The following is a 65,402-nucleotide window of genomic DNA, read 5'->3' as shown; positions in this document are numbered from 1 at the left end:
GAAGGAAGCCTAACAACATCAGGCTGCATGGGGAAACGAGATTTTCTTGAGTAACATCTACAAGTGTTTCATTGTTTAGTATTGTCCCTTTTCAAAAACAGCTTAATTGACATATGATTTGACTTTCTTGCAAATACTCCGTTCAACCAATCTGCTGTTTTTCTGACAGACAGGTGAGTACGCATACCTGCCAGAACATCAAACTCATAGACGGGTCCTTCTCCTCCGATGAAGAGGAACACGGGACCATCGGGGCGCTGCCAGAACGCCTCGTTCACAAAGAACCTCTGCAGGGAAACACAGGCAGAAAGACGCAGAAAATAACACAAGAAAGTAAAGGAATGTGTTATTGAGGTTGATCCAAACCAGACGTACATTCCTAGCCTTGGTGTAAGTCACATGTGTCAAACTCAAGGCCCGGGGGCCAAATCAGGCCCGTGGTGGATTTAATTTTGGCCCGCAGGATAATTTCTAATTACTATTAGATCTGGCCTGCCGGTATATTGCACGCATACCTTCACTCAATCCTGAGGGTTTCCTCAGCTCAGAGCCTGAGCCCAAACATTGATGACCTTGCACCCAAGATGAGATGCCAAGTATCTGGCTTGAACTAGCATCACAGAGCAGCACACTGAGTTTAATGGATGTTTCCTTCTGCACTTTTTCTCTCACGACAACAGGGCATGTTTGGTTTGTTCTTTGAGGGAAATAGTTTTTTTGAAGCTGTTGTTGGCCTGTGGAGAAATGTAATCATAAGAAATGACTCTGGAGAAGCTGCAGATAGAGCCATAAGAAATGAATGCAACTGATTATTTAATGTTTAATGTTGTTTTTATAGGCAATAATTTAAGCTTTGTTAGTTCCAGGTTTAATATGTGCAATAAGTTCATTTCAATAAGTTTTGCAATGAACATTGAACCAGCACATCTCAATGGTTTAAGTTAACAATACATCTGTTTCAATAGCTTTGCTGCATTGGGAGAAAAACAAACACTAGACCAACCTCAGAAATAACATGAAGGCGTCATATTCGATCCATTCAATAAAATATTTCCTTTGTGCAGGTTATGAAAGTGTTCTTCTATGATCACAGTATGCTTTACAGATGTGTGTCTGAACTGTCTGGCCTTTGTCATGTTATCTTGTTACAGCACGCATATCTGCTTATAATCTACATATCCACACAATCATACACTATAACAACATGCAGTACTTGATTCTACTGTACAGTATTTTATGTTCAATTCAGTTTGATCTCACTCTATTTTACAGAATGTATATATTCCTCCATTATATCACCTGCATTATTTTGCATTTCCTTTGTTTTTATGTTTTAAATATACTGTATGTTGCATTGTTGGAGAAGCCTGGGACTTGTTTTCGCTGTAGCTGTTGAACCTTTGACAATACATCCTTTGAATCTCCATCCTCTGTTACCTGGATATCATTGATAGTTGATGTTTCTCTACCTGAGGGAAGGTTTTAGCGTCCTGCCGGTTGAAGTGGTCGAGCTGCTGGTGGATCCGGCCCTCCTTCACGTGTTGGAGAGCGACCGTCAGCAGATGCTGCTTCGCTCTCTGCAGCTGAACATCCCGCACACGCTGCTTCATCTTCATCAGAATCCGTCCTGACATCAAAAGAAACCAAGCAGCAGGGAAAACAGAGATTCATAATCGTGCACATGTCACACAAATACAGCCCTCGATGTGACATGTGAGCTAAACTGATGAGTAAGTTATCAGGATTTCAGATTGTAGTCATTACAGTTGTGTCTACTTGCTCTAAAAATGCTTGTTATTGGGGGCTCTGCTGTCCATTTGATTGATGAAAACAGCTTGTATGTTCTTGTCACTGATGTGGAGGCTTGCAAAAACACTTCAAACTCTACCTGCAAACTGAGTTTTAGTGCTCTGATGTATTTCAGGTACAGTCAAAATCTAACATGAGTTCCCGAGGGATTTACTGCACCAGTTTGATTTGTCTTTTGACAGCTGCAAACATAAATAAACTGAAATGACAAGCTTTGACACAATTGTGCTAAGAGTACGAGTTTAGCTTTCAAATACCCTTGAAAGTCAGTAAATAACCATCAACTCACCAGCATCAGTGAAGTTCCAGAGGAGAAGAAGGACGAGACATTGGGCCTTTGAGAAAACCATCTTTACCACCAAATCAGGATAATTTAAGTTCTAAAATACAATTCAGGAGTCAGGAGGATCTTCCCCTCTCGACAGCTCAATATATAGTCCCTGAAGGGCTGTGTGTGTGTGTGTGTGTGTGTGTGTGTGTGTGTGTGTGTGTGTGTGTGTGTGTGTGTGTGTGTGTGTGTGTGTCTGCTCAGCGAAACAGAGCTTGGTGATGTAATGAGATCTCTCTGCCTCGTAATGGCTTTTTTTCTGGAGTGGTTCAGTCACAGGAGCATTTTTCCTTTCAATATCATTTTGGGTTCATTTGATAGACTCACATTCATTTCCTGGAGACTAACACAAGCCCAAACAATAACCACATACTTCCTGAGGATGTAGACCACCCCCTCTTTAAACGTATAACTAGGTTAAGTTGTGAATTATTCATGACTTTTGGTTAAACAGGACACAAACGGAGGTCTCCTGGGTGAAAGTCCTGTGTTTGCATGAACCATCATAACCCACATTAGGCTGATTTGTATCATGGTATGTAAAAAAAGTGATAAAAAAGTATATTATACAAAACGTAAAAAATGTAAAAAGTATTTTATGGTATTAAAATGGTCATAAAATATTCAAAGGTTTCACTGGAAAAAGTCCTAAAAACTTCATAGTATAGAATGTAAAACAAATTAGACAAAATGTCATAATTTGTCATCAACAAATACATTAAAAAGCTATTGTATATATATATATATGAAATCTATAGTATGGTATGTCGAAAGAAAACATCATAGTATAGTAAGAAAACAAAATCCTATGCAAAAGAAAACCCACAATATAGTATGTCCCAAAAATCAGACACACATCCAACTCTAATGCGTTGAAAATATTCATAGTATGTTTGAAACATTAAACTGCATGTTCACACCACCTTGCTTTAATTCAGAGCATGCACCGGCACATCCTCTGATTCCTCGTTCATTTATCTGCTTGTTCTGATGTTGATTATGTATTCATGCTGCACTTGTACTGTGAGAGGGTTTTCTCCTCCATACAGTATTGCATCAAGTAGCTCATTGGTTTTGTATCATCATGGTTCTTTTAGCTCTTGCATCACACCATCTTTCCACTCTTCATATGTATGTTGTTGTTGCATGTTAAAGGTCCCCTATTATACTGTTGTTCATCAATATATTATAGGTCTCAGATATATACAAAACATGTCTCTGATTGGCTGAAACACCAAACAGATCATTGCAGCATTACCCATAATCCCCTCTGTTTCAGCCCTGTTTCAAAAGTGCTGATTCTCTGTCTGTTACTTTATGGCGCGTTTCCACTACAGCGCGGAGCACGGTTTAAGAGGGCTGTGACGTCAGCGGCCCGTCTTTGGTTGCGTTTCCACTTGGCCTAGTACCGGCCGGCGGGTCCTAATTCACAGTTTTTCTGGCCTCATAAAATCGCGGGTCTAGGGCCAGAGACAACGAGGCTGAGTCGGGCTGAGTATGCTAAACTAGAGAGAGGATCGCTGGCAAGGGGGCTACAACTACAACAAGATGGACATATTTGACCGTGATTTAATTGTAATACACGTTTCAAAATGATGCCGAAGTAACAACATACTGATACCGGTTAGTAAAAACCATGAATTAATGCTTTGACAAGTCTGCAGACAGACGGCAGGCGAAAAACCTTTTAAAATGCGTGTTTTCTAAATGGAGATTGGCTAAGCTAACGCAGTATATGCTCCGACCGTCCACACTCACAACAACGGCCTATACAGACATAAATAAAGCAGCGACTGTATTCGCCATGACACAGGCAGTCTGTGGTTTGTACTTGTTTAACTTTTGTCTAGTTTCTGAACATATATGAGGAGTTGTGAGCTCTGAGTGCTAACAGCTAACGGCTGTGTTGTTTTTCTGGGGTTCTCATTGAAGATGACGTCACGGCTCCGCCTACACTGCGTTACTATAGATACTACCCCAGTTCCTAAACTGTAATGGAAATGCGCCATAAAGTGAGCCAGTCCTAACGAGGCCCAGCCATACCGAGCGAGGCCGAGCGAGGCCGTGTAGTGGAAACGCGCCATTAGATGAAAATAAGGAGCCCCTCCCCACGCCCCTCTGAGAGATATTTGGTTAAAAAGAACACAATGGTGCTCTAGGAGGAGATTCAGGTGATAAGGTGGGGGGGGGGGGTTACCTTGGTTGGTGATTGGCTAATGGTTACTCAAGCTAAAAAATCGTTATGACATCATAAAGTGGCCAAAATCTGATCAGCTCATTTTCAGACAGGTTTTTATAGAAATGGATCAGGACAAAAAGAGAGAGAATCTTTGTTCCTGAAACTTTCAGAGTCTCTTTACACAGAGGGGACACATGTTGATGTAGAAGAGACATGAAGAAGAGGGGACACATGTTGATGTAGAAGAGACATGAAGAAGAGTGGATTTTGCATAATAGGTGACCTTTAAAGAGAAAACAGACATACATAATGTTCCACCAGTGGCGTGTTAATATGAAATGAGTCAGAGAAGATATCCACTTCAGGCTAATCTGCATCATCACAGGCTAATTACATTTGCAACGATTACTCGTGGATGATTTAAAATGTGTTCATGACGTAATGCTGATCCTCACCGTCTGCTGTCGGATTATTAACTAATCAGCATGTGTTTTGTGAGAAAACTCTAACAATATTAACATTTGTTGAATTTAAAACATTCTAGCTGCAGGATAATAATGTTGCTGGGTCATTTTGGGGGTCAAAGAAATGAACAAAGCATCAACAGATAACCATTTATTTTCACTACTTTATTCACACACATATTTCATGATTTAATCAGCAGACATAAAATACAGAGTTGTTTTCATTTGACTAACATACCATAATATAATATGCTCCCTTTAGTACTGACTTTAGTCCAGTCTCTGACTCTGGACTAAGGCGTTAAACGTGGTTTTACAAAACATTCTAACAGTGCTGTTTTTTATTTAATTATAGATAAACACATGCAAGGAACAACGTATATTTTGAAATCATTCACAAAAGCATTAATGAAAAAGAAATTAATATAAAAGCAAAGCTGATGACAAATGAGAAAAACATTGGTCTTTACAAGTTTCAATTTTGGATTAGGTTACGAAGACATAATGCAGACTTTGCAAAAGCATGAAGATGCAAGCGGCCGGTCAGCAGTTACACGTTTGGGTCATTCCAGAAATGGAGGACGTTCACTGACATTTCTAATAATCCATGCCAAAAAAAATGCTAAAACACGCACTTGTTGTGTTAAACAAACTTGTCCTTTGACTGAATGTAAACAAAGTTGTAGGGGTTTCAAAGTATTATTTGAAATAGCCTCGAGCACCCCCTAAAATGGCATTTTTCTCTTTTCCTTTGCATGTTGAATATAACATTAAAACAGGCTATTATTTGGTTGATTGTTGATATTACTTTAGTTTCACAGTATATGAATAGGTAGCCTAAGCATGTTAAGGCTGCTAACAATGTTTCTTAACAATTACCTCAAAATGAATTGATTTAAAATTACACATCAAGAGGTTAATAAACCTTTTTTAAGTGGATTTCTACATTTAAAACCATTAAGCACTGCTGAAAAGCCACAAATAAAGCATCTGATAAAATGTACCATTGATGCCTGAGCTTGACAAATACATTGTTTTGATGATTTACGACCTGTTTTTCTCAAATACACAACAGAAAATGTGAGAATAAAGGTTTCATTATTCAAAGTTTGGATGTTTAAAACGTCCTCTGATTGTGAAATGACCCGTTTACATTACAGCGAACATAAGAAATCAATGCGTTATGTTTGCTCAGAGAAGCAATGGCGTCATGTTCTGCAGTAATGAGTGTGTGAGTGGTACTGAGAAACACTAAGTACCCTCCAGGGGAGAAGAAAAAACTAAAAAGTACAGTCGCCCTGACAACACATGGCAACAGTCATCTCCCCCGACGACCATAACCATCATAAAACCCCCAGAGGAAATTACAATTCATTACTGGCTTTAGGACTTTGCTACAAGGAAAATCCTGTGATGGAAACAACAGCTTGCATCACACCATAAAAAAAAGATAGGAAGTGAAATAATTGAAATAAAGATAATTGTTACTAGGGAAAAATGTGCAATAATCAAACTGAAATCACAAGTAAAGTGCGACTGAGACGTGTTTAGATCCACAGTTGGTGCTACATTGGCTGGAGACGTGCCTTTGGATGGAGAGTGGGGGGGGGCGGGGGGGTTAATCGTGTTTACGCCTCATCGCAGATAACAGTCTCCACCACGAATGTGTTCTCGAAGTGACGGATGTGGTGGCAGTCCTTCGCATCGCGCTTGTTGATGCCTGAGAGGGGAAAAAAAAAGGGTGAGACACAGAGAGAGGAGAGTTTAAAAACAATAGAGTGCCTTCCATTTATACTGGGGACCTGTCTGAATTTGTCCCCAACACTTTGCATTAGGATGATTTGTTTAAAGGCCCAGACACACCAAGCTGACACCAAAGAACACGTCCCGACGGAACACAACCGTTGTGTCGCCTCACGTCTCCTGCGTCTTGGCCAACAGTCGCACTGGAGCACACCGCAAAGACTTCAGCCGACGGCCAAGTAGCACGTACGAACTGCTATGTACGATTTCTTTTGCCGATAGTCTCCCGATTCAACATGTTGAATTGGGGGCGGAAGGTGTCGGCACGGCCGAAAAGACACGACGGTGCGGGACACACCAATCTGAGTAGGGCGACAGGGCGCTCATTGACGGCCAGACATCTATCGACGGCCGAAATCGGCTTGGTGTGTCCGGGCCTTAAAGGTCCCCTATTATACTGTTTTTCATCAATATATTATAGGTCTCAGATATATACAGAACATGTCTCTGCAGTGTTTGGCTCCAAACACCAAACAGATCATTGCAGCATCCCATAATCCCCTCTGTTTCAGCCCCGTTTCAAAAGTGCTGATTCTCTGTCTATTACTTTAGATGAAAATAAGGAGCCCCTCCCCACGCCCCTCTGAGAGAGATTTGGTTAAAAAGAACTCAATGGTGCTCTAGGAGGAGATTCAGGTGATAAGGTGGGGGGGGGTTACCTTGGTTGGTGATTGGCTAATGGTTACACAAGCCAAAAAATCGTTATGACATCATAAAGTAGCCAAAATCTGATCAGCTCATTTTCAGACAGGTTTTTATATAAATGGATCAGGAGAAAAAGAGAGAGAATCTTTGTTCCTGAAACTTTCAGAGTCTCTTTACACAGAGGGGACACATGTTGATGTAGAAGAGACATGAAGAAGAGGGGACACATGTTGATGTAGAAGAGACATGAAGAAGAGGGGACACATGTTGATGTAGAAGAGACATGAAGAAGAGGGGACACATGTTGATGTAGAAGAGACATGAAGAAGAGGGGACACATGTTGATGTAGAAGAGACATGAAGAAGAGGGGACACATGTTGATGTAGAAGAGACATGAAGAAGAGGGGACACATGTTGATGAAGAAGAGACATGAAGAAGAGGGGACACATGTTGATGTAGAAGAGACATGAAGAAGAGGGGACACATGTTGATGTAGAAGAGACATGAAGAAGAGGGGACACATGTTGATGTAGAAGAGACATGAAGAAGAGGGGACACATGTTGATGTAGAAGAGACATGAAGAAGAGGGGACACATGGTGATGTAGAAGAGACATGAAGAAGAGGGGACACATGGTGATGTAGAAGAGACATGAAGAAGAGGGGACACATGTTGATGTAGAAAAGACATGGAGAAGAGGGGACACATGTTGATGTAGAAGAGACATGAAGAAGAGGGGACACATGGTGATGTAGAAGAGACATGAAGAAGAGGGGACACATGGTGATGTAGAAGAGACATGAAGAAGAGGGGACACATGGTGATATAGAAAAGACATGAGCAAGTGGATTTTGCATAATAGGTGACCTTTAAAATGTACTGAAAATAGCGTGCACAAAGAATTGTACAGAAAGGTTTATTTGCACAAGAGAACATGTACAATCTCCAGGACAGTTCACACGTTTTTGGTGTATTTCTGGTCATTTAAGTGGTGCAGTTTGGACCTGTGACACGTATTAGTAATAATTGATGCTACTGCATAGCATAGTTACTGCACTAGTTGTTAAAAAAAGTATTGTAAGCATATGCATGAAGTGCTAAAATGCTAACAAATATGTAGGTTTAAGACTCATTCCTGCACCTCTCTATAATCCTTTTAAATAACTATGTTTATCGCCAATTCTAATATTGAATTTCATTAGTCCAGTTAACCAATATTATATATTTATAGAATACAAAAACTTAAGTTTAAGCTCGTTGTTTAATCTTAAAAATGATTATAGCGTTATGGGAATTGTTTGTATGATCTGTAGACTTTAGATTTTCTGGTATTGGTATTTCAGCCCCTTTAAAGTCTTACCTGGAGACTTGTAATGATTTTTGGAAAGTCATTTATCATAAAGTGTGTAGTTATTCTGATTTAAGGTTCTTTCAAAGCTATGTTTTCTGCCCTCCTGCTTCAACTAACTTTGTTTTATTGTTCCTTGACTCTACAAAAACTCAAAATCTTGCCAAGTATATTCGTCTAATTTTTAGTCTGAATATGTTTTTACACTCGATATAAGAGCTAATAACTTAAAGGTCCCATGACATGCTTTTCTGGTTATTACCCGTCCCCTTGTGTGTTATGAAGGTTTTTCTGCATGTAAACGGTCTGCAGAGTCACAAACCCTCAAAGTACACCCTGTAGCGAGTAAAACTCTAACACAGAAAAGACCTGTCTATGCTGCCCCAGAACGCCTCGTTGGACATTTCTCTTTTTCCATTGTTTACTTCCTGAGTATGGTGACGTAACCATGCCCAGGTCCAAATGGACCAATCCGTGGAGCTCCTCACACACACACACACACACACACACTCACTCAGCCTTATCTTTTCTCAGCCGCGGCTCCGTGGATCTCCACTCACACGCCTCACGTGTGTGTGCTCAGGCTGAGTTCCGCGGTGTCTCGCTGTCTCGCAGACCCCACGCAGCAACCAGGAAACAACACCAGTAATCCAGCTCACACTGTCCGCTCTTCGAGCCACAAAGGGCGGGGCAGCGAGCCCCGCAACGTCCCGCCAACACGGCACCCAGACCCCACGCAGCATTCTCATCTGTTTGTCATTAGTGGTGTCATTTTCTGGTTGCTAACAAACGCCATTGTAACACATAATCACTGATGTTCCGCTGTAACGGTGGTGGACTCATCAGAACAGAGTGGGCGAGCTGACCAATCAGAGCAGTGGGCTCATAAGGAGGGGGGGGCAGGAGCTCCAACAAGGCGTGTAGGACAGAGTGTGAATACACATACTATACAGAGATGCTGTATGAGAAACCAATGTGATTTTGGAACATTGAACAATGTAAATCTATTCTAGTAGACCTCAACAATGGAATTATGATCAGTAGAAATGGCCATGACATGGGACCTTTAAGAAGTAACGATGCAGTGAGATATGGGGTCTTGTTTCTAGACAGAAGTATCTTGTTTAGTCAAAGACTCTTGAAAACACCTTATTTTGAGTTGTACAGTATCTAAGAAATTTTTAGTGGAAAATCAACAACTAACATCAGAAAGCAGAAAACTATTGAGCATTTCCTGATCCTGGTCGTTCAAAATAAGTTTTCCCATTTAATTACAAGATCTGATTTGTCTAAATATCCCGTCTTATTTCAAGAAATCTTACCAAAGCAAATGTTCACTTGTTCTATTGGCAGATTTTTCAATTTATTACAAGCGATAACACCTTGTTCTCCTTATTTTTTTTAGCAGCTTTTTTTTCAGTGTATATATTAAAATGTAATTAGTTGAATACAAAACCCAGCTCACGTCTGCGGGTGAGGCGGCGGCTCAGGCGGTACGTCTCCTTCCCGCTGCACAGCCGGTAGATGAAGGGTCCGAGCTGACGCATGTCGTGCACTTTCCCCGTCACCACCATCTCTTCATGGATGATGTACGTCTGAGGCAAGTACGTCCCCTTCTGCAGAGACAGAGGTACAATAAGCTAGCTCACAGGGATAATAAATATTTTGGACTGTTTATTTCTCGTGTCTTAATTTCTCTTATGTACATTGCCTTGTTTCTTTATGCTGCTGCAACGCAAACATTTCCCAAATTGGGATCAATAAAGTACCTATCTATCTATCTATCTATCTATCTACTCTGACAAAAGCTACTAAAACAGACTAGATTGGATGTTTTCACATTATACTTTGATAATGCTTACCTTTAAAGCTTAGGGTAGTTTATTTCGGGCAATTCAAAGTGCTTTAACCAAACGGAAACCAAGATGAAAATAAGGAAGAGCTCCAAATGGAGGGAGTTATCATAAAGTTTTAACCTCCACTTGATATCCCTCCGTCAGAAACTGCAGCACAATGTGGATTGTTAACAGAATTTATGTGAAACATTTGAATAACATCTATGAAACAATGTCCAAGCCTGAGATGTCAAAAAATATATATTATAGGGACTCAATATTAGCATCTTCTGCTCTGTCTAGCGTAGCCGTTAGCACGCAAACTACTGTTGTTTACCAACTAGTCACTACATCCCAAAGTCTACTTTTGATTATATTTTTCTGTCACTTTCTGCTTTGATCAGTCGTTCAAATTGGGGTGGGACAGATTTTAAATCAGTCCAACTCTTCACTTCAAGTTTTTCCGTAAAGCCACTTTCCCAAAACACACACCTCTTATCGTGTTAAACAACCAGATCAGAGTGCGTAGAGTTAGGAGCTTGAAACGGCTATGAAAAGATTGTATATGCACCAAATTAAATACATTTTGACAGGCCAAATACAGACTTGCGACAACCAGATAATACGTCAGATCGTAGATACTTTTTAAATGCTATTGGGATGTAAACAAACTTTTAACAGAAATACTTCTAAAATAAATCGCCCAGCTTAGCTTTTAACCCTCGGGAGAGCTACGTTGTTGTTTCTTTAACATTCAACTGTACAGTTAAAAAGTCACATTTATGTTTTCAAAAGTCTTCATCATTTGGGAAAGGTAAAAAATAAAGCCATTTCTCTCTACAATTTCCAGAGAAAATGGTGCTTATGAAGATATAGCTTTGTCTATCATTGCTGTAGTGTTACCTTCACGTTGTTAAGGAGCTCCCAAAAGTTGCGTGGAGGCATCACGATGGTGGTGTTCAGCTCAATGACGTAGCACTTGTCCAAAGCAATGTCGTGGTAGGCTGTCAGTCCCTGGATAATAAAGCAGATAATCAAAAAATGTAAATTGTGCTGTTAATGTTGTCATGTTTTGCCAGTTTCCAGTAGTAACGTTTGGACAATTTCACACTTGTTAGCAGTGAGGCTGTGGGGATGTTGCCGTGTTTAGCAAAACAAAAAAACCTCAACATGTAATGAATTGATTGCCATTAATATGTTGGACATTTGTAGTCCCAAGAAAATTAATCCAATTTACTTTGGTGATCTTTTCTCTAGCACCATAATCAGGTCAAAATGTATTTTTGGTAGCATGGCTTTAGAGTAAAAATGTGGTCATGTTAGGGTCCGAGTACAAAAGAGCTGTGTCAAGACCCTATTTTGACGATAAAGTCCACCTTTTCCAAACTGGTTGAATATATTTGCTCTGATATTCACAAAATGTGGTACACACATTGCTAATGTCACTTTCAAATGGGCTTTCATTAGCCCCGCCCATCCGGAAGTCAGCCATTTTGAATAATGGTCGCTTTTCCAATATTTTTACTGAACTTTAACAAACTCCTCCGACCTAGAGAGTAGGTTGGATCAAACCAATTTTCTGATATAATTACCACATGACAAATGTTACGCTAAATTGGGAATGAATAGCCGATAACTCAATCCGATCAGGAGCTGCAGCCCGCATTTTGCTTCTGCCGATTAGATTTATGATTCAAACATTATAAAAGTAGGATAGACATGTGGATATTATCCGGCTGAACAAAACGTGCATTTATCAAACATGTCCGTTTTCCACAGACCTTATTTCGAGCTATTTTCCAAAATCCTATGGAGAAATCCCATTGCTTTTTTGTCGAGGGAACCAGCAGCTTACTTCCGGGTAAATATGTCAACCCTGCACCGCTCTATTTACATTATTTAATTTCATATTCTGTTCTTGTACATATCATATTCTATTGACATGTTTATACACTTTTTGCACTACTTTTTATTTTGTATTTTATTATATATATATATATATGTTGCATTGTTGGAGGAGCTCAGGTCAGAAGAATTGCATTGCTATTTCTACACTGTAGCTTTGTGCATATGAAAATAAAACCTTTGAATCTTGAATCCCAGTTATTTATGTCAAATACGTGCGTGTTTGCCCTCACTCTGTGGAAGTCGTGGATTATATCAGCGGGGTCGCTGCCTCCAAAGTGAGGCACGGGCACACTGATCTTCTCGTAGTTTTCGTCCAGGTAGATATCGACATTTTCCTCGAGCTCCAGAAGCCGGCGCAGCTCGCCGTACTCGGGGTCGTCAACATCATAGATCACCCTGCAGAGTTCTGAGTAGCCTAGTTGTGGGTTCTGGACACACAAACACACACACACACACACAATACATGAGCACGTAGCATTTTCGGATATAATTACCACATGACAAATGTTACGCTAAATTGGGAATGAACAGCCGATAACTCAACCAATGACTTAGTAGGTCAGGGGTGTCCAAACTTTTTTCACCGAGGGCCACATACAGAAATATATATACGAAGGGCTGGGCCACTCACTAGAGGTTTATTGCCTCATAAGTTCAGTTATAAGTTAAAATCAATCAAATGTAGGTAAATGATGCTTGTGAGTGTTGGCAGCTCATCCCTCAGATTGATTATAATAAGGAGAAATAGGAAGGGTGTATTTCAAGCTTGTTATGTAAATAAGTCATTGGGCTTTTTTCTGATCAACTAAGATATGTTAGAAAATGTTTCCAATTTGAATTGACTGAATTTATTTGAAAAGTGGTCTCATTACCACATGAATAATACTGTGTAATATATGTGTACATGTATAGTTAAGAAGTACAATATAAGACAAGCACAAGTTTTATTTGTGGGCCATATTCCATTATACTTTTTTAATTTGCTGAGGGCCGATTTAAAATGGTCCGTGAGCCGCATTTGGCCCCCGGGCCGTAGTTTGGACACCCCTGTAGTAGGTCAAAGGAGAAGAACACACCATTTTTGACAACGTACACGTGTCAACTTTATATTGTCAGATTTGCTGAATTGGTGACATTTGATGTTCATATTCCTTTTTTTCCATTGATTTGTTCAACATGTAGTAAATATCTAACTGTGAACTTAAGAGTGTTCTCGTTCCAAGTTATTTATGTCAAATACGTGCGTGTTCAATACACTCGCAGGAACACTGGGGATTTGATGCAAGGCCCAATCTAAAAAACACAAACAACCAGAGGCAGGAAAAAGATCCTGTACTAAAGAAAAAGTAGATTAACTAACTGTTGGGAAAATACTGAATGTACAATATCAGAGTCCACATGATAACAAAGGTATCCCAACTGTAGCTGTGTACATGACAGGATGTATGATTACCTAGAAGAGCATCAGGACTGTTTGAGGCATATGATAGCTATGTGATTAACATGATGATTCAGCCTCTATGGAGATAGACATATGACAAGCATGATCATTTCTGACGTGGAGCTAATCTGAAGTAAACATTGAATACTGCTTTATATTCCTCCATCTTGTGACTGTGTAACTCCCTCTCTTGGATATCAGCATGTGAAGGACACTGTTCAGGAACTAGTTGATGCTCTGTATGTGATGACTACTTCCATTCTGGAGAGGATCAGAAATACATGGATCCTGAGATTGAAGCTCAAGCTGGTGAGCAGTGACATTTTCCTAACACTAACATTTCGAACTATTGTGCAACTCTAAAGTAGAGTGTTGTCACCTCAGGGCTTACATGAGGTATAAAGTAGTAGCGGTAGACATAAATGGAGGCGAGGACCAGACCAGCCATGAACATCACCAGGCCGAACGTCATGCAGCACACACTGTTCAGGGCAGACTTCCTGGGTCGCAGCGGCAGGACCAGATCATCGTCATCCTGGAAAAACACACAGGTATAAAATCAGAAATCCTTTGTTCGTCCTAAAAGCGTGGACATTTACATTTTCACAGCAAAGGGACAGCACAGGCAAGGCAAGAATAAGATTAGAAGAGTAGAAGGGTCAAATGTTATACAAGTCCTATTGTGCTTTTTGGGGTTTTCCCTTTCCTGTAGTGTGTTATAGAGGTTTGTGTGCATGTAAATGGTCTGCAAAGGCTAAAATATCTGTTTCTCTCTCACACACTCAAACAGAAACAGCCGGTAATGAAAGAAACAGCCAGTGATGACATGAGTAATAGTATATATTATATATATTTCCCCACAGGGTTGTTATGGTCAGTATTAGTGTGTGTGATGTCTACCAGGGACCGTGGATATTGTAAATATACTTCAAATCGACACAGAAAAGCATTTACAGGCAGCTTAAATCCAAATTTCTTTCATATACTCATCTTCACCATGACGAGCCTGTGAAAATGACCCAAATTAACGAACTGCTAAAATAGAAGCCCACACAAATAGCGGCGCTGCATTTCGAGCAGGAATTAGCAGAGTAGCGCTGAGCCCAGCCAGAGGCAGGGATGACGGCGCGCTCGAAATAAAAAAACTTGAGTGAGCTGGTGAGTAATCTTTGCAGACGCCTCCAGTCTCGCAGCCCATCTGCTGCTGCCACGCGCCAACATGAGCCGCAGCGTGCCATTCAGATAGTAGCCGCTCACAGAATAACGGCCCACAGAGGAGTGCTGTGTAGCTGGTGGCGGGGAAATGTATTTCTCTGTAGAGAAATAACAATGGTTTGCCATCAGTTTCAGGGAATTAAGGGGGCCAAAGGGCAACAGCGCTCAAAGAAATCTTAGAATGCCCCTTAAAGAGGCCCTAATATGCTTTTTTGGGGGGTTTACCCTTTCCTGTAGTGTGTTATATAAGATTTAGTGAATGTTAATGGTCTGCAAAGGCTAAAATCCCTGTGTTCCCTTCAGAGGGAGTTTGCCCCCCCCCTCCCTGAAACGCCTCGATTGGACTCTTGTTTACTTCCGTAACATCACTATAAAACACTCGCACTTCCATTGGCTAGCGCTCCGACACATTGTACGTGATAGGCTAAGGTGCGGGACATCTCTAAGCGGTTGACCAATCACAGCAGAGCCGGCCAGCTAACCAATCAGAGCAGACTGGGCTCTGGTTTCAGACAGAGGGTGAAAAGAGGTGGAAAAATAAAGAGCATTTGAACATTAACGCATGAAGACATGTCACAGTAGAGATACAGAATACTAATATGAAACCTATTTTTGCTTTTATATACAAAAGTATGCAATCATCTATACATGTGTTCAATACAAGCTGTATTTATGAGAAAGAAGCAGACTGTTCCAACTATTAAAAGTCTTTATTTAGCTGTTAATGACTCCATCGCAGCCGCCAGCAAACTGCAGCTGCATCATTTCCTATGCTAGATAAATATGGTAATTACTGTATGCTTTTAAATCTGGGCTCATTTCACATTATATTCGTCCCCTGAATATTGTTCTTCATGTCCTCATTTTTAGACAATGGGGACAAAAGCTGCACCCCAAATATTTGTTTCATTTCTTACGCTGGTTGCTATGTTATAGAATATATATATATCTACTCCAAAGGCAATTTGTCTACAGAAATACATACACTTAAAAGAGAAAACTTCAAAGACCTTCAGCTATTCTTAGCCGGATCTGTAAAATATTATTGAGATGATGGGAAACGGTTGTTGTTCTAACCTTCAAAGAGAAATGATGACAATCCTGTGTGAACACGTTCAATCATAATTACAAAAGCACACACACACACACACACACACACACACACACACACACACACACACACACACACACACACACACACACACACACACACACACACACACACACACAACACACACACACACCACACACACACACACACCACACACACACACACACACACACACACACACACACACACACACACACACACACACACACACACACACACACACACACACACACACACACACACACACACACACACACACACACACACACACACACACACACACACACACACACACACACACACACACACACACACACACACACACCTTTGTGTTCTGCATCCCGCTGAGAGTGACACACCATGAGGCCTGTCCGTCTGGGGATCAACACATTTCTGGGAACAGATTCCTAAAGTCTGACAGCTCCTCCAGCTCTGTTCTTCCACCATAATCACTTCATTAACGCATGCCTGCTGTCCTGTCTACAGTCCATCATGTGCAGGGCTTATCTTTGATAAAAGGAGATGCTGGGATGATGCTACAGCAAAGTTAAGGACTCTGCCTCTTTTAGAGCAGTGCAAAATAATCTTGCATGCGCTGCAAGCCCCAGATCTGCCATTTTGTCAGCCAAAAAAAGCTCATGCAATTTCTACATTTAATTTCAAGGGGTGTTTTTTTCCTTTCTTATTTGAACCTGCAATGAAGGAAGTAATCAGACACCATGCCAATTATTAAAAAAAATACAATAAAAAAACAAATCATTGACATTGTTAAACAGCTTCTAATCCTCTATTCAGTCCTGAACAAAGAGCATGCAATTGCACATTCACAACTTGCATAAAACATGCAATTATCGTAGTGGCGCAGAGCAGGGTTTTGTTTGCAACCCAAATGGCGATGGGTGCTGTCAGAGAGACCCTGCTGCTCGTGGAGGTGCAGAACAACTGCAGCAGGATCACATTACACAGGGGATCATATAATATAAAGACGACACATGCATTTTGATATAAGAATAATGGCATTAAGAGGTGCGTTTACCCACCATCGGATGCGGGATGAGTATTTCTGTCTTGTCGCCATCATGGTCCTCCTTGTCCAGTTTCTGTCCCGCCACAGGCTGGAAGCTGATCTTCCCCATGGCTCCGAGTCTCTGCAGGATGTGTGGAAGCCTCTTTGCACAAAAGTCTCTGTGATCGTCCTCTGCCGTGTCTCTGCTGGGCTGCTCCTCTCTCTGTTTTTGTCTGTAGAAACCGGAAGTGTGCGCTTTTTCCCCCTGCCCTTAAAGGACTAGTGCGCAGCTGTTTACTGTCAAGAGGACAAGCTCAGGTTGTGCCAGATCTCCTTTAACCCTTGTTGTGGGTCAAGTTGGATTTTATCTAGAAAAATAATAATGCAAGCAGTGGCAGTTCTAGTGTTACTAGAGGTGCACTGGAGAGGCGGTTCTTACGCACTTACTATAACTGTTTTATAGGCCATAAAGTTGACACTTCCTGGGTTGTAAAAACTGGAAAAATACTGGAAAAGCGGCATATAAATGCAGCACATTTACTACATGTTGCCCTCTGTAAGGAGTCAATCTGCACACGTGAGGATGAGATTTAGCGGCACGTGTGAATATTAACTGTTTTGGAGTTCTGAGAAAAAAAGTCACAATACTGACTTTTTTTTAAGAATTGTCTTTTTAGATTCTTTCATTTTTTAAAGAATGATATGTTATTTATCCTTACTTTTTTCCCTCAGAAATCTGACATTCTTCACACAATTCTGACTTTTTTTTCCCTCAAAATTTTGTATTTTTTTTGTGAATCCTGTCTTTTATTTTAGTCCTTACATTATTTTCAGAATTGTATTTTTTTTTTTAATAGATTCTATCATTGTTTTAATTCAGACTTTTTTTGTCAGAATTTTAACTTTTTATTCAGAATTCAGACTTTTTCCTCAAAAATCTGAACATTTTCTCAGAATTCTTACTTTTTTTCATGTGGTCTTCCGAATAAGTGCTTTTCTTATTTTTCAATAAAGAGTCTTGTTCATTGAGCTGCTATAGTACGCGTGAACTCTGATGTACACATTTCTACAATGGATCATTTGCGGTGAGCACTCTAATGTCGCCACACCATTTCTGCACACAGGACGACAATGACCACAGCATTATTTTATTCCAAATGTTTTTTTTGTTCTTCTTTATTATGTTTGTAGGGCCCAGGCCTTTGACACTGCTGAACGCACCCACACGCTCTAAGCTGAAACTGGCCTCAACATACAGCCAAAAGTTTAGTTTGACATTTCAACGTTAAATACTAGGAAAAAAGAAACAATTCCAGTACAACATCTTTTAGTAGAGCATCATGCACAGCCAGTGGAGGAGCATGCGTGTTCGATGCGGATGGAGGGACTGCCGGCTCTCTGAGTATCGCACGGATATTTCCTTACTTGCATGTATTCACTTTTAATGACATGCTGTTAATGACATGCTGTTAATGAACACATCTGCCTTTTCCACCATGAGGACAATCCAGCATGCCCAGATGAGTCCGCTAGTCACGATGCTTTACACTAAAACTTGTACTGGAATTATAAACCAAGAAAGGCTCAACATGAGGAGAAGGGGGGGGGGGGGGAAGTAAGAATGGTGCTGACGAGTTCACCCCTGAAACACTCTCTCTGTGGGGCTCACTGCTCTCCCAGGCCAGAAGCAAAGTGGTTGAGAGTAAGACAAATCAAGTTAATGAAATAGAGGAAGGGGGTGAATCCCCTCGACTCCGCTCAGCACCTCACAAAGTGCACAAACACACAGCTTTAATGTTTCAGTTAATGCTCCCCCAAACCCCTCTTCTGCACATTTTCAGCAATCTGAGAGATACTCGAAATGTAGACGGGAGAATAAAACACATCCAGAGCTAATACCATGACATTCCTCCACATTGTTAATATCCTATAGGTTAGCTAAATGTGAGCCTGTATGTACAAATAAACCCAACAGCAACCATTTCAGCAGTAAAATGTAAAACAATGTCACTTAACTTTTTGTATGGTTTAGAAAGTCATAAGGTTACAATTAACCAACAACGGGATGTTTAAGGTAATATATATATAATATATATTCATATGTCAAGGTTAAACAAAAATCTACAAAGCAAAAAAAAGGTATATGTACACGATCACCCTTTCCCAGAAAAAAACCAACTCTGGGGGCTTCACTGAATCCACACCTTTACACCCCTCCCTCCTCCTCATCATCATGTGCTTTCGGTGCTGTAAGAAAGCACACAGGAGGTCAATGGTTCTGTGATGGCATCTGAATCGCTGAAAATGAACCACCGTGTCTTTATTGGATGAAGGCATAGATGTGATGCACGTGCACGCCGAGTCTGTGGCGCTGAACATGAGCGTCAGAGCGCGCTGGGTACAGCCATGTCACATTTCAAGGCATGCAACCAACACACCAAATGTTCAACTCGTACCATTTCCATCACAAGGTCTTATATTCTTGCATTATGTGTGTATGCATGTTTTTTTAATGTAATACATGTGTGTGTGTGTAAAACTGTGTGTCAGGAAGTCTGCCTAACTGTGAGTGCACGGACATTTTCTGTCACACTATGTTCGATGGACTTCTTTCATCATAATATACCTAACATGTCTCAATGTGCAAGAAAGAAAAGCAGCAGCAGCATCTATTATTTTCTCTTATTTCTTTTGAAGGAAAAATACTTAAAAAAAAAGAAAAATAAGTAAATAAAAGTTCACGGCGGAGCAGAGGAGCTGTCGACTTCCTGATGAGTTGATGTGGGTGCGTTGGTTTAGTTTCCTCTTGTTCAGAAACCGGCTGCTGATGGGTCCGTTAAGCAGACTTTGTCCGGATGTTTTCTTCCCCCCCCCCCTCACCCCACCTCTACAGCCTTCCTCTCAGGCCTCCTGGGGGGCCGGCCTCTTCAGGTCCCGGATCTGTTTGACCAGGTAAGTCTTTTCATCGTTGAACTGTTCGTCCTCCGTTCTGTCGTTCTGGAACTTGCTGAGGAACTCGATGAGTTTGGTTTGGTTCTTCAGCAGGATGTCCAGGATGGGCTGCGTCTTGTTGGGGTTCGCAACAAACACCTGGTAGTTTAGGGAGGGGAGGGGAGCGGGGGGGTGGTAAGGATGTTAATATGTGAAGATAATGTATATCTGTGATATGGTTTAAAAACGGTGTCTTTAATGTTTACCTTAAAAACGTGGAAAGCCTCAAACTGGATGTTGCGGCTCTTGTCCCGGAGCAGGTTCATCATTAATTTGAGATTCTCTGGCCTGCTGATGTATTTCGTCATTATGGTGAAATTGTGTCGGTCGAGAAGCAACTCGCCCAGTAACTAGATGGTTTCAGAGTGAGAAACAGAATATAAATACAGGGTATATGCAGGCATCCTGAAGTCAAATGTAATACCTTTTAAGACCTTTTTTAAGACCCTTTCCATACATTTTAAGACCTCATCGCCACTTGGAGTTTTAACCGGTTACAGTGGCGACACACTTTACCTCACATTGACTATATACAGTATTGATTGTCCTTCCTCCTTATCTTCCAACCATTTGGACGCAAACTTGCATTTCCCCATAACGATGTTGTTTAACAACCGGCGTAAACGGACCTTCGCGCGCTATCAAGCAGTGAGCGTGCGATGTCCTGTTCAGATGACGTCAAATCCAACGGGATGCCATAAATAAACTTCACAGAATCACACTACACACCTACGCAATGATTACATTCAGGCAGACTGTAGAATACAACCTCTTTGGACAATTTATATACTTATTGAAAACAAGCTACAAAATGTAACACCTTGGAAAATGCCCTTTAATACTTTTTACGTCCCCGCGGACACCCTGAAATATCAATATTTAACCTCGCCAAATGGACAGGCTTATTGCTTTAAGGTCCAATCTAAAATATAGTTAAGAAACCAACATGATGAGTTAGTCCAAATAGTCCTTATAACATCTGAAAACATAGGTACTCACACAACTACTGTTATCAAACCTTAAACTGAACCAGAAATCTGAGCTTAATTACAAACTTGAAAGAGATGGTTGGTTTCAATTGACGGTAATAATGTGTCTGTCTGTTTTCATTTTAATACAAATAAGTGACTCTGAGCTACACAATGCATGTTATTCAGCCTAAGATAAAGAAAGCAATCGATGTATTTATAAAATACAAGTGAAGAAGGCACCCGATGTTTAAGGAGCTTCAGAGCAACATGTCAAACCTATAAAGCGCTTCCACCACTAGATGGCAGTCTCGTGAAGGAGTTGGAGGTGGAATGGTTTTAGAGAAACCAAACACTGTGACCGTCTTAAAATAGATTTCTGAAAAGACTACATGAGACATGTTTACAGGCACGACACGCACACCCCTTACCTTGAGGGACTGCCTTTTAGTCACGTAGTTTTCAGAGTGGAGTAACTTCTCATATTCACTGAAGAACTAGACAGAAAGGAAGAGGAGAGAAGACAGGGAAAATAGAGGTGGTCAAGAAGCTGCTTTTTTTATAATTGTATTCATGTCTTGTATCAAAACACAATGCCTGCAAATGATGCACCTCACAGCTGATTTAGCGATGTGAGGAAAGAGACTTCCAGGTTTATTTTACATGTAACCGGTGCAAAGAAAACACTTCACTCCATCGAGTAATCTACAACATGTTGATTTCCACTTCAAGGCAAGTGCATGTTGCAATAAAGCAGCACCTCTTGTATAGTTTAATGAAGAATAAACACGTCATTCTTGCTGTCATGCAAACTCTATGTTTTTAAAGATAATACCTTAAAGGTCACCTATCATGCTATTTGTAGGCAATAGCATAGGTCTCAGATATATACAAATATATAAAAAACATGTCTATGAAGTGTTTTGCTCAAAATACCAAACAGATCACCCATTCTAGACATGCCTCATATCCCTCTATTTCACTTCCTGTTTCTAAAGTGCTGATTTTGGGTATAAAGCTTTAAAAAAAATAAAAAAGTAGGGGTCTGAGCTCATGCTGGACCCGGCAGCTACTGTCTAAACTAAATACTGCCGTGATGAAACGCCATATCATGGATTATCAAGGATTGTTTCTGAAACAGTATGGAGCTCAAAGGCTTTCTCTCTTGCCGGTTATACCACAAGGTGAGTTCCTTTTGATTTCCTGCTTCTTCACACACATGCTCTCCAGTACAGGTTAGCTCTGAGTGTTAGCGATGCTAATGTAAACACCGACCATATTACGTCCAAAACAGTCGGCATTGTTTCTGATAGCAACGTTTCTGATAGTGTTGTGGGTCCACATTTACATATTGGACGCAAATCTGTATCAGCTCCGTTGTAGCCCCGTTTTTAGAGGTTTGGGTACGGAGGAAAAGAGAGAGGGTTTTATTTTCTGACGCTGCGTGAGTTCCCCGACACACCGGGGACACATATTTATGTATCAAAGACATCAAAAATTGCATTTTGCATGATAGGTCCCCTTTAAAGTCTGAATGTTGACTTCTTCTTAATTAGCTCTCATCATGAGTGGACATGGGATGCATCCTCTGCTTTTTAAATACTATATCTCAGTGGAGTGAGGACTTACTCTGTCATAATGTTGCTCCAGAAACTCTGCACTCAGTAGCTTGTGTCTTGTGAGGAGGTCCTGCAAATAGAAAATGCAAAATATTAGGAAAATAAATGGATTTAATGATTATCACTTGGGCTATGAGTCTGTTCTTTAGGACACTGAAGGTAAAACAAACTGAAGCACAAGCTGAAATAATCCATTACATCAAATTAGTGAAACCCACGACCTGCTGTGGAGAGCTTGAAGAGCTTTGGGGAAAAATTGTAAAAGGAGTCGCAGAGGTTTTAACATCTTACTTTGAAAGTGGCGAATGCGTCCGAGGCGATGTCGAAGGTGGACATCTCCACGTATCTGAAGAAGTCGTAGAACTGCTCCGACCACAGCGTGATTTTGGCCAGCGGTTCATGTCTGATGCACTCCCTCAACATGATGCCGCAGTTTAGGGCGATCTCTGGAGACTCATACCTGCACAGAGAAGACACACATGAGAACACTTAACACTTAACACCACACACACACACACACACACACACACACACACACACACACACACACACACACACACACACACACACACACACACACACACACACACACACACACACACACACACACACACACACACACACACACACACACACACACACACACACACACACACACACACACACACACACACACACACACACACACACACACACACACACACACACACACACACACACACACACACACAACACACACACACACACACACACACACACACACACACACACACACACACACACACACACACACACACACACACACACACACACACACACACACACACACACACACACACACACACACACACACACACACACACACACACACACACACACACACACACACACACACACACACACACACACACACACACACACACACACACACACACACACACACACACACACACGGGGGGGGGAAAGGTCTTCACACACATTCAAGTAACATGTGTGTTGTTAATATACAGACAACTGATAGATACATCTTCAAATTGAATGTTTTTGCCTGTAGCCGTGATACAGACGCAGACTATGCTCAGGGGAGGGTTTTATAAAAATAAGGAGGCAAGACTTAGAACTATCAAACAAATAAATAACCTCTTCAATGCTCTGAAGCACTAGGAATGTCCTAATTAAGCAATTCCACTCAGAAAAGTGCTTGATTATTGAACAAGGACGACATCAATCGTGTTACATTGTGATTTTACAAGTCACAGCCGAGGCACGTCAGTCCAGGATGTGAATATGTCCATTTTGTAGCTGTAGGACTGCAGCTTTAATGTTTTAAAGCTACACGTGTACTTACCCTTTGAGCAACATGAAGAGGATATTCTGCTGGGTGCACAGGTACTCCACCGTGGGCGTCCGGGTGCCAATCTGACGCCGCAGGATGTTGTTGAAGATCTGAGCCACGTCTTTCTTACCCTGGAGGAAATAGACAAAGCAAACATCAAGACGTGATAAAGCAGCAGTTCATTTATGCAATACAAAAAGGGTTAACAACATACTTCCAAAGAGAATGCAATCAGGAGATAGAGAAACGTAGAGAGCCAAGATGCAGTTCTTAAAACAATGTATACTGTTTTATTTGATACACGATTTGGAAGAAAATGACATATTGCAATTATTTTTGACTCGTATAGCAATTGGGATCGAGGATGGATAGATTGTTTTTTGCATAATTATAATTGAAAATATATAACGAAGGGATCATAGCTTGATATTTCTGTATCTTTACCAAAGAAAGATTGTTTATTAAATCTGAAAAATGTCGTTTTGTGGGCCAGGACATCCATGCAGCACCACTTTATTTAAAATATTCAGGTTTAGCAAAATTAGATGACATTACGATTTCATTTCCAGCCCTTAACGTGATGTTAAAAGTAGCTGATAAGTGAAATCAATTATACATAATTAAAGGAAAATAGCTGTTCTTATTTGGTGTTTTAGCAAAGAGGAACTATATTATGTCCTCTTAAAATAAAGATAAGGATTTTGACAGCTACCAATAAAAGTCATCATACTGACAAACCCACTGCATGCTCCCATCGGAGAACACGTTTCAAAAAATGTTGAATCCCTGTCGTATTTATATGATTTTCCAATTGAGGCAGGAGGAGGGTCGATGAGGAAGATGATCACACACACAGTGAGTCATGCTGAGAGAGTGAGTCAGGTAACACTGCAGCAGCAGCAGTCTGACATATTGCAGGGAGACGAGTTTGCCCACAGAGAGAGAGGGAGATGACGTGGACATGCATCCCTTTTTCATGTTGATACGACACATTCTTACCATGTTCAGAAACATTGGACAAACCTCCACCGCGTGTGCCCACGTGTGTTATAAATGTGTGTAATAGAGCGGTGCAGGGATGACGTATTTACCCGGGAGTAAGCTGCGCTCGGGTTCCCTCGACAAAAAAAGCAATGGGATTTCTCCATAGGATTTTGGATAATAGCTCGAAATAAGGAAAACGAAGCTGTTTGATGAATGCACGTTTTGTTCAGACGGATAATATCCACATGTCTACCCTACTTTTATCATTTTCGAATCATAAATCTAATCGCCAGAAGCAAAATGCTAACGTTATGCTATAAAGGAACTACAGTCGAGTTCAGCAGCACGACTTCAACGTCACGCCTACTTAAAGGTGGGGTAGGTAATTCACTTCAGAAACACTTGTTATATTCCATGGAATGCTCTTAACATCCCGATAGCAATGAATACATGAAATGCTTTGACAATAAATACATACAAAAATATCATCTGTGGAAGCCGTGGCGCTGTAAAAAGCACGACCAATCATCTGAGCCGGCCCGGCTAAAATAACTGGATGGCCTACCTGCCTGTCAGCCTTTCATCTGTGCACAAACTTATCTCGTGCCCTCATTGGTCATGTGCGCGTTCGTGTGTGTTGGAGGAGGGGCTCTGTAAGGAAGTCTGAAGGAAGGGGCAGATTTTTTTCGGCTGCGTACTTTCAAATTCTAGTACACTCGAGCTGGTTTCTTCATTCTTACCTACCCTACCTTTAAGATCCATATTCAAACATACAGATTCTAAATTGTACAAGTTGAAGCGTTTGTTTTAACAGTTTGCAGGAGGCAGGTACTTGCTTACAAGCAGAACAGGGGCAAACAAACTTAGCGGGAGTGTTTACGTGTTTGGCGTAATGACGTACAACGGCTTCGACAACTTCTGTAGTCCTATTCAGCCACTTAACAACCATCGTTTTTCAGACACGTCAACTCTTTAAAAAAACGTGATCTGTCTCTTAAATGTGTGTCAACCTCAGACCTTATTTCCAGATATTTTCCTAAATCCTATGGAGAGATCCCATTGGCTCTGAGACCAGGGAACAGGAAGTGGTGAAATGCTAACTCACTTCCTGGTTTTAGGACTCGTCACTGCACCACTCTATATCAATCAGTTTACATTATGTATAAAGCCCAAATTACACTTTGTCTCCGGGGGCTTTACAGTGTCTTCAACATGCACCACCCTTTGTTTATAAACCCCTCAGCAGCGGACAAGGAAGAACTCCCCCCCAAAAAACGACAATAAACGGGGGAAAAATGTAAGAAACCTTGGGGAGAGCAACCAGACGGACAGACTTGCAATAGATGTTATAAAATAAATAAAATCACAACGTAGACAATCCAAATGACCAAAATGAAAACGTATCAAACATTAATTTGATATTTCTCTCCCTTTCTCTTACGAAATGTCACAAACTCTCACCTCAAATTCGATGAGCTGCAGGTCTGCTACGAGGGTGCTGAGCAGGCCGCTGTTGTAGAGCTCCTGAGCGAGCTGAGCCACTGCCTCCGTCTGGGGCTCCTTCTCATTCGTCCCATACAGGATCTCCTTCATGGCCACCAGGCTCTTTGACACCTCCTCTGTGGCCTGAATGCGATATGATAACATTTTATTTCCAGGTAAAGTCTGTCCTTTTACCTGAATGACAGCAGCTCCATTTGAAACATCGACAAGGACAAATATTGAAGCAAGAAACCAGTAAAGAGACATTAGCCGCTTTCACACCAAGTACTTTGTCGTACTTAGTTCCCAGCACTTAGTACCCCCATGGAACTAAGTACAGATCGCGTTCACACCGGAATAAGTTCCCTGAGGGAAGATTAGGCAATTGGGTTTACTAGCAGGCCGCAAACCACTTCACGGCGTATACTGCCACCTGAAGTCCCCGGCCGGAAGTCCCCGGAGTTGGGGACTGGCTTCAGTAGAAGCTGCTGGGACTCCCAGCAGCTTCTACTGAAGCCTTCCGAGTAAATCGTCAGAACGCAGACACCTCCTCATCACTCCACCACTCCCATGTTTTTTTTTTTGTGTTGCCATAAGTTATTCTCTCTCCGTTGGTGCGTGGGTCTAATGCTAATAATGCTAATGCCAGCAAATACAATGGCGTCTTCACAAAACCTTTCCGAGTTTTACGGGGCGTGGTTTGCAATCCGCCCAGCCAATCAGAAATTGGAACTGTTTTCTCTCCAGGATGGTACCACCTCTCTAGCAGGCACTGAAAAGGGGGTAAAAGTTCTCATGAACTAAGTTCTCTTTTTGGTGTGAACGCAAAATCCCAGGAACTATGGGAACTAAACGGGAAAAGTACTCCGGTGTGAAAGCGCCTATTTAACATGATATTCAAATCTCTGAAGACCCTTTAATGCTCCTGTGTGCTTTTATTTTATTCTATTTTTATCCTATGTTTTATTGTGTTTTTATTGTGTTTTTATTTTGTTGTTTTTGTGTTTTTAGCACTTCTTAACACGTGGCTTGTGTGGTCATTTATTATTTTATGATTCCTATGATGTTTTGTCAAGCACTTTGTGAATTTGTCTGTGAAAAGTGCTTTATAAATACATGTTACTTACTTACTTACTAATGTACATTTGACCTGCGATTCACTGTGTATTTAATATAGGCATAGGGTGACTCGTGGACAGAAGAGTCTAACTTTCCTAAATCAAAGGGTTGACCTACAATCTTTGAGCAGACGTGCAATTGGTGGAGCAGCTTTGACATTAAAGCAGTGGAAAAACACACAATCATTAACACGTTGACTCATTTTCTTAAGTGGCATTATAGTGCTCTTACAGAACTAGTTTTATAGACATGCCTGACAACCTGCGCTGGTTAACTGTCAGGCAGAGATTCACGTATGCTTTATGGATTTGATCAGAACTGTAAAAGTGACTCATCCACCAAAGATATTATTATGGGAAAGGTTGTTTTTACTCGGTATTATGGATGCTCCGATCGCCAATTTTGGGGCCGATCGCCGATCGCCGGAATCAGTATCTGCCGATACCGATCGCCGATCCGATCGAGTGGGCGGGGCCTAAATGGAAGATTTAAACATCACTTTAAATCTTCCATTTAAAGTGATGTTTAAAACTCAGTTAATGGGGCTCATTCACTGGAGCTTCCACAAACAACAATCAACTTAATTATTACATTCAAATTATGTATATTATTCAAGTTTACATTCACTTTGGATAATACCACGGGAGAAATGAGCGGAAGCGCTCTCTCTCCCTCTCTCTCTCTCCCTCTCTCTCTCCCCCTCTCTCTCCCCCCTCTCTCTCCCCCTCTCTCTCCCCCTCTCTCTCCCCCGCTCTCCCTCTCCTGACAGCCCGTCAGTATCGTCTCATGCAGCTCGCTGATCCAGTAATGTGTGAGGCCGACAGTGAAGAATAAACATATTTATAACTAGTTTAGCTTGTTCCAGAGGTAGATAAAATAGCTAAGTGTGTTAGGTCTAACTCTTAGTGTGTGTTCTGCTCCGCTCACACCGCCCATCACAGCGGGTGGAGCTGCAGGATTTCTGCTTCACACACACGTTGCATACCGCTATTTTACTGTCTTTTTCGGACACCTTAAAATAATGCCAGACCGGTGAAGCCATTTTGGCGAGCTTGTTTTGCCGCGTACAGAGAAAAGTGTCATGTATTTTACGTCATGCGATCGGCCCTCGCGATCGGCATGTTTAGAGAGCACCGATCGATCGGTAGAGAGTGAGTATCGGCAGATCTCGATCGGTGACCGATCGATCGGAGCATCCCTACTCGGTATGATCATCACAACTATCAAACACGGCACGCAACAGGAAGACAGCTCCTGTTGCCTAACGTGAAAACAAATATGACGCAAAAAACACTGCCATGGGTCAGGTGTATATTGTTCAAGAGAATAATTAAAGGTGGGGTAGGTAAGTTTGAGAAACCGGCTCGAGATACACTTTTTGTTATATTCCATGGAATGCTCTTAACATCCCGATAGCAATGAATATCTTAAGTGCTTTGACAAAAAATCCATTAAAAAATGTCATCTGTGGAAGCTGTGGCGCTGTAAAAAGCACGACCAATCATCTGAGCCGGCCCGGCTAAAATAACTGGATGGCCTACCTGCCTGTCAGCCTTCCATCTGTGCACAAACTTATCTCGTGCCCTCATTGGTCATGTGCGCGTTCGTGTGTGTTGGAGGAGGGGCTCTGTAAGGAAGTGGCAGATTTTTTCCGGTTGTGTATTTTCAAATTCTAGCGATCTCGAGCTGGTTTCTCCAAAATGACCTACCCCACCTTTAAGATTGGTTCAAACTCTTATTTATTTCAGACACTATAAATAAACTGTGTCTCTGTATAGTTACACTATGAACTATGAGTTATATTGTGAGAAACATAATGAAAATAAGGGTGTGAGTAGAAAACTCCCTTGCTAGAAAACGTTTTATTGTATTATTTTTGACACCTTTTTTCCTTGGAATTTATCATGTATTTTTACATTTTTTATTTCATGTTGGGCCCAAGGAGGAATAGCCAATTCTAATTCTACTGCTAACAGGTATCCGAATAAAGACAAAGAGTGATGAGGTGATAAATCCTACGAGTTTAAGGTGAATTTACCTTTTCGGCCTTTTTGTCGGATATATCGTGCTTCTCGAGCACCGTCATGCTGTCCTTGAGGTTTTTGACGATGTCCGCCGGCGACTTGTGGGACTTGCCAAAGGGGAAAGGCATGGCGGAGCGTTACCACGAGCAACCAGGCAGCGGACTGTCCACCTGAGGGAGGAAACGTACAAATTTATCAGAGCTTTTTATACGAATCAGAATCCCTTTATTATTCGTCCCACAGAGGGGAAATGTACAACGTTACAGCAAAAGTGAAGAAAGAGACACAAAATAAAGCACTATTAGATAAAAGGGTATGCAAATAATATTATAAATTAAGTTACATTCGCTGCTATGGACAGTCTTGTACATTCCCAAAGATATTGAAGTGACTGTTATTTTGTATATATTGATTGTTGTGTTTTTTTATCTTAATGTGTGCATATGTATAAATGTGTCTGTTGATTGCGTATATATCGGATATACATATTTTATACATATGATATTTGTATTTTTTTATTCGGGATTGTGGGAAACAGTATTTTGATCACTCTGTCTGTACACACAAACAATAAAGTTGACTTTGAAAATACATGTATCCAATATACATATTGCACACAAGTGTTATTGCACAACAGTGGTGTCGTAGTCTGTGTTTTTTGTTTTACATTATTGCACATTGGTGTGATTTCACAACATATGGAGAGAACTGAACAGCACAGAAGGGTCAGACTTACATTAATGTACGGCAACACATTCATATATTAATTTAAACAAAAACAACACGGTCCCAGTGTTTCCAGGCAATATCTTTGTTATACTTTAAGCTCAAGCTTGGCGTAGCTCAATCTCACAAGCAGCTATAAAGACAGCTCAGAAATAGATGGTGTAGTCGGTGAAGATTACAGATATACAGCCAGTGACTCACAAATGATTCAGAATTGTCATGCAGACGTTGCAATGACATGCAAGTCTGGACAAAGGTAAAACAGATCTGAACAGTCGATATAACACGTACAACATGAGCTACACCTTTATAAAATAATACATTTTAAAACAGCAGCGTGGTTGGATGTTACAACTGTACGACTGAAATGACAGTGAAATGATTTGCATGTTAAAAAAAAAAGTAATTTAACCACAATTATCTTTTTAAAATGGGGCATTATTTTTTCACTAATTTCTCAATTAAGCTAGCCCACACCTGTCACTCACTGCTCATGGTAAGACGAGTCATCACTGTTAAATATTATTGAATACTCTCTCATCTCACGTCTATTTTTTCTTCTTCCATGATACTTCATTCACTTTTTAAATCAAGTTCACTTTCTACCACGATAGCAAGATGGACAGCCTTTTTATGATATGGTCAATGAGCTTCTTACTAGATAGCACTTATATACAGATACAGATAACTAAGTGCTAATTATCCGATCAGTATTATGATGTAACGTTTAATTTCTAGCCCAAGTGTAGTGTCAAAAAAAAAAACGCAGATCCCGAGAGAGAAGGAGGAAGTACTGTTGGAGCCTATCTCCGAAAAAATATGTTGTTAGTGTTCCTCTTTCAGACCTATTTTTGCCCTGGTTTCCCACTCAAGTGCACATTAACAACCTGCTGTTAAACATACGACTAGCCCCTAAAGCAAAACAGTGGGGCTAACCCTGATTAAAAGTCCATTGCTGGAATTGAATATCATTAAATTGGCCAGGTTGAATATATAAAACACACTGGCAGAAAGACGATGCATTTACGCAACTTGAGTAAACGTTATATATCTCGGTATGACCTTTAATGCTTCATGAGTCATCGGTGATGTTGTGAATCATCTGGTCATCGTCAGTGAATGATTAACCAAGCGTTGTTTACCATGACATAGCCTCAGACCTTTGTTTGACCCTCTCCCTGCAAAGTGAGGTAAACAACACCTCACTAAATATATACAGTACTTTCTCAGGTAACGTATTTAGGTCAGTAAACTCCTCCGTTAACAAAACACAACAAAACATGTGAAAATGTAACCACAGAGATCATATCTCACTGCTGCTCGTGTTACTTAACAAGGACCCTTATCTACTGTACACAACTCCCTAACCCACTCAGCGGACCACCTTACACAAACTATGGGGCAAAAGGCAAGGTTTTTGAACAGACAAAGAAGCAGCCTAAATGTTCTTATTTGCTCAAGTACTAGGTTATAAATAATGACTATATGACCTATACCAAGAACTCAGAGAAAAAAACACATCAATACAACTTTGATTTAAACTCAGAGCTCAACGAATGTACAATTGTAAGGAAATTATGGCAGAAACAAATGCTGTTTTCAGCTTTCAAATATGATTCGCTGCTTTTCAAGTTTTTCATATTTAGGTTAATATCTTTGAGTTTTGGACTGACAGAGCAAGACATCTCACCTTGGATTCTGTAAAACTGGGATCAACATTTGCCACTGTTTTCTGACAATTTATAGACCAAACAATTCATCAATTCATCTCAGGGTATATGCAGGAATCCTGAAGTCACATGTAATACCTTTTAAGATCTTTTTTAAGACCCTTTCCATACATTTGAAGACCTCATCGCCACTTGGAGTTTTAACCGGTTACCTTGACGACACACTTTACCTCACATTTACTATATACAGTATTGATTGTCCTTCCTCCTTATCTTCCAACCATTTGGACGCAAACTTGCATTTCCCCATAACGATGTTGTTTAACAACCGGCGTAAACGGTCCTTCGCGCGCTATCAAGCAGTGAGCGCACGATGTCCTGTTCAGATGACGTCAAATCCAACGGGATGCCATAAATAAACTACACAGAATCACACTACACACCTACGCAATGATTACATTCAGGCAGACTGTAGAATACAACCTCTTTGGACAATTTATATACTTATTGAAAACAAGCTACAAAATGTAATACCTTGAAAAATGTTGTTTAATACTTTTTAATAACCTTAATTTTCGCTAAATTGATTTATCAACTTTTAATACTTTTTAAGACTCCGCGGACACCCTGCATCTGTAAAATAAATAATTTAAAATGTAAATAAAGTAGCAGCACTAATCCCAATATCATGATCATTTCAGCCAAGAATGTATTTAATTCCAATATGCTCCTTTTTGACATGTTTTCAAGATGGTGGGCTATTGATGTTTGCCCCAAACACTATTAATTAGGTACAGATCGAACACTAAGAGCCACTGATCTGAGAGTCTGTCACCAACCTGAACTCTGAACACAGGAGCAGTGTAGTAGTCACAAACTGGTCCTCTTATTTCTTGGCAGGGAGTCCACATTTAGAAAGCAACGCTGTGGCCAGGAATATAAACCAGGCACCAGCACCGAGGTGGGCGTTCGTAAATGATGTGTCATGTGTGACAGAGTTGAAATATAAAACGTGGTTCACAACATGGTGACCGAGGCACTTTGCTCGATCAATCTAGACACCTCGACTTTGCCAGGTCAAATCCGTCTTGACAGACTAATGCAGAAGCGCCTCGCTACCTCTGATCAGTGTCACTGACGCAAATAGGAAGGAAGCATATGGTAGGTTCAAAATGAGCTGGTGGCTGATAACAAATAATTACCATAAACTCACCCTAACATGGGCTAGAGACGGAAAGGAAAGTAAGAAGTCTTTCAAATGAACCCAGCGTTTTGTTGGACAGAGAAGGCTTTACATACCTGCGTTTACGGCAGTAGTTAAAGGCCAGTAGTGGAATGTAACTGAGTACATTTACTGAAGTAATGTATTTAAGTAAAACATGAACGTACTTTTATTATACTTGAGTTTTTTTCAATTCATGATTCTTTATAGGTAGGTAGGTAGGTAGGTAGGTAGGTAGGTAGGCAGGTAGGTAGGTAGGTAGGTAGGTCTGCACAATGACTACTTTTACTGTTGCTACTTTAACTATATTTTGATGATAATACTTTTCTGCTTTAATTGAGTTACAGTAAAAGTCCTGCTTTCAAAAGGTAACAGAGTATTCCTACACTTTGGTACTTCTACTTTTACTCAAGTACAAGATCTGACTACTTCTTCTACTACAGTATAGTGTGTAATCTTAGACACTGTTGTGAATGCATGTCTTTTTTACTGTGAATAAGTATATATAATATGCTTTCAATGTTCATTTTATGTTTTCTACTAAGATAAGAATAAGAAGTACTTTATTGATCCCAATTTGGGACATGTTTGTGTCGCAGCAGCATAAAAAGACATGGTGTTGTACAAAACAAATTAAAAGACAAGAAATAAACAAGAAAGTAGAAAATATACATGTTGAATTTACAAAGTAACAATAACAAGATATAAAGCAAGGTATTATATATACATAAGTATGTGACAGATGGAATATTACATATTAAACTGAATATATAAGTGTAAAATGTACAGTGAAGAGAGAAACTATGGAGCAGAGATTTCTCTACCAGCCAGAGGTGATTTGTTACACAGTGTTATTGCAGTTTTTAAGAACTATTAAGAATATTTTTGTAATTCTTGCACAATGACTGTCAACAATGCTGCTGTGACAAATCTTTATTATTATATTTTTATTCTACACTCTGTTAGTTCTACTTTGTTTTCAGTGCAGGACTCTTCCACCTGGTCTGTAGGTCAGGGTCTGACATAGAGCACCGCCCCTCTGGTATCCATGCCTGGTTTGTGATGGTGTGAAGCCAGACAACTTTACGCAATGCTAACAAAAGGGATACTTGCTCAATGTGTTTTAACATCACGGCAGAACCGAAGAGAGGTGTGTGATTCAGCTACCCTTTCCCTTTCACCTGAGATCTTACTTTGTATCCGTTTGTAGGGAAACGTGGCCTATTATATATCAATCACTGTCCACCAAACAACCGTGCTAATTGGAAGTGTGTGTCGACTCACAGCAGGCCTCGGCGGGCCTAATCTTTACAGAAACTCTCAATCTTATTAAGATGTATTCAAAAACAGCATAGACTTTGAGAAGTAACTATGTTTTAAAGGTAGAGATTTGTAAAGTAACGTTGACATTGCTAATGACAGTTTGGTATCCAGCTCTGCTAGCTAAACGTTAGCCAGGCCTCGCGCTAGGAAGTGCGCGCCGGCCGTTGAGGCAGATTTTTATGAATGGTCGTAGTGGCCAAACGGTGGTACTACAACTCCAGTGACGTCATTTTGGCCCAAAAAGACTTTTCCCCATTTACTTACATTGGTAAAAAGATGTCTGTAAATTAGCTTGTAATTTTTGTATATGTTAATAAACTACCCAGCACGTACACTTTTATAGCCCCTATTTAAATCCATAGGGTGTAAAAGTTGTAAAATGCGCTTAAAAAAAAGCTGAATCCAGAGTTATTTTCCCTCTCCATTCATCTTATAACTTCATTCTTATTTTATTCCTTTTTGTTACATTTTTATAGTTATTTTATTCCCGTTTTATTCAGTCCTGTGTTGGTATTAAGTGTCATTTTTACTCACAAAGCTATGTGTTAGTCTGGATATTACCTGGGAAGGGGGAGATAGTATTGTTTTATTGTTGTACTCTTTGAGTTAGGTGTTGTATATATATAACGTTAGATTTGATTTGATTAAAAGCTGAAACCAGATCTATTTTCTCGCTCCATTCATTTGACTGACAGAGAGCTGTAGATCAGAGGCGGGGCTTAATGAAACCTCTACTGCGCACGCGTAATGGGCCCACATCCGGGTACTGTCTGAATCTACCGTCTCTCTGTTTTGGCTTCATGCGCTACTGAGCAACTACATAGGAATGAACGGAGTTCTCTTTATACATCCATGCGCTAGGACCATAAAGCCCATGCCCGACATTAGCACATCACAAACGGCAGGCAATGTTCAGCTTAAACGTTTTCACTCATTAAGAGCTGTCAAACAAGCAAAGTAACGATAGATAATGTAGCTAAGGCAGCCGTTGGTGGCTAAAGTAGCCTCACACCACAGTGCCTGCAAATAGAATCATGGCTTTATTTACACACACACACTCACACATACACAGTACCTTGTTAAACGGCGTTTCCTCCGGTTTCCCCCGCTTTGTCAAGACAGCTAAAGGCCACTCAGGTGCTCCTTGGAATAAAACCTGCTTTATTTTACCTCCGCTTGTTTGTGGTTGTGCAGCTCCTGTTTCCTAACGCTGTCTCTGAGCTGGTGTCTCTGCAGCGGACTCTACCGCCCCCTGTGGTTGGCTGGTGTCATGGCAATAGGGACGCGTGCACTACGCAAGGGGGCGCTCCCTCCACACAAACATGTTACCAATAGTGATGTGACGTACTGCGCAGAGGCTGAAGCGTGTATCGGCTAGTGACGTCATCGATGAGAAACGAAGCCTCGCTGTCCGTCGATACCACGTGACTGCTTCAGATAGTGCTTCAGATCGATTAGAGAGCTCAGACCCTCACTTATGGAGGACGGAACTTGACATATGTATAGATAAATAAATGCATAAATAAATGTATGAATAAAAACATGAATAAATAGATACAGAAATAAATGAATAAATAAATAGACTAATAAATAAATTATTTTATTTATTTCATTATCAATTAATTTAATTAGATTATTTTAATTCTTATAATTGCATTTTTTTTTCACATCCCCTGGAGGTGTTCTTTGTGTCCTCCTCCTCCTCCTCCTCCTCCTCCTCCTCCTCCTCCTCTCCTTCTCCTCTTCTTCTTCTCCTCCTCCTCCTCCTCCGGACAGTTCAGCTTCTCTGCTCTACTTGCTTGTAGTTTTGGATGAATGGCCGCCATTGTTCTGCTTTGGTTCCCACGACCCGGCATTCGCCTGGCAGTCGCGTGGCTCTGACAGGGGCTCGCGCTTTGAGGGGTCTGAAGGTGTGTGTGTGTGTGTGTGTGTGTGTGTGTGTGTGTGTGTGTGTGTGTGTGTGTGTGTGTGTGTGTGTGTGTGTGTGTGTGTGTGTGTGTGTGTGTGTGTGTGTGTGTGTGTGTGTGTGTGTGTGTGTGTGTGGGTTGGGGGGGGGGGGTTCATCTGGTCAATCTGACATCTGCTCCTAACAGTTAAGAGCAGATGTCTGACATTAGAAAACAGGAGAGTGATCAAAGCTCAAAGCTGGCGACACACACTGCAAGACGTTTTGTTTTTTTATAGACTGACTGTAGTCCGTAGTTGTTTCTCAAAATGAAGTGAGGCTGACTCTCCTCCTGCTGCAGTTTTTTGCCAATAAGTGTTCTCTTACAAGGAATTTGCCTAAGGTTTTTGGTAAGGATAGAAAAATACAATAGACAAGAATAGTGAAGCAGCAAAAAACGAGTAAATAACTTATGTTAAAGTATCTAAATTGATCGCACATTGGGAAGTTTGTTTTGCAGGTAAACAAAGGCTTTGTAAATCTGTTAGAAATTGAATATTGAAAGAAATGACATAAACAATAAAGCATACAGTATATAGGCCTATCTATAGAGTATTTAAAGAATTAAGTATTCAGTTTATATACTCAAGAAACACTCAAGTAAAGTACAAGGCTCTCAAAAATCCAACTTAAGTACAGTATGGTTACTTTACAGATATATCCTCGAGTGATTTGCCGGTCAATTGTGTTTTTTGGGGGGGATAAGGATTGGCCTTTTTGCAGGTAGGGTAATGTTGCTCGTATAATGTAGGATGTTCATATATATTTTCTTGATTACAAAAAAAAACAAGAATCAGAATCAGAAACAGAAACAGGTTTATCACCGGGTAAGTTGACACGTACGAGGAATTTGACTTGGTGTCGTGGTGCATACATAAAAGTAAAAACACAGAAACACTACGAAGTTACGAAAACTATAATAACATTAAAACATATTTAAAATAATATGAAATATAGTAAGATATAGCAGTATGGTATGTGTATTTTATGTTTGTTACCAGACTTGTAGCCTCTCTGGGTCGAAGTGACACATCTTGCATACTGGCAAACCCATACTGGCAGATAAATAATGAAGCGATTTGTCGCTCTATTGTGTCTTTGGCCTTTTTGCAGGTATAGTGTAACGTTGCTCCTGAGAAGAATAGGCGAGGGTCTCCCTGGAGTAAAGCAGTAACTGCACACCCTTGTTCATCCATGGGAGAAGAGGAAACTGTTCTGTGTTGGGTGGAGGAAGAGGGGGAGGAGGAGGAGGGGGAGAGGGGTGCATGGTTTCAGGCTGGACATCTGTCGCTTGTGAGTGTGTGTTTTTTTTCTAGGCCGGGTCTCTGGGTTATTGAATGGAGCCAGTGACCTGTCAGTCTTGACTGATGGGAGCCCCTGTGTGGGAAAATCCCACAGCCAAAGAGCTCGGAGCATTCACATGCTAATTGAGGCGGATAAATAAGAGGGCCGCGCGGCGCCGAGGGCCCTAGAGACGAGCTGAGATCCAGAGGAGCAAACATGACCGCTTCATCCACGGCGCACAACGTGGGGAGACATCCCAGCGCCAAGGAGGAGAGAAAGGTATTTACATCTTATATATATATAGAGCAATATGTTTGTTAGGATCAGAGGTGGGAGAAGTACTCAGATCTTGTAGTAGGAATACTCTGTTACAAGTAAAAGTCCTGTGTTCAAAATATTACTCAAGACGTTTTTGGCATCTAAATGTACTCAAAGTATTAGGAGAGAAAGGTATTTACACTTTATGAATATAGAGCAATATAATCAGAGGTGGGAGAAGTACTCAGATCTTGTAGTAGAAGTAGTAGAATTACCAGAGTGTAGGAATACTCTGTCACAAGTATAAGTCCTGCATTCAAAATGTTACTCAAGTTAAAGTAGAAAAGTATTAGGAGAGAAAGGTATTTACGTATTGAGCGATATCTGTGTTATGATCAGAGGTGGGAGAAGTACTCAGATCTTGTAGTAAAAGTAGAAGTACCAGAGTGTAGGAATACTCCTGTTAAAGTACAAAAGTGTTTTAGCGTCTAATTGTACTTCAAGTATTATGCAGATTCAGAATATTACACATTATATGTTTAGATTATATTTATTGATCATTACAGTGTTCTCAAAGCTGGTAAAGGTGCAGCTAGTTTGACTTTTAGACTTTGTATACTGCAGGGTAGCTTGTGTTGTTTATAGTTAACATTATCACAAGTCTCTCAACAGTGTACTTAAGTAGAGTACTTGAGTAAATGTACTTAGTTACTCTACACCACTTGTTATGATCAGAGGTGGAAAAAGTACTCTTTCCTTGTACCTGAGTAAAAGTACCAGAGTGTAGGAATACTCTGTTACAAGTAAAAGACCTGCTTTCAAGTTAAAGCACCAAAGGTCAAAGTAGTCATTGTGCAGATTGGTCCATTTCAGAATAATATATATGATATGTTTTATAATGATTGATCATTAAAGTGTTCTCAAAGCTGGTAAAGGTGCAGCTAGTTTGAATGACTTTGTATACTGCAGGGTAGCTTGTGAATTTACTCCAGGTGGAACTAAAGTCTGATTTAACACTTGATTATATTTCACATCATTCATCCACATCTGTAAAGTAACTAAAGGTATTAAATACATGTAGTGGAGTGAAAGTACACCATGTACCTCTGAACTGTAGTGGAGTAGAAGTACTGTATAAAGTATCAGAAAATGGTAATACTCAAGTAAAGTATAAGTATCGGACCCATCTCTACTTTTGGGAAAATTAAGGGGAACATCATTTAGACTAAATAGACCACCTAGAACACATTTCTGACAAGAGACCCCCCCTCGTGTCAAATATCTGAAAAGTGACGTATATGTCACATTGGGCTTTAATGGTAAAACAACTCTTATTTTTAACTTCATTAATGAGGATGATTTTTTGGTTTAAATTAGTTTGAACATTCTTTGAATTGAAGAATAAGAACATATTAACTCAAGCACAAAAAAAAAGCTTTTGAAATGTAGCTCGTTATGTCACATGTGTTAGTCTGGCACATGGACATCTTGGACATGTTGTCATGGGAACACAAAGTCACATGACCTGGACCATGACCCACCAGACTGTTCAGTGTGTGTCAGTTAGGGACTTCATGAGATAAAATAAAGGCTAAAGCTGTATAAGGAACTTTCCAGAACATTTAAAGTTCATGTGACACCCGTGTCACGGTGGGTCCTTATGGGTTAAAGTTGTGCTTAAGTACAGTACTTGAGTTAATACTTGGTAACTTAACACCTCTGGTTATGGTACACAGTTTGGACCTCGTTGTCCTCTGCATTTCACTTAAGTTATGTTTAAATCTTTCAGATGAGGAAGCCGCTGATCGAGAGGAAACGACGAGAGAGGATCAACAACTGTTTGGATCAGCTCAAAGACACTGTGATCGGAGCGTTCAGTCTAGATGTGAGTATTTCATCACGTCTTACCTTCTCTGTAAGTAAACAATGGAGTCTGAGTCAAGCTTACTTCAAGGCAGAGGTGGTAGAAGTACAAAGATTGTGTACTTGAGTAAAAGTAGAAGTACTCAGGTCTTGTAAGGCAAGGCAAGGCAATTGTATTTATATAGCACCTTTCAGCACTACTACTACTCAGATCTTGTACTTGAGTAAAAGTAGAAGTACTCAGATCTTGTACTTGAGTAAAAGTAGAAGTACTCAGATCTTGTACTTGAGTAAAAGTAGAAGTACTCAGATCTTGTACTTGAGTAAAAGTAGAAGTACTCAGATCTTGTACTTGAGTAAAAGTAGAAGTACTCAGATCTTGTACTTGAGTAAAAGTAGAAGTACTCAGATCTTGTACTTGAGTAAAAGTAGAAGTACTCAGATCTTGAACTTGAGTAAAAGTAGAAGTACTCAGATCTTGTACTTGAGTAAAAGTAGAAGTACTCAGATCTTCTACTTGAGTAAAAGTAGAAGTACCAGAGTGAAGGAATACTCTGTTACAGTAAAAGTCCTGCATTCAAAATGTTCCTCAAGTAAAAGTAGAAAAGTATTATCATCAAAATATAGTGAAAGTAGCGACAGTAAAAGTAGTCATTGTGCAGATTGGTCCATTTCAGAATAATATATATGATATGTTTTATAATGATTGATCATGAAAGTGTTCTCAAAGCTGGTAAAGGTGCAGCTAGTTTGAATGACTTTGTATACTGCAGGGTAGCTTGTGAATTTACTCCAGGTGGAACTAAAGTCTGATTTAACACTTGATTATATTGTTTAATATTAGAGTGGTGTAAAAGTACATATATACCTCTGAACTGTAGTGGAGTAGAAGTACAAAGTAGCATAAAATGGAAATGTTGAACTAAAGTACAAGTATCTCAAAAGTGTCCGTAAGTACAGTCACTGAATAAATGTAATTAGTGATTTCATGCTCTCATCTCTCCACAGCAATCCAAACTGGAAAAAGCCGACATTTTGGAGATGACAGTGAAGCATCTGCAAAACATCCAGAGCAGCCACGGTAAGAAACATGTGTTCAAAGCGACGATTCAAAGCTTTCAAAGGCTCTATTTGTCATATGCAGAATAATATAGCAAAGTAAAGCACATAAAAAGGTTCAAGGAAGTCGCAGAAATAAGAAAGATGTGTACATTTATAATAGAAGATGAAACAGACGGTACAACTAGATCACTGTATGATGTAATATTATGTGCACATTTGGGTATGAGCACTATAAACAGATGTCACACGTGTTTACATATTATAGTTTGGATTGATCCTTATAATACTAACTGTCATCCCATTCATTTAGGTTATTCATTGAGTCAATATACGGTGAAATATGACCGTTTTTTAGCTTGATAGGACCATTACCATGTAAACACAGGGCACGAGATAAGTTTGTGCACGAGATGGAAGGCTGACAGGCAGGTAGGCCATCCAGTTATTTTAGCCGGGCCGGCTCAGATGATTGGTCGTGCTTTTACAGCGCAACGGTTTCCAAAGATGAATTTATTTATTAATGTATTTATTGTCAAAGCATTTAATGTATTCATTGCTATCGGGATGTTAAGAACAGTTGACAACATCTTTTTTAAACTTGAGTTATATTCCATGGAATGCTCTTAACATCCCGATAGCAAAGAATACATTAAATGCTTTGACAATAAATACATTAATAAATAAATTCATCTTTGGAAACCGTTGCGCTGTAAAAGCACGACCAATCATCTGAGCCGGCCCGGCTAAAATAACTGGATGGCCTACCTGCCTGTCAGCCTTCCATCTCGTGCACAAACTTATCTCGTGCCCTCATTGGTCATGTGCACGTTCGTGTGGGTTGGACGAGGGGCTCTGGAAGGAAGTCTGAAGGAAGGGGCAGATTCTTTTCGGCTGCGTACTTTCAAATTATAGCGCACTCGAGCTGGTTTCTCCATTCTTACCTACCCTACCTTTAAGTTTGTACATAATGGAGAAACAAAACTGAAAAATCACATTGTACTTGTGGCTTTTCTTGGCATATAACAATGATAGAAAACACAAGTACAAGATCATAAATAAAAGACAATGAAATAAATAAAATAAACGTCAAACTGAAATTCAACAGTCGTGGTTACAATTTGCAAACAGATGCATTGTGTAGTCTCCTGAAAAGCATATGCCTTAGCCTTTTTCCACAGTGTCATAAACGATCCATTTCTTCCATAGTTGACAACATTTTCCGGCAGTGGCTCAGTCAGTAGGGGGCTTGGACTGTGAGCCGTAGGGTCGCCGGTTCAAGTCCCCGACCAGACCTAAATATGGAGTGTGGACTGACTTGGAGAGGTCCCAGTTCACCTCCTGCCCTGCCGTGGTGCCTTGAGCAAGGCACCGGACACCCCCCTTCCTCCCTCACTCCCATTGCTCCTACTATTAGGATGGGTTGAATGCAGATGCCAAATGTCACTGTGTGTGCTGTGTGCTCTGCATGTGTGACCATTAAAAGAGGGGTTTCATCCTATATACAGTCTATGGTTTCATCTCTTCAATTCTATATTTGACTGCATGCATTCTCTACTTTGCCCACTAGAGGCTGCTCTAACCTCACTCCCCTCCTCTTTTCTCCCCCTGCAGACCCCACATTAGGCCTGGAGGCTCAGCAGAAGTACAGCACAGGCTACATCCAATGCATGCATGAAGTCCACAACATGCTGCTCACCTGCGAGTGGATGGACAAAACTCTGGGCTCCCGCCTGCTCAAACACCTCCTCAAATCTCTGCCCAAATCTAAAGAGGGGGAGGAGCCGCCTTCACCCCGAAATGATGCTCCTCTCCCAGGGTTCTCCCCCCTCAGAGGAGACCTGGAGATGTGGAGACCCTGGTGACCCTCTGGATGGTTGATTGATCCGTTATGTATCTTATAGATATGCTGCTCAGAAGACAAACGTGGGGCAGTTTTTGTTCCGGTGGTTATTATGATTATTGTGGATGTGCTATAATGATTCCTCAGTACTTCCCTTTAGAAGTCGACCTCTCGTAGCCTGCATTATAGAAGGCTCCTATTAATCTTTTTGTGTATTTATTGTATTAACTGCTTTATTTATTTGATATTATAAGGCATTTTAAGACTAAACTATTCTGCTTGCTATTGCATAGATGTGTATGTATTCCTCCTTTGCTGTAGGATTAACCCGAACGACAATAATAATAATAAAGCTTTTATTCATCTTTGTGAAAAATCATGTCCCATGTACAGTTGTTCATTTTGAAATCTGCTTTATTTGCCATGCAGTACAGAAGGACAGGAAATCACATCCAAACTGTTCAGGATATTTATTATAGTATCATACGAATCAAAACACACATACAAAATCAAATGAGGCATATTTGGTTGTTGTTTCTTTGTTTGTTTAAGCTGGATTTTTTTAGGAGAGGGAAGCTGTAGCAGAGCTGTGAAAAAGAAAAGAGATTAGCCTAAAGACTATACCCAGAAGACATTTTGAAAACAGTCAAAAAACTGCATATATCAATATTTGTTGACCTACATTTTGAATCAAATATCATCTAATGACTACAATGGGGGTCTAAACATTGATAGCTACATGTGACCCCATGCTGCAGCTCAAGGTGCCTCTTTATTGGGTTATTAGTTTTATATACTTCAAGCTGCAAACACTGGACGGTTCAGTCTCACTGTACAACAGACAGACAGGTGTTTTCAGTCAATAAACTCAGGTAAACACTCAACTTGCCCGGCAACACATGTCAGACTGACGGAGGAGAAACTAATCTGAGATGTTATCTGTGTTTTGTCTTCAAACACGACAGTGTGTGTGTATAGCATAATGAAAATAAAATGAACAGTGACTATTTTCAATGACAGTGTGTCTGTGAGCCAGCAGGAAACTCTTATTTTTACCTTATAAACAGTTATTTTCATAATAAAATGTATCAACAACATTGACTTGTTAAAGTACAGGAAACGCTCAGGTGTTTCTTCAGAGATCAACAATGGCTTTGTTCTGTTCAAAATGATTCAGTCGATCATGACAGTGAATCAGAAAGCATGAAAACAGGATCCTGAAACTGAAGCTTCAGTCATTTTAATATTCTTATTTACCCCTCTTCAAATGAAAAATATGTTGTTATTGAATGTCTGTCTGGTAGTTATCATGTGAGCTTCAACACTAATACATGTTGAATATATGCCAGAGTTTATTGTGTGGTAGTGCAAGTCTAGTCTCTTGAAATGGATGAACTATTTAAAAATAATACTCTAACAAATAAGACTGCACAACAAAGCCCTTAACACTGAATACTGTCAAACTTGTATCGTAAGTTTATCAATTTACCTTGAATCAGAAAGAACCACAATATATGTTTACATATAAGCTTCTTACGAAAACAACTATATATATTTGTATGTAACCCCTTTGTAATCAACAACATTTTTAATTAGCTAACTCGATTTCTTTTCTCAGTAACATCTCAGAGGACTGGTCCCTCCTTAAAACTGGTCAGGATTGATACGTGTTTTTCAGTCTTCATTGTAAAAGTGTATCTTCAATTAAAGGGCCAGTGCACACATTATTTAGCAATATATTTTTCTGACTTACCTCCAGTGGTGTCAATACAATGGAGAATATCATTTAATGATTTATTTTATATATATATATATACCCTTATTAGTCCCACAGAGGGGAAATGTACATTCTGCATTTGACCCATCCTAGTGTTAGGAGCAGTGGGCTGCCATGTGTACGCTGCCCAGGGAACAGTGCCTTGCTCAGGGACACCTTGGTAACACTTGGTCTTTCTGGGACTTGAACTGTTGAGCTTCTGGTTCCCAAGCCAAGTCCCTATGGACTTCACCACCCCCGCCCCAGGTGTGTCTTACCAGAAATGTAGAAATCCAATGAACGATGAATGAACCTGGTTGTGCATTGTAACACTAGAACAATCAATTATGGTATTTGTTGCACCTGATCTTATTTCACAATTTCCATAGGGACTATTTCTTTAGTAGTTGTGAATTTGCACAGAAGTAATGAACAAAATAATTATAGTTAGTGGTATTTGTTTTGTTAATGAAAGGACAAGACATCCAGTCATGTTTGACAGGGACTGGATTGTGCATGGAGCTTTTTTATGTTGGAGACACTGACACTCTTCTATAATCAGTGGTCGCTGGACTACAATAAAAAAAATAAGGGGGATGCACACATAAGCAATCAGTGAGGTTTAAAACAGAGTTTGGGAGCACTTCACCCTCATAGCCATTTGCATCTTGGTGCACAACACCGTCAAGATGTCATCCGTGGTGAAAGCAAGCGTTCTGGTACATTTCTGTTTTAATAAAGAAGTAATTCATCATGGGGTTTTGGGAAGTGAAAACGTACATATGGTCCATTCTCCCGCTATTATTGTCGTTATGATTGGCCGCCACATGGAGCCAGGCGGCGGGTCTGAAGAGGGAGAGGAGGAGGGGGGGGGGGCTGGTCCCTCAGCGGAGCTTTCCAACAAAAGCGAGCCAGACAGCTGCTCTCCACAGTCCACACCATTAATGATCTGGAGCAGCGATCTGGGAGTGGCGAGGTGCCAAAAACCTCCACTTCAAAAGTCTGAAACTCATCCTGCATTCAGGACGTTGGAGTTTTGTGGTGTTTGTTTTGCGCAAATGATGTGCGTAAAAGGACACTTTAGTATACCACGTTGCATTTACCTGTCCTGGACGGATGTCTGTGATCTTCTTTTCCAAGCAGACATAACTGCTCTATTGTGAGGGTCATTTGCATGATAATACAGTGTACGAAACACTAATAATAACGAGGGCAGAGTGCTCTTAATAGACATAAACACATAGACATTGTGCGTAAAGGACAAAACCAGCACATCCAAAAGCAAAAAGTCCAAAACTGACACCACAAGAAGCATCATTTAATTCTCAGCAGCCCTAATGTTGTTTTGAACTTCATATAGTGCATGCTTATACATCCAGCATGATAAAGATATGGGTGTAGCCATATGCTATCAGACCTTGTGCACTCTGGAGCAGCAGAGCTGAACGTGAGAATGCAGTTGCACACAAATCAGAAGTCACCAAACAAACGGAGAACAAACGAGACGCAGGGCAACACCTGTCGCTTTCTTTGGAGAAGGGCCCTTAATTCCCCCGGCTGATTCAGTTTGGATCCGAGGGGCCACGAGCAGCTGCCAACTGAAGGCATCGCGTTACATCCGAGAGCAGCCGGTAAATCTGCTGAGGCTCGGACACTGAGGACCGCAGGAAGAGGAAGCGGTCGGGCAGGGGGAAAAAACAGGAGATATTTACTGATAGATTCAAGGAGATTCAAGGCTTTTATTGTCATTTGTACAGTGTAGTTTTGACAATTAAATCTTAGGTCACAGGCTCCTCCAACAGAGCAACACAATAAAACAGATAATAGTGCAAGTAAATAAAATAAAAAAGAATATAATAGAAATTGTGCAGAATAGTCTATATACAAGTAATTGGAATATTGATATATATATATAAGTTGCAGACAGATGAATGTTATGGATGTTCTTTCAAAAGTTCAGGAAGGCTGTGGTGAGTCAACGTGGTCAGAAAACTGTGCAATAAGAATAAATACCAAGCCATTGTTTGGATAATGAATCAGAAATCCATTATTCTTTGTTTTTATTTGTTATATTCACAGCATTACAACAGCAAAGGTACAGTGCAGATAAAAGGCAAACGTAAACATAGTAGACTTGGGCTACATACTAAATAAATAAAGAGGCAAGAACACGTTAATACAAATAAAAGCAAGCAGTACACATAAAAAAAAGGTATTCAGAGAATACCCTGGAACACTCAGATAAAACAAACAAAAAATCGATTTAATTATATAAATAAAATGTAATGAAATGTATATAAAATGTAAATAAAATGAATAAATGAGAATGGTATCTGTGTTGTTGATCTGTAATATTACAGTGTTACGTTGATTTGTTTGTCCTTCTCGGACCATGCACTACGCATTTCAGTGGTTTTGTGTTAGAAAAGAAATGCAACCAATTGAGATATTTTTCTGAGTCTCTGGGTAGAATATCCTTCAACCAAGGTATTCTATATCCTTGATAGAATGCCCTGGCCCTCACACTGAATGAGAGCGTACGTTTGGACTGACAGTTTGATCAACCAATCATATATTGATTTGTAGCCAATGGGCGTATTCTTTCAGAGTTCCCCTCGGTTCCAGGGTATAGAGTGGCGAAGTCACGCCCATCTACTTCCGGTCCATGGGACCTTATTTCGGAAAAATAATGTAATTGAAGTCAATGGAGAGAGAAAACGTATCTTTCGATCCCGTTTGAATTGTGCCATGAATTACACATATGATGTTTGTCAATCTTAAAAAATCATTTCCATGTCAAAAAAGTCACAGTTTGTCGTAAAACTGTTGAAATATAAGACTATGAAAAATACGCAACTAGAAAGACTACAAATCCCAGAGTCGCGTAAGTGATGTCACAATTGTTTTCTTCCACTAAAATAGAGATAGCTAAGATAAGATAATGCCATATAGATAGAATCTATCTATATGGCGCTGGCTAAGATAAGATAACTTTAACAAGATGCCTGTGTGCTTAGTACCAGGTTGTTATCATACCAGCAATGGGTCTTGCTCGTTCTTTTGCTTCCCGTCTGATGAAAGGACCAGGAGTGGCTTGATCAAGTTAGCTACCTAGCTAGTAGCTAGCACGTTAGTTAGCATTCCAGCCTTGTCATTTTTATTAGCCTTAACATGAAGTAACATTAAGTAACCCAAAATGTTAAACAGTAAGAGTAGTAGTCATATTTCGTGAACCCTTTCAAGAGTACTGTCACCGGTGTGGTCATTCTATAATACACAATTTAAGCCCGGGGGAGAAATGCTAACGCTAACGCTAGCATCGACGATCTTCTCTACTTCATGCTATCTGCACAAATGGTTGACATTAAACATTAAAACGACCAGGCAGTTCAGAGAGAATCAAAGGAAGGCAGGCAGGCAGCTTTGCATGACATTCTTCAGGACGTGTTTCATTGTGGTGATAGTGAGGGTAGTCAATCGTTTTGTTGACAAGACAGTAGTGACGGCCATCTTGGTGACGTGCGTTGTTGACCAGAGATGTAGTTCATTGAGTGTTTCACACAAACAAATGTTCAATGTTCAATGTTCAAACTTCACAGTTTTACGACACATTTTTTTTTTTTTGACTTGCAAAATTATCTTTTAAATTGACAAACATCATATGTGTAATTCGTGGCACAATTCAAACGGGATCGAAAGATAATCTTTCTCTCTCCATTGACTTCATTACATAATTTTTCCGAAATAAGGTCCCATGGAGGTCCACCGGAAGGGGAGGGACTTCGCCACTCTATTCTAGAAGGCCCGGTAGTTCACTGGCTCGAGACAGAGGTTTCTAGATGAATGCCACGAAACAAATCATATGCCGTTTTATTGTTTTTAACGTTGAAATGGCAAGTGCAACAGGTGAAGATGAAGTAGTTGCGGAATTGTTTTGAGTACCCTTTTCAAGACTGCAATTCAGTGAAAAGAGTTGTGATAGACACGGTTCGCCACTGAAATAAAGGATGTTTTGCACACTAGCTGTATTATTGCACTTGATATGAATAAAAAAAAATCATATATGATATACATAATACCAAAAATACGAGACATACCTCTATTTTTAATACAAGAATAAACCCATGGCAACATTACACTGTGAACTATTAAAACCTTGATGACATGGTTTTATCCAAAATATACATCGACTTTGCATCATATCTTATCCTGCACGATCATGACTTTGGAAGCACATAACATTCATCTGTTTGCAACTCATATATATCTATATTCCAATTACTGTATAGACTATATTCTGCACTTTCTATTATATTCTATTTTAATATCTTATTTACCTGTATAATATTGTATCTGTTTTATTGTGTTGCACTGTTGGAGGAGCCTGTGACCTAAGATTTTCATTGTCATAACCACACTGTAGCTATGTACACATGACAATAAAAGCCTTGAAACTTGAAACTTGAAACACACAGTTGATATGAAGAGAGAAAAAAACGCAGTGGTCGTTGCCCTGACACAACAGCCTGTGAGATTAAAGCCCAGCAGCCCCTGGGGGCGCGAGCCGGGGGCTGGCCGGAGACAAAGGGAGCGCGCGCTGATTGGCTGCGGCCGCGCGCGCTCTGTTGTGCAGCTCAGCCCCCATTCACATGTTAATAAGCCCCTATAAATACTAACAACAGACACCCAGCGCCGGCAGCACGTCTCACTAGGATTGCACAATAAACACAGGGCGCCTCGCTTCTGCCTGAGAGCTTGTTGTCGATTTTTTTTTTTTAACCGGTTCCGTTTGCCAGCTGCTACTCTGGAACAAGGAGCCTCAGATCAGACCAACATGGCCCCCTCGGCTCGACCCAGCAGCTCCGAACTGGATATGGATGAAGACGAGGAGTCCTACTATGGGATTCAGAAAGCCGACAGAAAGGTACCAAATCCCGGATTAATGAAGGAATGATCAGGCGCTATTTGGAGACACTTGGGATGTAAGCACTTGTTACACCGGTGAAGCTCTGCAATGCTTTTACTGCAGAGGTTAACGCCAAGGAGGTGGAAGAAGTACTCACTCAGATCTGGTACTTTAGTGAAAGTAGAAGTACCAGAGTGTAGGAATACTCTGTTACAGTAAAAGCCCTGCATTCAAAATGTTACTCAAGTAAAAGTAGAATAGTATTATCATCAAAATATAGATAAAGTAGCGACAGTAAAAGTAGTCATTGTGCAGATTGGTCCATTTCAGAATAATATATATGATATGTGTTATAATGATTGATAATTAAAGTGTTATCAAAGCTGGTAAAGGTGCAGCTAGTTTGAATGACTTTGCATACTGCAGGGTAGACGAGTAATAATTCTAACAGCTAATTCAATCCAACATATCGTATACAAATCTGTGAGTTTATGTCTTTGATGGCTCTTACTTAACATCACTGTTGAGAAATAACTATGTGCAACCATCACTGTTTGTGTCATGTATTAATGCTGACTGTGTCTGCTACTTCTCTTCAAAATCAACCACTATGGACACATTTTTGCTTTATGCACTTGATGAACAGGTGACTCCGTAAATCAATGAGTTGAATGGCAATGACGTTTATTGATTCTCAGTTAATTGAATCCACATGGTGTGTCGACACCACACAATACTGAACATGAGAAATACCAATGCTATGTGCATTATACACCTTTCATTTTTCTTACAATTGATTAAAGTTATAATTTGTCCACTGTTTGGACAAATGTGGCTTTACGCTCTAGTTAAACAGGTGACCCTCTGTAGTGAATTTACGTTATAATTTAACCTCAATAACATTTATTGATTCCTAAAATAGATGAAGTCCAACATAGTGTATCCAAATATTCAAAGCTCATTGAATCCAATATTACTCTTTTTTTACAATTTACTAAGTTAATCACTACTACTGCTACTTTCACTTACTTTAATATGCTCACTTTCCTAATGCTGCTATTTATTGTGTGTACTTATTTGATTTATTGGATCTTACCTCTTTCTTTGATATACTAGTCTACTTGTTTTATTGTTGCCGTATATCTGCACGTTCCTCTTTGCTGCACTACTGTACATTTTACCAGTACATTACATTACATGTCATTTGTTAGACGCTTTTATCCAAAGCGACTTACATACATTCAGTACTGTGGACAATCCCCACAGGAGCAATTTGGGGTGAAGTGTCTTGCCCAGGGACACAACGACATGCTGACTGCAGTGGGACTCGAACTTGCTATCCCCTGATTCGAAGTCCAGCACACTATCCACTGAGCCACATGTCCCCACTTTCTGACAAATAATGGACGTCTGATTGTGTTTTCAGACCAGGAAGCCTCTGGTGGAGAAGAAGAGGAGAGCTCGCATCAACGAGAGTCTGCAGGAGCTGCGCACCCTGCTGGAGGACTCAGACGTGAGTTCACCTGAGGTCACCTGGAGCCGAGGTCCAGAGGAGGGTTTTGGGGGTTTTCTGATGGAGTTTCTGACGTTTGTTTTTCCCGCACAGCTTCATTCCAAGACGGAGAACGCAGAGGTGCTGGAGATGACGGTGAAGAAGGTGGAGGAGGTGCTGAAGAACCGAAGCCAAGGTCTGCACAGCTCTGTTAAAGCCTTACAATCTGACACTGTTTTACTCTGAAAAGCATCCTCTTTTATCTTCAGACCTTAACATCTAGAGCAGTGGTTACAAACATGGGGATTTTGGCCCCATTAAGAGGTCACACGATTAGTTTCATGGGGGTGTAGGAGAAGCAGAAATAAACGTTTCTTCAACCTGAATTCCTGGATACTTTTGCTTTTTTAGGATGTACAATCTCAATAAAACCTAGAATCTAGGGTTGCTGTTACTAAGCTTGGGGTCAGGTTCCCATTAAGAGGTCACATGATGCATTTTAGGGGTCGTAGTAGAAGCAGAACAAATTAAAATGTCTTCGTCGTGTTATTTCTGGATACTTTTGCTTATTTAGGGCTTGATATTATTCAAATAAAACCTGGAGCCTAGAGCAGGGGTTACTAACCTGGGGTTCGGGGCCCCATCAGGGGTCACAAGATACATTTAAGTGGTTGCAATGGCAGCAGGAAATAACAGCATCCAGGTAAATGCATTCTTAGACATTTGCTTATTCGTATGGCTTAAAGTTATTTCAATAAAGCAGGAATAAATTGCTCTGAGTAAGCTGGTTGCATCATGTTTTTGCAATTGATTCAGAAGCGTCGCAAATAGACTTTTACTTATACAAATAATGGTATCACATGACAGCTACAACTTATTTAGAGGGAATACAGGATAGTTTGTGGTATTTTAACAATAGGTCAATTCTACTCTTATAGAATGTCATATTTTTAGGGTTGTTTACTGTCTATCTGAAATGTCCTACTTTACAAGACAACACCTAACACGCTCAATCATTTCTCCTGTTCTGTTTTTGGCCTTACTACAATTAGTCAAGGGACAACTCGCACATTTACAGTTCTGAAGTGACTGTTATTTTGTATATATTGATTGTCGTGCTTTTATTTATGTCTTAATGTGTGCATATGTATAAGTGTGTCTGTTGATTGTGTATATATAGGTATATATATAATATATATTTCTATATATATTTGTATTTTTGTGTTCGGGATTGTGGGAAACGGTATTTGGATCTCTCTGTCTGTACACACAAACTGAAAGATTGACAATAAAGTTAACTTTGACTTGACTGTTTCTCAAATAAACTAAAGTAAGCCACAGCTACTCACACTCTCCCCCCCCCCCCCCTCTCCTCCACAGAATCAGACACCCTCTCCCAGGAAGCCAGCGAGAGGTTTGCTGCCGGCTACATCCAGTGCATGCACGAGGTCCACACCTTCGTGTCCACGTGTCCCGGCATCGACCCCACGGTGGTGGCGGAGCTCCTGAACCACCTGCTGGAGTGCATGCCGCTGAACGAGGACCACCTGCAGGACGTCCTGATGGACCTGATCACGGAAACTTCTTCTGGGAGTAACGGCAGCAGCTCTTGGCACGGAGGCGATGAGAGTCTCTGTTCGTCCTCGCTGGCCTCACCCGGAGGACAGAGTATTTGTTCGTCCTCCGCCCTCTCCCCCGCCCCGTCCACCACCTCCAGCGAGGACCTGTGCTCCGACCTGGACGACACCGACAGCGAGCAGAACCAGAGCTCCAGCGAGGGCCCCGAGACCCCCGTGACCTACCCGAGGTCCATGTGGAGACCCTGGTAGGGGTTTGGATATGTTGGAGCAGCTGAGACCGGAATATTCAACCCTACCACACAGAAACACTTCAAAATAAACATTTCCTTTGGTGGTGAAACATGCATTGAAACCCATCTTTGTGTGGTGCAGGAATGAGTCCTAAAACCTGGAAATGAGTCAGCATTTACCACTTCCCATTCTCTCATTTTAAAGTCAATGGTTTTTTGATTGACTAGGGAGACCGGAATATTCAACCCTACCACATAAAAACACTTCAAAATAAACATTTCTTTGGGTGGTGCATCTTGCATTTCTTGGCTCAATTAGACCTGGCCACACACATGGATTTTTAACTTCTGGATCCCCTGGAGATCAATTTGTCGTTGTGTGGAGGAACCATCTTTTTCCCACAATAGAGTGGTGCAGGAATGAGTAAAAAGACCCGGGAATGAGTCAGCATTTTACCAAGTCCGGTTCTCTCATTTTAAAGTCAATGGTTTTTTGATTGGTTTTTGGTAACTAGACTGAGATTAGGTCTGTGGTTAAAACAAGCTGAAGAGATTTTCACGTTTTGTTCTACGACATAAAATACTGCTGAATGTCCGCTTTTGTGTGTCTTAAAAATGGCGGTTGCTAACAAGTGACTAAAGGAGACTATTCAACGTCATCATGGCGAACATTAGCCGCCTGTAGCTTAGCGGTGGTGATGCGCAGCCATGCTACCGTAATGTAGTTAATTCATAGCATTACGCTAGCCTTTTTACTCCTGCTGATTGCATTTACGCTTCAAACTACAAAATGGTGTTAGTATGTGGAGAAAATCCTGCTGAACAAAACGTGTAGTATCATTATTTCCACAGATCATATTTTCTGCAATATTCCCAAAATCCAATTGTAAAATCCTATTGGCTTTTTGTCGAGGGAGCCCTTAGGGTGCTAACTTCCGGGGTTTTACTTAAAAAATACGTCATTATTGCACCACCCTATTGAACACTACACGTGTACATTGATCCCACTGCATTCTGGGAGATGTAGGAAATCACTCAGTGAGGTAGAAATAGAGAAAACACTCCTTAAGTGCTTTGGATATCTTGGGATGTATTGAGTGTTAAACGATGGGGTTCCCTTTATCTCAATACAGGGGTCTTTCCTGGACGTACACCCCCTCACTTTCCTTTTCAGTATGTTGTGACTTTTCCTCACACCTGAAAAAGGATGAAACATTCACTTATAACCCGGCAAAGGACAGACGAGGAACAGATCACACTTTCTTTCTTTCTTTTTTTTGTAACTCTGTGTATATAGGATTTGTATGTGGAGAAAAGCTCTTGTAGAAACCGAGAAATTTGGCAATGACTCTGATTAATATAAATATTTCTATTGTATTTCATAAAGGCCTGTAGTTTATCGGACCAGTAGCCTCCTTCAGAATGACCACTTTATGTTGTAACGATGTGTAGAAATGCCAGTAAAAATGTCTGCATTTGATAAATAAAATAATGTAAGTGAAAAGCTGACTTGACTCAATGTCTGAGGGCAAATGATATGTTCTCAATGTTGGTATAAAATATTGGAATCTACATTTATTAAGTGATTTTTCTTTTAAAGGACACCAGGTTAATGTCTGTAAAGTAATTGATTAGGAGCATTTGTCCTTCAAATTTGTTCTTACACACCAAAGAACACCAAAGAACACGTCCCGACGGAACGTCGCCTCGCGTCTCCTGTGTCTTGGCCATGTGTCGCACTGGAACACACCGCAAAGACTTCAGCCGACGGCCAAGTTGCACGTACGAACTGCGCATGCGTGAGTGGCAATAACTCTCCTTACCAGCAGGCGGCGGTAGTGTGTATTCGTCATTCAAAAGAGGCAACAACCGGAAGACAGACTGCGTGATAACCGAGAGAAGAAGAACAGACTGCGTGATATAAACAAACAACGAATAGCGTGTGCGTTCCATTTTCACTCTACAGCGAGAAGCTCATGGGGCTTTCCCGAACCTGTGTCGAGAGCTGGAGTTAAATGAAATCTCAGATTTGCCTTCTTAATAGTTTGTTTGGCTCCCTCACTTCCGTTTCGCTTCTCATGCACTGATTCGCTAAGCTGAACAGCCAATCAGAGTGATTTCTTTAGCCGACAGCCTCCCGATTCAACATGTCGAATCGGCGGCGGAAGGTGTCTGCACGGCCGAAAAGACACGATGGTGCAGTACACACCAAGACACACCAATCTGAGTAGGGCGACAGGACATCTATCGACGCCGCAAATCGGCTTGGTGTGTAAGGACCTTTTAGAAATGTTTTTTATGTAGGAACACTTAAAAAAGAAAGTACGATCACTACTTCAACTAAGTGTTTTATTTATAGCATCTAGTAAATAAAAGATAAAAACAAGACATGGTCGCCTGATCTTAACAATAGTAAAAAGAAATACGATTTTTGCCTCTTTTTTTTACTCAAACATAGAGTTTAAATGTCTGTACATGACGTCTTTTGAACATAAATACCAAAAAGAAAAGTAAAACTGCAGGATAATTTCTAATTACTATTAGATCTGGCCCGCCGGTATATTGCACGCACACCTTCACTCAATCCTGAGGGTCTCCTCAGCTCAGAGCCTGACCCCAAACATTGATGAACTTGCACCCAAGATGAGATGCCAAGTATCTGGCTTGAACTAGCATCACAGAGCAGCAACCTGAGTTTACATGGATGTTTCCTTCTGCACTTTCTTTCTTGTGACAACAGGGCATGTTTGGTTTGTTCTTTGAGGGAAATAGTTTTCTTGAAGCTGTTGTTGGCCTGTGGAAAAATGTAATCATAAGAAATGACTCTGGAGAAGCTGCAGATAGAGCCATAAGAAATGAATGCAACTGATTATTTAATGTTGTTTTTATAGGCAATCATTTAAGCTTTGTTAGTTCCAGGTTTAATATGTGCAATAAGTTCATTTCAATAAGTTTTGCAATAACATTGAACCAGTCCGGCCCTCGACTAGTACCCATTTTTTTATTTTTGGCCCACTGTGTATTTGAGTTTGACACCCCTGATTTAAAGAATATGCTCCATGGTAAAACCATGTGCACAGTTGATGGGAAGACAAAACAAAGCCCATTTAATTATCTTTAAACAGCAACTCATGGCGTACAGCAAAGAGACCAACAGCATCTCTCACTATCTGTTGTCCAAGTAATATAACTTATTCAAGTTTAGTCATTAGAGTACAATCTATTGTTTTATTCAAGTAAAACAAAATGTAAAAAGCAACAACTGATTCAAAGGGTGTAATCGAATGTGTTGGTCTTTTGTCAATATGTTTGATTATTTATGAGATATTTAAAGCACTAGGCTGTGTCCACAAGTAGTCCCAATTGGAAAGGGATTTTAAGTTTACATTTTTATCATGTTGGTGCTGCTTTAAATAGTCTTAAAATGTCCTACGTATCATGATCTTGCCTTACTCCTCAATTTTTAAGTGGGAGTTGCATGGCTTTGTGCAGATTTAACTCCTTTGCCTACCAAACCAAACGCTAAAAGTCTATATAATCAATTTAGACACTGAAGAAAGTCTCTCCTCTTTCTTTTAACACCTTCCTCTCCTGGATTTGTTCCTTGAAGGAGGAACCATGAAAGAGTCGCACCTCTTCAGAGTCTCACCTCAGGAACAACGAGCACATTAACAAAGGCCTGTGAGATCCTGTCTGCAGCTCCAAAGACCCTCACTTCCTGATAAAAAAGGAATGAGAAAGAAATCCAATCTTTCGCTTCACACAACATATCCAATGCCGATGGGCTGCATTTAATATTTGGTGAAAATCACACATTTAGTTGTTGATTTGTCGAATGATCCTTTAATCTTGAAGGAATAGTTAAGAAACCCAGAGGGAAGCTCGAGGAGGATTTAGGCCCCGGCCACACGGAGACGATAACGAAAACGAACCGAGGTCGATATCAAAAAAGTCTTCCGTCCACACGGAATCGGCTCAAGAAACGAGACCGTTCGACCCGCTGGAGACGCTGTAGTACATATGCCGGGCCTGTAAGTGGCGCTGTACTTCCGCCACAAAATACACCAAAAGCAGTGAATAAGACCCCCCGAGTATGGTTGCCATGGTTGCCCTTCTGTTTATTCTCCGCGGTGGATTTAGCATCATGTAGTTCATGTAGTTCTCCATGCCCACTTGTTTCTGATGGTTGTGGTAGAGGAGCTGTGGATGTTTGCACTAACATCTGAAGCATGGTCAGTAGCGTCTGGAGCACGAACAGAGAGCTGCTGTGATCCGCCATTGTTGTTGTTGGAGAAACGCATCAGCAATGACGCGGGTGACGCGGGGGTGAGCAGGAGAGGCGGGGCTATGATCGTTTTAGGGCGTACACACGGTGCTGCAAGCGTTACGTTACCAAACCTTCCCACTTTGGGATGCGTTATCGTTTGAGGGCTCCGTTTCCGCGGTTCCGTTACGGCCTTGTGTGGAAGAACCGTCCATACGATAAAGAACTATAGCGGATAACACCCGTTTCGTGTCCGTGTGGACGGGGCCTTAGGTAGAAACAGAATCAGGTTTATTGCCAGTTTACACATACAAGTATAATTTGCTTTGGTGTGCAACATAAACCATCTAAGAAAATAAGTTGTACTTCACCAGTAGTGGAAAGTAACTAAATACATTTACTCAAGTATTATACTTAAGCAGCTGTAAAGACATGGACCCTCTCTCTCTGATATAAAATGACAAAGAAACCCACCCAAAAAAAAATAGGTTTCCTTTCATTTTCCACAACATATCCTAGTTGTCTAATATTTGGTGAAAATCAAATAAATCTTTGTCAAATGATCCTTAAATCCTAAAGAAATAATGAACACACCTGGGAGGAGATAGGGTGTTCACCAGTGTTGGAAATATAGTATAGTATATTTACACCATTACTCTACTTAGGTACACTTTTTAAGTACTTTACTTGAGTATTTCCATTTGATTAATTCTACTCCACAACAATTAGGAAGAAATAGTGCCATTTAATTGATTTGACAAGATGAGTTACTTTCCTGGTTCATTTTATTAGAAGAACTTAATATACAAATGAATTATTAAGCAGTATTCTGGATTAAGATACCTGGCAGCATAATAATTGAATAAAGTGTTCCTTTACCAGATGCAAAACTATAATTGTTTTCACATTAGCGGATCAATAATTATAAATCAGTGATATAATATATATTATTCTTAAAAAAGACCATTCTGCATAATGAGTACTTTTAGTTTCGGGAATTTTAGTATTTTTTAATGCTAATACAGATCAAATATTAGCATACAGTAATCCTTTATTCGTCCTATGGGGAAATTGAACATTGTTATAGCAACATAAATAAAATAGGATTATAAAAAAGCACACGTTAATAACATAGAAATTGAATAAAGCCACATTCAAGGTAGAGAAGATTAGTAGCAGTATTATAACATGTAAGTAGAAAGTAATGTAATAGCGGCCAGATGACAGTGAAGCGCATATTGTACGGTGTTATTTTAAAATATAATACCTTTGTACTTGTATTTTGAATGCCAGAGTATTTCTACACTGAGGTTTTACTACTTTGACTCAAGTAAAAGATCAGAGAACTTCTCTGATGTTCTCAGACTGGGTGTGAACGTCGGTGTGAAGACATTGAAATGTGAGCGGAGGAGAAACCATGATCAAAGCCGAGGACATTCGACAGAGGAGCGTCAAACACACAGCTGACAGACGACACAAAGAGACACACAGGCTGCCATTCTTCAAAGACACACACACACACACACACACACACACACACACACACACACACACACACACACACACACACACACACACACACACACACACACACCACACACACCACACACACACACACACACACACACACACACACATCACACACACACACACAACACACACACAACACAACACGCACACACACACACACTCACACACACACACACACACACACACACACACACACACTCACACACACACACACACACACACACACTCACACACACACACACACACACACACACACACACACACACACACACACACACACACGAACACACACACACACACACACACAATGGTATTACAGGGGGGAACATCTATCTATCAATGATTCAGATTTAAACTTCAACTTAGTCCCCAAACACAAAGGTAATTGTAGGTTGCTCTGTAGTGTGTACACCCTATAGTGTGTGTGTTTGGGAATAAGGACCCAGGTGGGTGGATGGGTGTGGATGTTCATTTCAAGGACCTTCAGCTAAATTAAATGACTGCCACTCCTGACTTTCTGTCAAATCAGACGCACACATTACTGAAAGCTTTAACCTGTAACACTCATAAGATGTAGTAAATCAAAATTGCAGTTACCCTGCTACACATCAATAGCAACTCAACTCAAACAAGTACAAATACAAAAAGACAGAAAAAGTAACGAGAGAGAGAGTGAATGTTTGTGTTGTTCATGTATACATTTAAGGGTTGTTACCTTGATGTGTTGTGCTGTTGTTAATGTGTCACGCTTATTGTTGATCTATTGTACTGTATGGTAATAATGATAAATGTTATAAGACATTCCAAAGCAAGGCTGATAAAGACAGAGCCATTGCTGCAAAAGAAAACTTATATTAATTTTCTGATTCCAGTGGCAGGATAATAATGCATGAAAAGGTGCGTTTTTGGTAGGATATATGTACAAACCAGAGTTAATGAATGTGGGAATACTTTCCCTCGATCATCACCAAAAAGCAGCTAACTGAAAACGACAGATGACAGGCTGACCAAGTTTCCAGATTTAGATAAAGCGGGGGGAAAAGAGAAAGAAAAAGAAACAGACCGGAGGGAGGGAGGGAGGGAGGTTCAAAAGCATCAGCTGTGCGTTTGTGACCGTGCATATGAATTCTGAGGTCAGAGGTCAGTGCGATGCAACAGTTGGCGTGAGAGTGATTCAACGGTGGAGAGGAGCATATGGCGCTGAAACAGATCCCCGGGGGAACGCTGTCGTCCACGGTTTCTCCTCAACTGTCTTTGACTCTGAGAGAACAATCACTTCCAGCAGCAGGCCAGACACAATGCACTTTAGCAGCAATCAGCTTTGGAGAGTATTTATTTGCAAGAAAAGGCCTTTCACTTAAAGGGGACCTATCATGCAAAATGCACTTTTGTACGTCTTTTATACATGAATATGTGTCCCCGGTGTTCCAGGGAACTCACCAAGTGTCAGAAAACACAACCCTCTCTATTTTCCTCCATACCCAAATCTCTAAAAAAAGGGGCTGCAACGGATCTGATAGAAACTGATCCAGATTTGAACACTGTCCTGACGTCAGGACGGTGGCGCTACGGCTATTGGGCCAACTCCACCAATCAGGAGGAGACAGCCACGGCCATTGCCGTTCGAAAGAGCTGGAGACGCTGTAGTACATATGCCAGGCCTGTAGGTGGTGCTGTTCTCACTGAATCTGCCCTTGCAAAAACAGGGCTAAAAAAGTGCAAATTGAGCGAAATGAGGCATGGCTAAAATGCATGATCTGTTTAGTATTTTGAAAAAAAAAAAGTATAAATATGCCTTTTATAGGTATGGTCCTACACTATATTATTCAAATATAGCATGATAGGTCCACTTTAAAGGGAAACTCTTCATTTCTTAAATAACTCTTAAGGAATGGGACTTATGGACTTAAGTCAGTGCCTTGTGTACTTTTATGAAAGCAGAGTAAAGTGTGTATAAGGTATTGAGATCTCTGTATATGACAAGGTTATATGAACTAATTGCAATAAAGAAAATAAACAAAGCCAATCCAAGACATAACATTGACTGATGGTCATCTTGCACGAAAAACACTTTTGAAACATTTTTAAAGAGATTATAAATTCTATGCGACCTCCAGTTTTTTGCCAATTTCCAAAGACATTTATGAACAAAATAACGAATTTTGCACGATTTTCCAACTGGTCACACTTGTGTTTGACAAAAGTTTGACTAGGTGTGCAGACCTACTTTCCATTAGTAGAAAAACCGGGTTATTTGTTTATTTTTTTGCTCAAGATTGAGATTCTTATGATATGTTTTCTCTATGATATTTGCATCTCTCCCTGCTGTGTGAATATGGGATTAGTTTTGTTTCATAAAGATAAAGCAACACTTTCTCAGAATCAAGCAAAACTAAGAGTTTAAGAGAAAAAAAATCATGTAAACTATAAGTCTGTTTTCTTTGTTTTAACATATCTGTTTGTTTGCAGTTCTCTTTGCTTCTTTCTCAATGATCAGACTTTTGCTCTCGCTGCAGCTCTTCTCGTTTGCGCTCCCTCATTTTTTGTTTTTTCGATTTTGACACAAACGTCCCAGGTGGGCGGGACTTTCAGGGGTACGTCCCCATTGGCTACTCAGTTTTTGAGTGACAGCCCACTACACTACAGATCATACAAGGCAAGGCAAGGCAAGTTTATTTATATAGCACTTTTCTGTACGTGACAATTCAAAGTGCTTTATAAAACAAATTAAAAGACTTTTTATGAATAAATACAGTAAAAACACATTATATAATGGCATTTTACAACCGGCATTACAAAGCAAAGATAATCAAATAATAAAAATAAACACCACAGGTATACAATACATGTTTAAAAGGCATACTGTAGTTCGAATATGAGCAGCTCAATTAAAAGCAGCGGCAAAGAGATATGTTTTTAGTCTTGATTTAAAAATGGTAAGCGTTTCTGCGGACGTGCATGATTTGGGTAGTTTGTTCCCGAGTGTCGGGGCATAACAGCTAAATGCTGCCTCTCCATGTTTGGTTGTTACTCTCGGAAACCGATAGCAGACCCGTCCCAGAAGACCTGAGGCATCTTGATGGCTCGTAATTGTGTAGGAGTTCAACAATATACTTTGGTCCTAAACCATGTTATGATTTAAAAACTAGCAATAGTACTTTAAAATCAATTCTTTGGCCGACTGGAAGCCAATGTAAAGATTTCAGAACCGGACTGATGTGATCCACTCTTTTAGTGTTAGTGAGGACACGTGCAGCAGTGCAACTCATGCAGCAAACTCCGGAGTCCACTCGGCCACATTTGTGTTGGTGTCTCCTGGGGAGTTTTCATGAAAATATCGGACTTATCTTATGGATTGCTGTGCATTATACTTGTGTTGTGTAGTTTATACTTTATTCCAACTTTAAATATTTTAATACCTGAACACACTGCTGCTGTTAAATAATTTCCCAATTTGGAATTGATAAAGTGTCTGTCTGTCTAACCTCAGATCCAGTGCCTGGATACGGGTCCAGGTTCCTGCTGTGCGGACTGAGGCTGGAAAAATTAGTCTTTTTTTATTATGGTCCGTGGTCTTGGAATGACCTTCAATCAAACCTTAAACTGATGGCACTTGTCTCAATAGCCTGTTTTAAATTGAAGTTGTCTGAGGTCTTACCACCAGCTGCTCTTGCAGTAATAAGTAGTGTACCTTTCTTACTGTCCAAATGTGCTCAATGTAGTGACTGCTTTTTCGTCTTTTGTTTTCTTAGTTATGTTCTCTGTATTTTATATGTTTGTGTTATGTGTAACGTTGCTGCCTTCTTGGCCAGGTCAGCATTGAACATTAGATTTTATCTCAATGCTTTTATCTGGTTAAATAAAGGTTAAATAAAGAAAAAACACAATATAAACTGTATACTGTTATTTTTTCAAAGACATGTTACATTTCAAAAGCATATATTGCTATGTTTAGGACAAACAATTAAAGACTGCTTTAATTTAACAAATTCTACAATATAAAAGTGGCAGATTTGCTTTATTAAACAGACCAGACCTAGGTTGCACAATTAGGACCATGCTCACATCTTACTATGTTGGTCTGAAGAGCTGAAGCATTCATACACAATGGATAAAAACTGTGTTGTCTCATTCTATATCCTGTGAGAAAATTATATGCATTTAGCATTAAAAATTCGACATACTATTCCTGAGGAAGATATGAATAATCAACAGATTTGAATGGAATCTCTAACATTTTCATGTAGAATAAAGACAAAAGAGTGATTATACAAATTACATTTATTGAAATTTGAACCAGAAGATGAAGTCTCAAAGAATGTTTTTTTTAAAAAAGGACATAAAACAAAAAGGTGGATAATAATAAAATCTATTAAATGTATATGTAAATACATTTGGTCAAATGAAATGACACTGAGCAAGTGATAACAGCAACGCCCAGCGTGGATGAAGCTGGTGCAGGTCTTTCTTCATGCCCCCCCCTCCGTGCCGTCCCCTCAGAGGAAGTGGGAAAACGGGATAAGACTCTGGACACCACGCTGTCTCAATGATCCACACTGTTAATATGAGAGGAAAATAAATGTTTTAGGAAATGAAAAATATGAAGTTAACAAATAAAACACAGCTCAGGGGCATCATGGACGGTAGGTTTTCCTACAAAGAGAAGTAGTAAACTCAGCCTCCATTGATTTTCATATCAAATTAGCGTGTTAATAAAATAAGCTATCATGGCTTATACTTGCATATCTAAACAGAATCAGGCACACGAGTCCGTTTGAGTGTGTGCGCCGGTGTCTGAACGCTCACTCACTGCTAGCTATGTAGCTAACTGACTTAGCTTGCATTGTTATGGATCTAAAGGTAGCAAAAGCTAACTTTCATAGCACAGCTTTTCTTTACTTCTCACTTAACACAATAAAGAAACAGACCGTATAGTACAGCACGAACAACACAAATGATCAATAAATACATATATTTTCACTTGTAGTATTATAATAATTGAAATGCTGGTTCTTCTGGGGGTGTTCTATCCACGCTCAGCTACCGCACCGCAGCTGCCTGCACTGTACAATCGCTGGAGGACTGGGCTGTCACTCAAAAACTGAGTAGCCAATGGGGACGCACCCCTGAAAGTCCCGCCCACCTGGGACGTTTAGGTCAAAATCGGAAACAAAAAATTAGGGAGCGCAAACGAGAGAGCTGCAGCGAGAGCAAAAGTCTGATCATTGAGAAAGAAGCAAAGAGAACTGCAAACAAAAAGATATGTTAAAACAAAGAAAAAAGACTTATAGTTTACATGATTACACAAATGATTTGTTTGCAACTTATAGTTTTATTTTTGAAATTCAATTTATTTTGCTTGACTCCGTTTTTTTTTCTCTTAAACTCTTAGTTTTGCTTGATTCTGAGAAAATGTTGCTTTATCTTTATGACACAAAACTAATCCCATAGATTCCGACTGCATGGAGGTTTGTTGTCAGGACATTTGAGACGGCCCAGACGGGCAAATAAAAGCTTATTTGGGCAAAGAGAAAGGTACTTCAATGCAGAATGGTACAAAAACAGAGAGTGGTTAATTCTTTGCAAAACCACTAAACGAGCCTTCTGTGAAATATGCAGATTTGCTGCCGTCAAACGGCTTGTAACTTTCTCCAAATGTGGAGATGACAGCTTTGTAAATACCGGAGTTAATAACTGGAACTTTTCACAGAGAGTGTGTTCAAAAAAAGTGCGCTTACTTCAGTCAAACACCAGTCAACATTCAGCTTGTCAAACAAGAGCGTATTGAGCAGGAACAAAGAAGAGATGGAATGATGGAGCAACTGCGCTGTCATGTGCTGGACCTGTATAGTTTAATTTACAGGAAAGGAGTGAGCAGAGGGTAGAGTTGTCCATTCTTGTTCTGTTTTCTGTGACTATCTTCCTCCTGAACACCCTCTCAGACTTTCAGTTGCGCGCGCTACTAAAGAGACGCGTTACCATGGAAACCAAACAATGGTGTAGATGTATTGAAGTCCGAGTGGAAACAGTAACATTTGGAGCATTATGTTAGAATGAAACAGGTCGTGACTCGCAAATCAGATTTAGTCAGAAATCGGGAGAAATGCAGGATAAATATGAACCCGGGAGGAAACCGGGAGAGGGCAATGAAATCGGGAGGGTTGGCAAGTATGTCACATACACACACACTTTTTGGCCCCCCACTTCTGAAATGAATCCGGCGCCGCTGCTTCGAAGTTGTATTTATCATCTGAATTTGGCGAAACAAGTTTAATATTCTAAAAGCCAAGACTTTGTTTATTTGAAATCAGATGAAAACAAACTGTAACGGACCCTGCCGTGTTATCTATGATTACTATACGCCTTGCATTCATAATTTCAGCGGGAGGGAGGGGGGGCGGCGCTGCGGAAGAGCAGAGTGCGAGTGAGAGGTGTCATCTTCCCTTTACAAGCTTCAAAAATGTATTTATCGTGTAATATTGGCAATAAAAGTTTCATATTCTGAAAGCCAAGACTTTGTTTATTTAAAATCAAACAAAACACCCAGAAAAACTATTTTTTTACACAAATCCATTTTTATCTTGAAATGAGCCGTTGCGACTTCCGACTGATTTCGATAGAGCGGGTCACATATGAGCACAGCCCTCTGTGGTTGTCAGCATGAGCAAGAGAAAGGTATCTGAGGAAAATCGTGTTTTCCAAGAAAAGTGGGAGAAAGAATATATTTTCACTGAATTCTGGGGTAAACCACAATGTTGAGTATGTTTGCAGACCGTTGCTGTAATGAAAGTAAGCAACTTGAGCCGCCACTACTGCTCATTTGTGTGTGTGTGT

At 40.3% G+C, this 65,402-nt stretch overlaps 6 protein-coding genes across 8 annotated transcripts in view; 2 read left to right on the top strand and 4 right to left on the bottom strand.

Annotated features, from left to right (window-relative positions):
* The window catches only part of LOC117469956 (thymus-specific serine protease-like), a gene marked incomplete at its 3' end in the record, with an annotated part of 8,346 nt that extends 6,182 nt beyond the window's left edge, over positions 1-2,164 (bottom strand). Inside the window, exons 1-3 of the mRNA XM_034114455.1 lie at positions 2,099-2,164; positions 1,470-1,627; positions 188-287 (exon numbers count right to left, since the gene is read on the bottom strand). Coding sequence (XP_033970346.1) covers positions 188-287; positions 1,470-1,627; positions 2,099-2,159 — 319 coding nt within the window. The remainder of the gene's footprint in view (positions 1-187; positions 288-1,469; positions 1,628-2,098) is intronic.
* A 2,754-nt stretch (positions 2,165-4,918) lies between these two features.
* Positions 4,919-17,424, bottom strand: LOC117470041 (integral membrane protein 2C-like). The gene is made up of 6 exons (XM_034114564.1): positions 17,129-17,424; positions 14,154-14,297; positions 12,552-12,749; positions 11,317-11,427; positions 10,044-10,194; positions 4,919-6,500 (listed from the first exon to the last, which is right to left on the bottom strand). Exons 1-6 carry the CDS (start codon positions 17,222-17,224, stop codon positions 6,409-6,411), a joined length of 792 nt encoding a protein of 263 aa, XP_033970455.1. The 5' UTR covers positions 17,225-17,424; the 3' UTR covers positions 4,919-6,408.
* An 806-nt stretch (positions 17,425-18,230) lies between these two features.
* On the bottom strand, positions 18,231-35,854 carry cab39 (calcium binding protein 39). Its single transcript, XM_034114534.1, has 9 exons — positions 35,634-35,854; positions 29,632-29,787; positions 26,454-26,618; positions 24,021-24,139; positions 22,964-23,132; positions 22,683-22,742; positions 21,485-21,550; positions 20,292-20,435; positions 18,231-20,184 (listed from the first exon to the last, which is right to left on the bottom strand). The coding sequence occupies exons 2-9, from the start codon at positions 29,743-29,745 to the stop codon at positions 19,996-19,998; spliced, it is 1,026 nt and encodes a 341-aa protein (XP_033970425.1). The 5' UTR covers positions 29,746-29,787; positions 35,634-35,854; the 3' UTR covers positions 18,231-19,995.
* On the top strand, positions 34,073-43,179 carry her8.2 (hairy-related 8.2). 3 transcript variants are annotated; one of them, XM_034114536.1, is made up of 5 exons: positions 34,073-34,385; positions 37,820-38,066; positions 39,835-39,930; positions 40,917-40,989; positions 42,582-43,179. In XM_034114536.1, the coding sequence occupies exons 2-5, from the start codon at positions 38,004-38,006 to the stop codon at positions 42,830-42,832; spliced, it is 483 nt and encodes a 160-aa protein (XP_033970427.1). In that variant the 5' UTR covers positions 34,073-34,385; positions 37,820-38,003; the 3' UTR covers positions 42,833-43,179. The 3 variants fall into 3 exon arrangements, with proteins under 3 accessions (XP_033970427.1, XP_033970426.1, XP_033970428.1); XM_034114535.1 differs by lacking the exon at positions 34,073-34,385 and having other exon boundaries at positions 37,427-38,066; XM_034114537.1 differs by lacking the exons at positions 34,073-34,385; positions 37,820-38,066 and adding an exon at positions 39,594-39,695.
* Positions 43,180-49,264: 6,085 nt separating this feature from the next.
* Positions 49,265-54,270, top strand: her13 (hairy-related 13). The gene is made up of 4 exons (XM_034114432.1): positions 49,265-49,490; positions 50,899-50,985; positions 51,079-51,160; positions 52,345-54,270. Exons 1-4 carry the CDS (start codon positions 49,401-49,403, stop codon positions 52,791-52,793), a joined length of 708 nt encoding a protein of 235 aa, XP_033970323.1. The 5' UTR covers positions 49,265-49,400; the 3' UTR covers positions 52,794-54,270.
* An 8,727-nt stretch (positions 54,271-62,997) lies between these two features.
* LOC117469933 (eosinophil peroxidase-like) overlaps positions 62,998-65,402 on the bottom strand; it is a 9,807-nt gene continuing 7,402 nt past the window's right edge. The window contains exon 13 of the mRNA XM_034114411.1: positions 62,998-63,124. Coding sequence (XP_033970302.1) covers positions 63,112-63,124 — 13 coding nt within the window. The 3' untranslated portion in view covers positions 62,998-63,111. The remainder of the gene's footprint in view (positions 63,125-65,402) is intronic.

The sequence above is a fragment of the Trematomus bernacchii genome, unplaced genomic scaffold, assembly GCF_902827165.1.
Source record: "Trematomus bernacchii unplaced genomic scaffold, fTreBer1.1, whole genome shotgun sequence".
In the NCBI taxonomy this organism is placed as follows: Eukaryota; Metazoa; Chordata; class Actinopteri; order Perciformes; family Nototheniidae; genus Trematomus; species Trematomus bernacchii.
This window is presented reverse-complemented; position numbering and strand designations above follow the sequence as displayed.

What these genes read in the sequence shown, in the direction of transcription:
- her13 (XM_034114432.1), top strand. Translation starts at nt 49,401, where the DNA reads ATGGCCCCCTCGGCTCGACCCAGCAGCTCCGAACTGGATATGGATGAA. An exon ending in TTCAGAAAGCCGACAGAAAG is followed by an intron (nt 49,491 to 50,898) that starts GTACCAAATCCC and finishes TTGTGTTTTCAG; the next exon opens with ACCAGGAAGCCTCTGGTGGA. An exon ending in CCCTGCTGGAGGACTCAGAC is followed by an intron (nt 50,986 to 51,078) that starts GTGAGTTCACCT and finishes TTTCCCGCACAG; the next exon opens with CTTCATTCCAAGACGGAGAA.
- cab39 (XM_034114534.1), bottom strand. Translation starts at nt 29,745, where the DNA reads ATGCCTTTCCCCTTTGGCAAGTCCCACAAGTCGCCGGCGGACATCGTC. An exon ending in CTAAAAGGCAGTCCCTCAAG is followed by an intron (nt 20,436 to 21,484) that starts GTAAGGGGTGTG and finishes GAAACCATCTAG; the next exon opens with TTACTGGGCGAGTTGCTTCT. An exon ending in AGGCTTTCCACGTTTTTAAG is followed by an intron (nt 20,185 to 20,291) that starts GTAAACATTAAA and finishes CTAAACTACCAG; the next exon opens with GTGTTTGTTGCGAACCCCAA.
- her8.2 (XM_034114536.1), top strand. Translation starts at nt 38,004, where the DNA reads ATGACCGCTTCATCCACGGCGCACAACGTGGGGAGACATCCCAGCGCC. An exon ending in GCGCCAAGGAGGAGAGAAAG is followed by an intron (nt 38,067 to 39,834) that starts GTATTTACATCT and finishes TAAATCTTTCAG; the next exon opens with ATGAGGAAGCCGCTGATCGA. An exon ending in TCGGAGCGTTCAGTCTAGAT is followed by an intron (nt 39,931 to 40,916) that starts GTGAGTATTTCA and finishes ATCTCTCCACAG; the next exon opens with CAATCCAAACTGGAAAAAGC.
- LOC117470041 (XM_034114564.1), bottom strand. Translation starts at nt 17,224, where the DNA reads ATGGGGAAGATCAGCTTCCAGCCTGTGGCGGGACAGAAACTGGACAAG. An exon ending in AGCTCCTTAACAACGTGAAG is followed by an intron (nt 10,195 to 11,316) that starts GTAACACTACAG and finishes CTGTCTCTGCAG; the next exon opens with AAGGGGACGTACTTGCCTCA. An exon ending in CCGCCGCCTCACCCGCAGAC is followed by an intron (nt 6,501 to 10,043) that starts GTGAGCTGGGTT and finishes TTCCCCTCTCAG; the next exon opens with GCATCAACAAGCGCGATGCG.